This window comes from Magnolia sinica, chromosome 3 (genome assembly GCF_029962835.1).
Source record: "Magnolia sinica isolate HGM2019 chromosome 3, MsV1, whole genome shotgun sequence".
Classification (NCBI taxonomy): domain Eukaryota; kingdom Viridiplantae; phylum Streptophyta; class Magnoliopsida; order Magnoliales; family Magnoliaceae; genus Magnolia; species Magnolia sinica.
Window position 1 is genome coordinate 85,329,213 of NC_080575.1, and position 72,089 is coordinate 85,401,301.

Here is a 72,089-nt window from a genome sequence, read left to right on the forward strand (position 1 = left end):
TTGCTCTAGCATGATCTTCTAATGTGTGAATAACACTCTCTCCAATAATAGACATAGTGATACACTCTATGTTTAGTTAGAAATTAATACGCAATAAGTGTACACCCTCTTATCCCGAATCTCTTGAATAACCATGGATATATACTGAAAAGGGCAATACCAATGAGAGCCCTATCCTTGATAACTCACCATGTGAGGAGGCCATAGAGCCTAGGCTATCAAACAACAACCATAAGTGCATGCATTCATGCATCTCTTGCATCTTATTAAATATAACTATTTTATCAGTATATAATTACTTATCACTAGTTTGTCACCATATTATATTTTACCTTAGAATCAAAGATATTCTAAAGAGATGTAATTAAAAGTTTATAGTAAATCAATAAGAAGCAAGATATATAATAAAAATAAAGGCTTTTTAACTACAAGTGCTCTTTTCTCTCTTGTTTGTAGCAATGTGATGAGAATGTTTATGAGTATCTTATGGATGAATGGTAATAAATGAGATACCTAGTGTAATATTTAGTCAATATTTTTCCAAAATCCCAATCAATAGTGTAAAATACATGTGGGTTCTTGGGTCCTTCCATAGAAGCACATTCTAGCGAACGTGATGGCCACCAAGCTGGTCCTAACCTGTATCATCATGTCAAGTTCATGAGATACTATTGCCTTATGATTATTGTTGACACCATGCACTTCGTAAAGCATTATAACCAATGTTAGGTTCATGGGACAGTATGCATGTCTCTAGAGGATCTACACAAGTTTGTTTCCTCCTAACCTTTGTTGCTTGGAGCCTTGACATCATCGGTCCCATCAACCCGGCATCATCACCCAATCATTAGTATATGTCAATTACTACGAACTACTTTTCCAGGTCATCCAAAATTGTGCCTCTAAAGTATGTCACATTTAAAGATATTGTCAATTTCATTCAACAGATCGTTTGTCATTATCGTATTACCTAGAGGACCATCACCAACAATAACAATGCCATTCAAGAATGTTGTCATGCTAAAGTTGTTCGAGAAGTTAAAAATCAAGCACCACTTCTCTACATCCTATCATCCAACTTCCAATGAACTAGTCTAAGCATTTAACAAAATGATTACCAAGCTATTAAAGAAGATGCTACATAATGGAGGATGAAAAAAAGCTATGGGTGGGGGAAATCCACCATGATGGAGGATGAAAAAAGCTTCCAAACACACTCTGGGTTTTCCTTTCTTTTCTTTTCTCATTTTCTCTCTTTTTCTTTTCTCTTTTATTTCTTATTTTCTCTCATGAAAATGCTACATATGCATGGAGCTTCTTTGCTAATGGAATGGAGTGAGAGATAGAGAGAGGGGTGTGTAGAGAAATAAGGGGTAGGGAGGGTCTCTCTATACTCTCCCAGTCCGAGATGTTCGGGTTGTCTATGATCCATTGAATATCAGTTTTCACGGTGTGAGCTAAAATGCACATAACTCAATCACGTCTTGGGGAATCTAACGATTGATGCCTAATTGGTGATCGACCAAGAAATTGATTATGGCATGACCTTTGACTGCTATTTAAGGAATATACTTGAAGTAAAATTCCAAAAGAGTTAAGGATCCATTTACCAACATGGCCCTTAAGAATTGGTCGTGTTAGCATTAGGGGTGTACACGAACCGAGCTAGCTCGGTTAGCTCGCTCGACTTGACTCGAAAACGCTTGATTCGACTAAGTTCAAAGCTACGTTCGAGCCAAGTCAAGCTGATTTTTTGAGCTCGAAAATGAGTTCGAGCCGAGTTCGAGCTGGCCCCAGCTCGACTTGACTCGGATTGAACCCAGCTCGAATCGAACTCAAATCGAACCAGTTCGGTGATTCGGTTACTTTGATATTGAAGTTGCTCACCAAGTGTTTGATGAAATGACTCAATGAAGTGTGGCTGGTGGCAAGGAAGGTATGTATATGAAACAAATACCCTTTTTTTTTGGATTTTTATGTTGTTTGGAAGGTATTTGATAAAATACCTAAACAACCATTGCTCCTATTTTACAAACAATGAGATTTTGAAGGTACAGTCCAGGTGTTTGTGGAAATGCCGCACAAAAAAACTTGGCTTAATCTTGGCTCGAGCTCAGCCCGAACTGGCCCAAGCTGCTGACCGAATCGAGCCGAGCTAGCCAGTCAGGCTCGAGGACCAAGCCAAGCCGAGTTCGAGCTAAGGTCAGCTAGTGGCCGAGTCGAGTCGAGCTGAGGCCAGCTCGACTCGATCACAAAAACCGTCATTTTCTACAATGCGGCTCGCAAGAGATTCAGTTGGGCTTCATTCTTTGGCTCAACGCCTAAAATGAGCTGGGAAAATGGATGGACGGTGTAGATATAACATACATCAAGGTAGGGTTCACGTAAGTGTGGCCACCATATTTGAATCAAACTGATATTTATGTTTTCCCTACAAGCAAGCCTGCATGACCGGTCGGTCATGCAGGCCCACACCAGGCAGCACGTGGGTCTTGCTGCTATACGCATGTATTAAAACATATACATCCAAGTGGGGTCCACACATGTGGCCCACTAAGCTTGGGATCAAGCTAATATTTGTGTTTCTCCCTTCATTTGGGCCTGCTGGATAGCAGGGGCATCCCCAATGGGTGGACAGCAAGGGTGTCCACCATATGGACAGTAGGGGCATCCACTGGCTTGGATAATGTAGATTAAATACTAGCATCAAAGAGGGCCATCAATAGGGGGAAGAAAGACAGAGAGAGAGAGAGAGAGAGAGAGAGAGAGAGAGAGAGATCAGAATAGCAGAGGGACCCAAGTGGCGAGGGAACCGGCCACTATGGGTCCCTCTTTGATACAAATCATACATCAAGATAGGTCCCACCACAAGTGGGTCATCAAATCATCAAATCAAACCAAAAATACCCATAAACAATGAAGATTCACCCACATGTGGCCTCCTTCTTTAACTCCTTGGACTCTTATGCTCCTTGTCTTTGATCTTGATGGAGGTGGATGAAGAATAGAGGGTTGGGATGGGAGATGAGAGGGTAGGAAAGTGGGCCACACTTGACTTTGGGAAAGCTTGGACGTTGGGTGCTTTCTCTTAGGAGTTTGGAGAATTGTTAGAGAATGAGAGAGAGAGAGAGAGAGAAGTGATGGATTGATAAAGGATGGGTGGAGTGGGTGTTGTAAGAAAGGGAATGGGAAGGCATGGGTTAGTTTAAATTTTGTATAAAAGAGGAATGAGTGGGGAGAGAGAGAGTTGACTTGGGGAAAAGAGGGAATGGGTACATGTACTTGTGATAGGGTGAGGTGGCATAGGGTATGGGTGGTGTACTTGATTGATTGACGTGACGGGTTGTAGAGATTCTCTTGAAATTTGCAACGCACGGCGTTTTTCTCGAAATGAACGCAGGCCCACATCTTCTGACCCAGGTATCGGATCGGTGCACGAGTCACGGTGTTCGAACCGTGGCAACGGCGTGGTCTCTAGGGTACAAGTTTTGAGTTGAGCTGATATAAATCTTCATGATATAACTTAAATTCACACGCAAATGCCGGTTACAAGTCGAGGGTTGCTGGAATTCGACCGGAAGGACCGCGGAAGCCTACGAAACGGTACGATCTAGGATACGGGCCTTACAAAAATGTTCCTAATTTTCGATATACTTTGATTCTATCGAGAAGTACTTACTCTCGATGTGATCGAAGGTGATTCGATTATATTGATGAACACTTCGAGAATATTTTCTGTGTAGAGGTAGTGCCCTAAGTCGATACCATCAAAGATGGTTCGATTCTATCGAAATTTGAATTTCGATATCATCGAACACTATTCGATATAATCGATATTTCTCAGCAGATGGTCATTTTGTTGTTGGATAGAATAGGCCTATTTCTCGATGCAATCGAACCATGTTCAATATAATAAAAAATGTCTTCGATTGCAAATCGATGCAATCGATTTTTTCTTATATAGTTCATGTTTTACTCCTCTAACATTCTAAGTGTTCAACACTTAAGCTTACCAAAGATGATTTACAATGAATTGGCAGTAAGACTAAGTTAGATGGGGTCATATACCTGAAGAGTTTGGTTAGGGAAGTGAGGATTCATTTACCTGTTTGGAGCACTTGAGCTTCTTCCGAATTGAGGTCTTTATCTTGTAATCTTCATTTTGGGGCTCACTTAAAGACTGACTCGACACTCATGTAATTTGACAAACCAGAGCACTTTCACTCACTACAAGAAAGTTTGTCGACATCAGACATTCTCTGATGGCCCACACATTTTCATCATCCACACGGATTCCTATGGACGTCACAACAAATCCTAAGAACAACAAGTCGTCCATTACAAAACGCACTTGTTCAAGTTGAGGTACAACTTGTTAACTGCTAGAACCTTTAGCATGTGCCTAAGATATTTCGTGTGCTCCGTTTCAACCTTACTATATATAAGGATGTCATCAAAATACACTACCACAAATCGGCCAATGAATGACTTCAGTACTTGATTCATTAGAAGCATGAAAGTGTTCGGCGCATTCGATAGATTAAAGGGCATGGCTAACAACTCATACAACCCTTCTGTGGTCTTGAATGTTAATTTTTACTCGTCATCAGGCTGGATATGAATCTGATGGTACCCGCTCCTCAAATTTAGTTTAAAAAACACCTTGGCACTTTCTAGCATATTAAGCATGTCGTTCAACCGTAGTATTGAGATCAAGTAATTAATGAAAATCTTGTTAATTGCCCGACTGTCTATACACATGATCCAGCTCCCATCTTTCTTTGGCATTAATAAAGTTGGCACGATGCATGGGCTCATGATCTCTATCAGAAGACCCTTACCAATCAATTCCTCTACTTTTCCCTAAAGTATCTTACACTCTTTCAGACTCATCCGATAGTGAGGTAGTTGGGCAAGCCAGCCCCAGGGACGAGGTTTATATGATGTTGGATGTCTTGCATTGGGGGCAATCCATCAGATAAATCTTTGTGCCAGATTTCTTTTATTTCGTTCAACAATGACCTTAAAATAGGAGGAATGTTTAAGGGTTCCAATTCCTCACCCTTTACCACCATGGCATATTCCTCATCGATTTTCTTAGATTCTTCCATGAAATCCCGAATGGTAAGGAGGGAGCTCCCCTCCATTTTAGAAGCTTCAGGGTAATTCTCTGGTGTTATAGTGGCAAGGATTGTCTTATGACCATCCTTGACGAATACGTACATATTGTCTCATCCTCAGTAGGTCATATCGTGGTCCGATTGCTATGGTTAACTGATTAACATATGACATTCTTCCATGCCAACTACATCATAAAGTACTTGATCCTTATAATTTTTATCAATTGAAAATAAGTCAATGCATTGTTCAGTTACCATGGTCTCGTTCACATTTTTTATCCAACCAATCAAGTAAGGGGAAGTGTGCTTTGTCGTAGGTAGTAACTTGCTCACTATCACCTTCGAGATGATGTTCTCACTATTGTCATTGTTTATGATTATATCACAGAACTTGTCGTTGACGATACATCGCATGTAGAATATATTATCCCCCTGTGGCTGCATCTCCTTCCTTGGAGTGTACAATAACTATCTCACAACCTAGGATTCGCCATGATCCTCGGCCAACCATTCTTCATCGCCAACTCCTTTTTTCGATAGCTTGTCCATTCTCATTAAATCTAGGGCCTTCTTCTTCCGCTGCCTCACCTTAAACACCCCCTTCGTTGAGGGAGGGTGTTTGAATATTGGCTTGGTTGGTCACAATGGAAATATTGGTCTGGCATTGGCCAAACATAAGGATTTGGAATCCTACTCCAACCCATTACTGTGAACATTGCACGTTGAGGCCTAGATAGACCACTCCCCATGTCACAGTTTGCGGTTGTAGGAGGTTGAGGATGTCCTCCTACTAGTTCCTTTCCTTTGTCCACTACTGAATCCTTCATAGGACCCATCATAGGGGCCCGAGTCGAAGGATAAGGCCAAGTTGAGAATCTTACAAGCGGTGTTTCCTCCCTACCCACCAACTGAAACGCTTATCCATGGTCTTTACCGGGTGCATCTGAACTCGGTCCTAAATTGTTGGTCGTAATCCACCTATAAACCACGTTACCTTCTGCGATTTAGTCTTTGACAAATCATTCCTCATTACCAACCGCTGAAATTCTTCAGTGCAATATGTGACGGTCCGATTACCCTATCGACAATTTTGGTATTGTTGAACAAAACTTGCTCGTAATCACTGGGAATGAATCGTGATCGAAGAAAACATTTCATCTGCGGTCATGTTCAGATGGTCACCTTATTCTGTTGGGCACGTGAGAGCTGTAATTGATCCCACCATGTAGAAGCACCAGATTTTAATTTAAACTCAACTAACTTCACTTTTTTTCCTTCCGACACATTCATGTAATCAAAATACCGCTCTACTTCGGCTAACCAATTGAAGAAGTCTTATATACGCAATAAGTCATTAAAACTAGAAAGTTTGGCCTTATCTTGATAGTCTTTTTCAGCACGATCTAGTTGATCGTCTCCATAGACCGGCCGTCGGGAAATGACGCCATTGACGTCCTCATTGTTGGAGCTCGACTCATTTGGGATAGCCCTGCGATTTGCCTTTGGAAGTGCTTTGCGGAAAACGGAGTTCTACTATATAATGATCACAGGTGGCTGAGTGTCACCTTGGGCTTGGGGCAGAATTAGCGCACTTGCAATACGGTCGAGAGTTGCCTGCAACCCATGCATGATCCAATAACTCTTTAGATAGTTTCATTCTTTTCGATAGATAACGAATCCCTAAATCATCGTTCAGGGAATTTTAATCATTTCTTTTGTTAGTTGCCATCAGCCTGAGGAGAGTCCTCGCTATGATATCACTTGGCGTAGGGAGGGACATCATGAGGTCGATTATCGTCTTCCTCACGGGATAATTACTCCGAATCCACAGAGCTTTCTGGACTCCTCACTGAGCTTCCTCGAATTTAGGAGGGATAAAAGTTAGAATAATTCTTAATAAATTTGAAAAAAAAATTAAAATTTCATTGATGATCAGAAAAAGAAATTACAACTCTTTAAATAATGAACCCAAACCTAAGACAAAGTTTTAGAGTTAGACTCCAATTCAAACACCCTAAAAACATGACTATACTATTTATATATGACCTTTATTCCTAATAGACTTTGCGACTTTCCGCCAAAAAAAAAAAAAAAAAGGGTAAGTATCCAATTTAGCCCAACCATGTTATTCTCCTAACTTTTCTAAGCCCTTTTCATCTTGGGCATGACTTCTACAACTCAAATGATCAGAGTTGTACTTGAACTAAAACTTAGTATTTATAGTAAAAGCAAAAATTTAAATGGGACTTTTGACGGTCAATCTGATGGAATCTCACAAATCCGGCGTGCACAATCCTGCGAAGCAGCTTGTTTGGCTTAAGTAGTTTTCCTACCCAAAATTATATATAATATGTTGAAAATTGAAGTAATTCCAGTTTGCGAGACACAACTGATTTAAGGTTATAATGGTCTGGATCATTTCCGCTTAGACCTTCTTTGATCATCTTTGTCATGAAAGTGTCTGCGACCTACCCTATGTCTCAGAGTTTGATATCATGTCAGAAAATCTCAAGAGTTTGATATCATGTAAGACTTGTAAACAGTATAAAATGATATCCTTATGTTTCATTCCCATAAATAGACTGCATGGAGAGATGAAAATGAAACAGTTATAATAATAGTTTAAAATTTAAATAATTCTAAGTTTGAAATGGATTTTATTCAGCTGGAGGATGAGGCGTTGACACGTTAATACAACCTCCTTCCCAACCGTCAAAATAATCAAGGAAACAACACCAAATTCACTATCATATAAACACACACGGAGTTGTAGGATATAAACCAATGCCAATCAAATGGAAACGCTGTTTGGAATCCCCTTCCCTGTGATTCCCTTTGTGGGGCCCACCTTCGAGGTGTCCGGGAACAAGAGCGTGTAGGGAATCCTGGCTGGGCCCAACCTGTTCTTAAGCTTAGGATTCCCGTTCCTCTCCATGATCACCTTCTCCACCTCCTTGAGGTTGTTCCTGAACTTCTCGAAGATCTTGCGGACATCATCGTTGTCGGTCCACTCCGGCGACGATCTCTGGCCCAGGTACACCTCATCTGACATGTGTGTCGATAGGACCTCGATCAATGCCACACCAAGTGTCGTTGCAAATCGGTCCGGTAACATTTTTAGGTAGTACTTGTCTGGGTCCTCGAGGAACTCAGCAAACTCCAGCGTCCCCTCCTCCGGTATGAATTTGCGGCATGTCGTCGGCCGGTTCAGAGGGTAACCCGCATACCCATATTGCCCAAAGTTGACTGATGCATGGAGGGCCGATGCGATCCACATAAGTGTCGTTAGGGTCTGTGTCAAGTTGGATAATGTGTTCATTTGGTACCACCACCCCTCATTGCGCTTGTCGCCATGGCCCACCTGCCGAATTTCATTCCACCATGCTTGAATTTCGATATCGGAGCTGACGGTTGCATCATCTGTGTAGTAGATGGAGCAGTAGTCTGAGACCCATGTCTTGATCGTGGTCCAGATGTCCAGGCCATCGGCCCCATATGGGTAATCCTCGAAGAGCAGCCGGACGCCAGAGGGATGATCTGAGTCCACCACTGCTAGTCGCCTAAGAAATTTCCCAGCACGTCATTTTCGGGGTTTGAAGGATGTATTCATGATATGGAAATGTAAGAGTGTGTTCACTATCGTATGTGTAAAGTAAGTGCAGTGTGCACCTGGGAGTTTCAAACCATAGCTCTGGACCGCCCATGTGGTTAGGCCCTCTCTTCATGCGAAAGGACATTCATTTCACGATCCTAGCCATTAGGCCCACTTGATTTTTCCAAAATTGAGTTTGACTCAATCAAGCTCAGTAGACCATATTCACTTTCTAATGATGTATTGATGTCATGGGATTAATGAATCGCCAACTGATTAATAACGTGTTATTTACGCAGATGCTAATGCATGAATTCATGCTGACGACAAAAATCATTTTATAGACGGTTTATAACCATATTTAAACCAAAGGATTTTATAGGCGGTTTACAACCGTCTTAGAATCCGTCCCTTATTTATTTATTTTATTTTATTCCATTTTCAGAGCGATATACATTATTAAAGAGAACAAAATCAAAGGAGGATATCAAATACCGCTTTACAAGATCTGCAGGAAGGCCTTGTTCATCGAATCTCCAATATTTGTAGAGCACACACGACAGTGCCATGGAGTACTTGCCAGGATACATTGTCCTCTCTATAATCCCGTCGGCACCCAAGAGAATGCTTCGGGCAAGGGCATTTATGTGCATGGTGTCCTTGAAGTGGGGATCTAGTAGCCTGTGTATCGGATGCATCGAGCTCAACTGCCTTCTTGTGGCAATGATGAAGGGTTCCACGACAGCATGAGTGTGTAACCTGGAAAGGTGGTACACCAAAACTTAAGGATATGGTTAAAAATTGTATGGATATATAGATCCCATTAGGTACGAAAAGACCTGTTGGTAAAAATAGGTTCTTGTTGAATTCCAAATGCACACTAAAGTCTCTTATTACATCTTTTACTCAAGACCGTTTGAATACTAACTAATTGGACCACATGTTTAGGTTCATCACATGCAACATACTGTTAAGGTTCCTCAATATACATTCATGCATCATCATTTAACGGCTTGAGCTTTTAGGGACAATTGTTATTTAACATGGTATCAGAGCAAAAATTCAAGTGTATGAATTCCTAGAGTAGCACAACATGTTCTCGCCGCACATGTTGAAGAGTGTTAAAGTCCCTCAATATATGTTGATACATCCTCTAACAACTCAAGCTTTTAAGGAAAGTGGTCGCATGACAAGAATTACTGGGTGCCAAAAATCAACACCATCTACTTAGCCATCAGTAAATAGCACATACAAGTTTGGTCCACTCAATAAGAGGATGTGTTTGAATTTTGCATAAGAAACCATAACTTGTGCTTGAGACCTTCTCATCTGTATGGAAATTATAATACAGGTCCTAAGTCTCATAGATTTGTTGTGGCCTATAGCTCAAATACATGCTTAAATGATCACAAGTAGCAGGGCAATGTACCAAGTGGGCCCCACTTTGGATTACCCATGAAGCAAATCATATGGGTCGAGCCATGGGCAACCTAAATTGGGGCCCACAAATAGAATGATCAATCCACTAGCACACATCTTACTCACCAGTGGCTTATAAGCTGATGGTAACAAGAGTCGTTAACGACGACATGGGCCTTAGCAAGCTGCCACAGTGCACCCTCCGTGCCCTGATTCCCCGGGACAAAAACTCTACTAATCTCACCCTCTTCATTGTCTTCGGATGATGGCAAGCTCAGTTCGATGGCCACCGGCTTCAACGTACCGTCGTCCCTCAGAAACAAAAGCGTCCGTGATGCATAGATGCACACACCCTCAGCGTTGATCGTTCTCAAGGATGGCATGAGATAGTCATGGTGATTGAGAATGAATATCCTCCATTCATCCATTGCCTGCTTCAATATGAAATTTCAGAGCTCTTTATTAACATGCAGGACGGCCAATCGTTGATCCTCACCGTCCATTCATTCTTACCACTAACTACTATGAGCATGCAATGTTGCAAAATTAGGTCTACTGGACCTAAGTTGTTGGTCGTACATAATTGCCTATGTGTCATGTGTGTCGAACATCCCACCTGTCCAACACGTCTCCCTGATATGAAGATCACCTATTCGATAGGATCAATGGATGTATATTGTTTTCTTTAGTTTTGTGTGGTCCACACAATGAATAGGTCTGAATGATTTTGGCATCATATGTTCTTTATGGTGTGTAGGACGTTTTAGATGGATTTGATGTTGTCACACTTGACACGATAGGCACTAGTTGGAGGATAAAATGTCATCCTCCAACTAGTTATAAAATCAAGTCAACAGGCAGGCCCATTTAAGATTTGGGTCTTAAATTTCGGCCAATCCCTGCACGCAGGGCTGACATTAAGCTCAGGACTAGCCATGTATGGACGTTGGTCCACCAATTTCAATAAATAAAAAAATTTGAGCTGTTTATTTTTGCGACCCAAATCATAGCCTGATTCTGTCCCACTGCCCTAAAAAATTTAAACCCAAGACGGCCAGATTGTGCCGGACATGGGCATAGAGCCCAACGGGCCAGGCCGGTCGATTGGTAACCCTAATATTATTCTACTCGGGTATCTACCAGAGTACATACACTATTGGAAAGTACGTTTCCTTACACTTTGGAGAGTTGATCCGTCTAGATTTTTCTCTATGTGAGCAGCTGTGATGGAACTCTTCCCAGATATGCTTTCCGGTGGAAACGTCTGCATTATTTCATAAGGAGATATATATATTAATATAGTGAAGTCGGAGTGTGGGGCCACCGTGATGTAAGGCCCACATGGAATCCGCCCAAAAGGTGCATCTCTTCAACTTCCCCCCATATCCCAAAGATCAGCATGATCCAAAACACAGCTAGGTCCCACCACAGGGAACAATTGGGATGGGGATCTTGACCATTAAATGCTTCTAGATTATGTGTGGGGCCTACCGTGTATTGTATATGCCTTCTTATTCATTCATAAGATGCACCCTGCTATGATCGATAGGTAACCCAAAATATAGGTCCATTCAAAAACTCAGGTGGGCCACACCAAATGATTTTTTAGGTTTTAGGAATGATTTTACATAGTATGCCCCCCCTGAGTTTTGGATCAGCCTCGCTTTTGGCCTCAAATTAGAAAATGAGGGTACAAAGTCGATAGACGGATTGGATGTCATGCATACAACACTTTTGGCCCCACAACCGGCGTTGTAGAATAAGCTTATTTTACAAACGAATGTAGAGGATCCGGCCATGTGCAAAATGGAGCAGCTCATCAGCCAATCCCCACTCCATGGTCACAAATGTACATCTAATTTGGACTGTACACCATCTATCATGTACTCATCCAACGATCACAGCAGTCCAAGTTTTAATACATGGTATCTAATTAGTGGAGATCACATGATGGGTGGCTGCAGTTGTGCACGTGTTGCCACTTTCCACATGTGAGTATAGTGGGAGTGTGGGACTCGCATCCCAGTGGACACTTCGTTGATGTGGCAATGAAATTGACCATGCATGCACTGAGCCGTTTAAATGAAAATAGCCCTTTTAACAATCCTATGTGTCATACTGCATATCAATCCAGACCATGCATATTGTGGGACCCACTACGGAAAACTGAATGGCTGGACTAAACCGTAGAGTTGGTGGCCAAGGCAAATACAAAGAAATTTTCAGCGTTCAATGTGGGTCGTGATTTGATGGTCAGATTAATCGTACGGTCGAGATGTTACCTCCAAGCGGCAGATCACTGCTGGATTAGTGCCTGCAATCATTTCTCGTGCAAATTCTTCATCATCTTTCCACGCTGATTGATTGACTGCAATTCAACTGATTATCTTTAACACTTTTATATAAAATTTCAGTGCACGAGCCCATTAATACTAACCATGAATTGATGGCCGTTTATATGGACTATCCAATCAATGGCCATCTCCTGTATTGCCATAGCAAAAGCGACAATAGAGGGAAACGACTCAGATGTTGCTTGGGGCCCACCGTGTTTGTATATGCCACCCAATCTGTTCATAAGATGAGTCCCATCCCAAAATTTAGGTGGGCTACACCACTTGATTTTAGTGGTCTTAGGCATGATTTTGCATGGTGTGACCCACCTGAGCTTTGGAGCAGCATAATTCAGAATCCAATCAGAACATGAGGAGGCTAAAATGGACGGACGGATTGGATGTCATGCAAATATCTGTGTCCCACACATCCCTTTGTAGGTTGAGCATAACCCACAAAGCTTTTGTAGTAGTGGATCCTGCCTCTTCTACTACCATCCAATAGTAAAGCTATTTCTTCTCATGTTAGAATATTTAGTTGGAGTGAATTTCTTACGATGGCCCACCTAGGACATGGTCCATGAATTATATGATTAAGATCAATATGATTTAGGGTTGAAGTCATTCACTATAATGTGCATCCTCGGCGCAAATTAGGGTTTAAGAAAAAAAAAAACCAGTGCCAAAAGACTCACCTGCCATAATCTGTGGTAATGGGAATTTCATGCAGGATTCTCTTAATTTACTGGCTCTAACTATTTCTCTATAAACCTTGTCTGAGACCAAATTCTTCAGCTTCACTTCCATCCAGTTGTCTAAGGCTGCGCTGCCAGAGAACATATCGTGCAATTGATCGAACGACTCAAAGCCGGAGTCCTGTTGGGACAAGGCTTTGGTCTCCGGGATCAAGAAATGCTCGATTGCTTGGATGGAATTTGAAAGGAATTCTGACATTTTGCTCGGGCTAAATCGCTCATCCGGAGGGATGTAGATATCCAGGTTGATAATGGTGGGCCGTCCTTCCATGAGCACGTCTGATCAAAATAAGACAATAAGGCGACACATATCATTAAGATAGAAAATGCTAATTCAATTTAATAGTTCATAACAACCAGTGTTTGCTACTTACATTTTCTCTAGCCACCAGCATACTCTATTTTGGAAAACATGGCACACTTTGGCTTTAGACATAGAACACTAACATGATAATTTTTACATATTAGGTAGAGTGCATAATTTTGAAGGGCCGGTTTGTATTCAGTGAAAGCATAGGAAAGAAAATTGTATTTCATTATTTTCAAGAAACTATGTGAAAGGAAACATTGTTTCAGTTGTTTAGCTTTCAATAATATTTCCAAGTAATTTAGGATCTATGGTAAAAAGAAATAAAAATTCAAGAAAATTTATATATATATATATATATATATATATATATATATATAATCACTATTATATATTTATATATATATATATATATATATATATATATATATAATCACTATTATGTGCAAAATTAGTACATGTGGTACATGTTGGATGCTTGAAGATGGATAGTGGTACATATGACATACGTAGCATAATTGGGCATTTGAAGTTGAATCTTGGCATATACAATAGATGTGAGGTGTATGAAGTTATACACTGGCACATGTGAATTTGCGTGAATTGTCTACCACAACACACGGAAGCTTGGAGGAGCCTAGAATTACTGCTAAGTCGTACAAGGGGATGGATATGACCACTTAAAATTTTGGGCTAATTAAAACGATTTATCAATTTAAACTGAAAAGGCAGTTAACACTTACATTTCCAAGATAAGGTGGATCCAATTACATAAACTATAATAGATACAACAATCCAAGTAACTAGTCTATTTTAGAGATAGTGATCCTGTATGTGCTTACAGATTAAGTGCCTAACAAACAATTCAATTCAAACATTCATATAATTAATCAAACATACAAGCTTAAATAGAATTGTGCTTAAATGATAATCACAAACACAACATATATACTGGTTTGGCTACTCACATATTCTACTCTTAGCAGACGCACTCTCCTCGAGGGTATTGTGATTTCACTATCGAATATTTTAAATCAAGTTCATCGCTAACTTTGACAATAGTTTCTCCTAGGCTAACCACTAAAGTATACGTATACTCCCATGTGGGAGGAACACATTTCCACCTATGTCGTTTTCTCCCACGGAGACTTAGTTTGGTTTTCTATCGGCTAACCAACAACCACTAACGGTAATAATACAAGGCCTTACGTACACTCCTGATAGAGCTCTCTATGGAGACTAATACATACACACCTGTGTCTAGTGAATTCAGTCATAATTCATGGCCTTATATACACTCCCTCCAAAGGCTCCCTATGGAGACTAACATGTATGCACCTGTATCTGGTGAATTCAATCCTACACAAGAACATATTCGAATTTGAGTTACAAATTCTACACTCAATCCTATACAAAGAAAGATTACGTAGACTCTACAATTCACAACTTGTTGGATTGAGCCCATTTATAATGTCTTCTTAAGATGTTTCTTCAATGCTCTCACATACTTGAATGAGCTTCTCAATTGCTCTCACGTTTGTCAATGCCAATAGTTTAGCTCCACGATCAAACACCTTCCATACAGTGCTCCAATGAGGTGGCCAATGTGATAGGAGTTAGGATGAATCTCTTAAACTAAATATTATAATCGGTTCATAGAAGGGATTCATCTAGATGAGTGTTGTAGATGATTTAGACAAGAATATGCTTATAAGTTTGTGTATAATCTTTAGAACAATGTAGAAATCAAATTCATCTTCCTAATGGAGGTTGGAATCCTAATTAGAGTGGTAAAGCTCAAGAAGATGATTTGAACCACATAAGTTTAAAGGCTTAAGATGATGGTTATGAGTGGAGAATTACCTAAGCTCTAATTGAATAAAGAAACCATCATTATGCCCAATGTTTGATGCCCTTTATATATATTTCAATTTGCAATAGCTATAAAACGGGCAGAATAACGACATCACCGATCGATAGATCGAGGGCCATTTATCGATCGAACTTTGTTGGAATACGCTCGTGAACTCGCTAGACAAATTTGGCCATGCTCGATCGATTAAGGACAAGCTTCGATCGATTGACCCGATTGAGCTTCGCTCGAACTCACCTAAGAGTTTACTGGTTTGGACAGTTTGTGAAATTGCGGTTTTATGCCTTAATGATTTAAGTGTAGAAGCTTGGCGGAGCTAAGGAATGAAGGCTATGTCCTAGAGGGGGGTGATTACGACCTATTAAAAAAGTATTCCAATTAAAAATAACAGTTGCTTAGTTTAAACTAATTATCAATTAAACTAAATTAAGCAATGTAACTTTAAGGTTTCCAAGCCAATAGAGGGTCTAATCACATAAACTATGAAAGATATGCTAACAAGCAACTAGCCTATATGATAGTGTACATGTGTGTGTGGGATGTGCTAACTATCAATCTTAGCATCCATCTAATCATACAAGCATATAATTAAGCATTCAAAATATAAGCATAATTAAATAGATGTGCAAATGACAATCTCATACACAAGCATGTATAGTGGTTCGGGTACTTGCCTACTCCATTCCTAACAGATGTACTCTCTCCTAGAGTGTACCGGATTTCACTATCAGAGGTTTTAAATCAGGGTCACCTTAAACCTTTACAGTCCCCCACAAGGACTCTAAACTTTATGCCATACGCAAGAGCAAGGGTCCGAATCCCAAACCTGGCAATTTAGGCTTCAATCCCGAGCCAAGGTCCTACATAAGAACCCGGTATTTTAGGCCTTACACAAGAGCCAAGGTCCTACTCCCGAACTTGGAATTTAGACTCTACTCTCGAGTTAAGGTCCTACATAAGAACCCATAATTTATGCCCTACAAGAGTAAATGTTCTACTCTTGAACCTAGAATACGCCCTACGCAAGAGCAAGGGTCCTAATCCCGAACCCATCAATTTAGGCTACACAAGCCAAGGTTCTAATCTCAAACCTAAAATTTATGCCCTACACAAGATCAAAGGTCCTACACAAGAACTGAGCACGTTTACTCCCGTCGGAGGCCTATGAAAGGACTTAGGTTGGTTTTTTCTTCGGCTAACCAACAACCTTGATCCTATACAAGAACCATGGATTTAAGCCACATAGGACAAGGTCCTATACAAGAACCTAGTTCGAGTTTGGTTAAGCAAACTCTTGCACTCTAACCTACACAAGGAAGGAGAGCAACCTTTGGACTCCTACAATGACCATTACTTGTCGGATTGAGTCCCTTTGTTACTCCATCTTAGGTCGTTTAATCTCCGCTCTCTCGTGCTTTAATCATCTCCCTAATTCTCTCTCAATCATGTTGCCACCACTTCACTAAGGCATCAACTCCACGATCAATCTCCTTGAATATGATTCTTCTTCAAGATGACTAAGACGATGGGAGTGGGTTGAATCTCCTGCAACTAGTGGAAAGTTGTTTATCCTAGTGGATTCAACAATATAGGTCGCCTAGAGGACTTGAACAATGGTTTACCAAGATGCTTAAGTCCAATCTCTATGAAATTGAGGAGTTCAAGAACATCTCCAATGGTGAAGTTGGAATCCTTATTAAAGTTGAAATCTCAAGGGAGATTGCTTGGAACTCAATGGTATAGAGGTACGGAGTGAATAATATGCATATGGGATCACCTTATCTCTGGTTGCTCCAAAAACTCATCATAAATCCCAAGAACCGAACGCCCTTTATAAATTGTTTAAGCTCCAACGGTAAAAAAAATAATAATAATAAATAAATAATGAAAGAAAACGGCTCATTTCATGTCATCAAAGAAAACCTTCAATGTCATTGAAGATCTCCTCGATGTCATCAAAAAATCTAGGCAATATGATGTTTTCTTGATGGACATATCTGGACCTTTTTTGATGTCATCGAATGTCTTTGATTTCATTGAACATTAAGCCTTCGATGTCATCGAAGGGGTTCGATGCCATAAAAAAAATTAAGGGAGAAATCCACCAACATTGCGGGACAATCTTTGGATCTCAATCGATGCCATCGAGGGGTCTTCGATGTCATCAAGAATTCCATGGAGAAATCCAATTTGATTGTTGGCTATTTTCTAACTCTCAATTAATGTCATTGAGGAGTCTTTGATATCATCAAAAACATAAGTTTCGATGTCATTGAAGGGACCTTGATGCCATCGAGAATAATCCACTTGGTTGCTGGACATCGCTGACTCTCAATCGATGTCATCGAGCAAGCCTTCGATGTCATTGAAGGTGCTTCGATGACAGCTTGATGCCATCGAAGTCTCATTGAAAATTGTTGTTTTAGGCTATCTTTGCACAATAGTTTCACACCTCTTCTAGCTTTGCTTATCATATTTTTCTTAGTCTCCTAAGGCTAAATGATTATCAATTAATTATTCTTATTAGGTCAAGACCATCTAGAGGTGTAGGGGTTATTTTGGGTCAGGGTTAGGGTCACCAAGGCCACCTGTTTACCTATTCTTACCGCCTTAATGCTTCTGTTCCACTGTATCTTCGATCTTCGCTTTCCAAAGGCTCAACCGACTTTACGACACAATGACTCATGTAATTGACAAACCAGGGTGTAAAAATGAGTGCACTAATAGTTTGGTTTCCAGAAGCTCATGACCTCTATAGCCTATCTAAGCATAATCCAATTGAGCTCCTAAGGCTAAAGGATGATCAATTGAAGGTTTACCTATTAAGGTTGGGTCATCTAGAGGTTAGCCTGTTTTGGGGCTAAGGTTACGGTCAGCAAAGCACCTCACAATATACCTATTCTTCACTCTTTGATGCTTCTTACCCTCTTGTGTCTTCGATCTTTAGCTTCTAATAGCTCAAATGACTCATTAACATAGGATTCATGTGATTGACAAAAATGTACACAAACCTAAACTAAACATTGTCATGGTCCATACTAATGATAAACCAAACCAACCAAAATTATTACATACCAAATTACAAATAATTTACAACTTGATACAAGATATATAATTGTTGCTTCAACATATACAGATGTATTTAAATTCATCGAGAAACACTGCATAGTAAATCATATTGAAAACTTTGGCATCATAGGTATACTGAGCTTTTTCATCAAGACTCTATTTGAATTTATCTTTGGGAGTGCTAATAGTTTTATCGTCAACCACAACTTATTCTATGGGCATTGTCCATCCATGTACAATAATATACCAAACCATATCATCGACGGATCTCAAGAATACCTCCATCCTAGCCTTCTAATAGGCGTAGTGAGCCCATTAAAATGAGGTGGTCGTGTGACAGCATTCCCCTCATTAGTAGACATAATTCTAAAGCTCATGCAGACCTTACTCTAGATAATTAAGTCTTCAAAGAGCAACTTGGCTCTAATGACAATTGAAATTATATAAATTGTCTACCATGTCACGTAGAAGCTCAGCGGAGCTTAAAATTACGACTAAATCTTAGAGGGAGAGGGAGTGATGAATATGACCACTTAAAATTCTTATCTAATTAAAATAATTTATCAATTTAAATTAAAAAGATAATTCACACTTAGGTTTCCAACCCATGGTGGGTCCAATCACATATACTACAATAGATAAATCTAAGCAACTAGTCTATTTTAAAGATAATGATTTTATATGTGCATATAGTTTAAGTGTCTAACAAACAATTTAATTCAAGCATTCGTATAATTCATCGAACATATTAGCATAAATAGAATTGTGATCAAATGACAATCACAAACACAAGCATATATAGTGGTTCAACTACTTGCCTATTCTACTCTCGGTGGATGCACTCTCCTCGAGTGTACCGAAATTTTATTATCGAAGATTTTAAATCTGGTTCACCTCTAACTTTTATAATGGTTTCTCCTAAGCTAACCACCAACCTACATATATACTCCTCTGTCAAACGAACTCATTTCCACTTGTATCGGTGGCTCCCTCGGAGACTTGGTTAGTTTTATATCAGCTAACCAACAACCACTAGCTATCCTCATTTAAGGCCCTATGTATACTCCCACCAAAGGCTCCCTATGGAGACTAACACGTGCGCACCCATGTTCGATGAATTCAGTCTTAATCCAAGGCCCTACGTACACTCCTGCATGAGGCTCCCTATGGAGACTAACATGTACAAACCCGTGTTTGTTGAATTCGGTCCTACACAAGAACCTATTCAAGTTTTAGTTGCAAACTCTACACTCAAATTCCTACACAAGGAAAGAATGTTTGGACTCTGTAATTGACAACTTGTCAAATTGAGCCCCTTTTTAGCTCATTGTTGAGATGTTTCTTCACTGATCTCCCATGCTTGAATAATCTTCTCAATTGGTCCTACGTTCATTAATGTTGATGGTTCAACTCCATGGTCAAACACCTTGCATACAATGCTCCAATGAGTTGACTAAGGTGATGGGAGTTGGGTTGAATCTCATACAAGTAAAGATTATGGTTGGTTCCTAGTAGGGATTCACCTAGATAAGTGTTCTAGAGGATTTAGATAAGGACATGCCTATAGGTTTATATCTAATCTCTTAAACAAGGTGGAGATAAAGTTCATCTTCCTAATGGAGTTTAGAATCCTTATTAGAGTGGTAAAACTCAAGAAGATTACTTAAATATCATAAGTTTAGAGGCTTAGGATGAGGAATATGAGTGGGGAATACCTAAGCTCTAATTACACAAAAAACACATTATTATGCCCAATGCCTGAATGCCGTTTATATATTTTTTTTATTTGCAACGCCTATAAAATGGGTTAAATAACGACATCCTTGATCAATCAACCAATGATTGTCAATCAATCAAACTTCGTTAGAATAGGTCAGTGAACTCGTTGGACAGTTTCGGCCATAATTGATCGATTGAGATAGAGCTTCACTCGAACTCACCTGAGAGTCTACTGGTTTAAGTAGTTTAGTTTCCAACAGCTTGGGACTTTTATTACTTATCCAAGGATGATCCAAATGAGCTCCTAAGGCTAAAAGATGATCGATTAAAGGTTTACCTATTAAGGTCAAGTCATATAAAAGTTAGGTTATTTTTGGTCTAAGGTTAAGGCCACCAAGGCACCTCATGATATACTCGGTCTTCACTCCTTGATGCTTTTTATCCTCTTGAGTCTTTGGTCTTCATCTTCCAAGGGTTCAACCGATTTACTGACACAAGACTCATGTGATTGACAAAAAGGTGTGCAAATAAGTGCACTAGAAAATTGTGGCACAAGTCACACATTAATGCATTAAACACGTGAGCACTTGAAGCTAGTTGGCAATACTTGTACACATTGGCACTATTGGCACATGTGACATATTTGGAATAATTAAAGATGGATGATAACATAGTAGCACATTTAACATATTTTTCTTTCATTGTAGGAAAATGCCTTTCTTAAGGGTGGAGGTGGTGTTGAGGGTCAAATATTGCATATTATCCCCCATTTATTTCTTGGTTTTACAAACATAATATGGTTTAATGGTATATTTTACATGTGTTTGTGTTGCAAGGTGAATTTAAGAGTTTGGATTGAAAAGAATGTTAAAAGCATGGATTTAGTGCTCAAAAGTCACTAAAGCAAAGAAGGGATCTTTGGAGACCAAGATTGAAGATTTTAAGACTCCAAGATCTAAGAAAACCTAGTGGAGAAGGAAGGAAGTCGAAAGGACAAGCACAAAAATCACAAAGATTGTGTCATCGAGAGACGTTTGATGACATCGAAGATCTGTTCGATGACATCGAACACTAGTCGATGACATCTAATTTATGAGGAAAAATTGAGTTGGTTATGGACATATTGGGTGCTTTTACCGATTAATCGAAAAAATGTTCGATGACTCGAAGAAAGGAGCTCGATGACATCGAATTTATTGAAAAATTTAAAGCAACTCACTGGACTGTTTTGGACACATTCTCGATGACTCAAAGACCTATTCGATGGATCAAAGATTCTCTCGATGACATCGAATGACGGTTTGATGACACAGAGACTTATGCAGTGCGAAAGAAGAAAATGCGCGACTTCCAGATTCAAACTCCTTCGATAACATTGAAGGGTGTTCGATGACATCAAAGGCATTACGCAGACTGCATAAATTTGATCCGGTTTTACGATTTTGTGAAACTTTGCTTATAAATATAGGTTTCCTATGGACTTTTAGGGATATCTAGGGTTTGGAGGAGCAGAGAAAAAGGGCGGAGCCCTTCCCAAGAGTTCTTCTTCTCTTCTTCTTAGTTTTTAATGCTTTCTTCTAGGGTTTTAGATCCAATCATGTCTATGGTTGGCTAAATCTCTTAGCTAGGGCTAAGAGGTGAAGCTTGTAACGTGATGGGATGTTTCTCTTGCTTTCAATCATATTTATGATGAACTTTCTTTGATTTTAATTTAATTTTAACGGAATACTTTTAGTTTTTAATGGTTTATTGTAACTTAAATAACAGTAGATCTGTAATAGCTTTGAGTATCTTCTTTTACTTATTTTGAGATTGTGGGATTGGTTAGTCCTATTGTTGGCCATCATCCCGTGGGTATGGTTTGGTGATGGAATCCCTTCCAGCCTTCATAATTCTCCATCCTTTGAGAATTAGGTCAATAAAAGATCAATTTGATCTTAATTGCTATATCTTCCAATTGGATGGGATAGGGCTTCAATTCCAATTGTGTGGCTTGAATCAAGTAAGAGGGCTCCCTGATCTCTATAAGTGGGTCCTTGGAAACCCTAGTTCCCACCTTTAAATTCACAAGTTTTAAATTCACAAGTTTCCATTACATTATTCACAATTTCTCTCTCAAATATTTCAGTTATAGATTTAGATCTTCTTCTACTTCTAGTTCTAGTTACTTTCAAAAATGTACAAGATTAGTCCCTTTGGATTCGACTTCGGTCTCATCGAGATTATTACTACATCACGACCTTACACTTAGGGTTGTGAACAAGTTTTTGGCATCATTGCCGAGGACTAACGGTTGCATTTTTTTGAGATAAACTAGTTTTAGAATTAGTTTAAAATTAGGGTTTTTCTATTTTCTATTTTTAGGATTAGGGTTTTTCTGAATTATTTTAGAAACTAACTTTACTCTCTAACTCTAGGTTCAGAAACTTTCCTTTTTCTATTTTTTAGAAACTAATTTCTAATTCTAGGATAAAAACTTTCTTACTTTGTTTATTTTTAGAAACTTTTTATTTTCTGTTTTTAGAAACTTTCCATATTTTTTTAGAAACTAACTTAACTTTCCTGTTTTGTAGGATCTTAATATAGAAACTTCTAATTTGGTAATCTCTTTCTAATTTTTCTTTCTTTCTAGATTAGGGTTTGTTTGCTGTATTTAGAAACTTTATAATTCTAGGATTTCTTTTTCTGTTTTTAGAAACTTTCTAATTTTAGAATTTCTGTTTTTAGAAATTAATTTCTTTTACTTTATTTTGTAGGATCATAAATTAGGAACTTCCAATTGGTAACTTCTTTCTAATTCTCTTCCTTTCTTTTTCTAGATTTCTTATCTCTTTAGGCTTCTTTCTTTTAGGTTTAGGTTAGAATCTAAAATTGAGGGCTGAGAGTGTTTCATACCCAAGTGGGTCCGTGACAACAGTGGATAAGGATTAGTTGAGGGGTTATTTATCTATCACAAGATTAGACACCACTCGAGATTTTCAGAGTTAATTGAGGTTATGGCTGCAAATCAACCTGTAAATCAACCAATGAATCAACCGCAACCTCGCGTTGCGGAAGTCCAGGATGAGAATGAGCTACACCATGCACCCCTGCCTCGTACTTTATGAGATTATTTACAACCAATGGGGATGAGCATACCTTCCTGTATGGTTTTTCTAGAGAATATAGGAAATATAGACATCAAACCTGGAGTGATCCAACTCCTTCCAAAGTTCCTTGGACTTGAATCTGAAAGTCCATACTTAAATTTGCAAGAATTTGATGAGGTGATAGCCACTTTATACTTTCCTAATGTGTTTGAGGACACGGTCAGGCTGAAACTCTTTCCTTTCTCCTTGAAAGAGAAAGTTAAGACGTGGTTACACTCACTATGTCCGCGATCTATTGGCACAGGGAATGACATGATGGAGTTCATAAAAAAATTCTTTCCATACCATAAGACGAACACCATCAGGAAGTCGATCATGAACTTCGCCCAAAAGGAAGATGAAACATTCTTCCAATGTTGGGAATGGTTCAAGGATCTCGTCAGTTCATGCCCACAACGTGATTTTGAAACGTGGCGCATAACAACTTTCTTTCATGATAGACTCACATCTTCCATGCACCAATTCGTCAAGACGATGTGAAATGGGGAGTTCATGAACAAAAATGTCGATGAGGTGTGGGATTACTTTAACAAACTCACTGAAATTGCACAATCATGGGACAGCCCCCCAAAATCAAGCACCACCTCTAGGCCCACTCAATCAAAGGAGAGGGGCGGAATATACCTTCTGAAAGAGGATGATGACATCAATGCTAAAGTGGCTAATCTCATAAGGAAATTCAAGGCCATGGAACTAAAGAAGAATAAGGCTAAGGAAACTATTTACGGTATTTGTGCTTGCAACGTTCACACAACTGAAAATTGTCCAATAATAACTACTTTTCAAGAGGCAATTAATGAGCAATCTAATGCCATAAATAGTTATCAAAGACCTTTCAATGGACCCACCTCGATTACATACAATCTTAGTTGAAGAAATCATCCAAACTTCAGTTGGAGGAATGGACAAACGGCTACTCCTTAAGGATTCCCTAATCAAATTCCAATTCAAGGGAAACCTCAAGAGGATCCGGTTCAAAAACATATTCGAGACCAAGAGCTACTCAACCAGGATATCAGATCAGCATTGGGAACGCTTGTGTCATCTATTCAAAGGATAGATTCACACTTAACAACTGGGGGAAAGGGGATGCTTCCTTCTCAATGTCTCCTCAATCCCAAACCACAATATGAGATAAGTGATCCAAGCTCTTCAAATTAGATGAAGCAAGCTAAATCTATCACCACTCTTAGGAGTGGGAAGACCATTGACAAAACTATTCTGGTTAGAGCTGAAAAGCCTAAGGACCCAGAAGAGGACAACAATGATAGATCTAGCACTGCTCCACAAGAATTAGAACCGGAACTTAAAGGCAAGCCGATTGCACCATTCCCCCAATGGATGATTACACCAAAACCTTTCTCTAACGCTTAGGATATTCTAGAGGTGATAAAACAAGTGAAGGAAAAGAACCTTTCTCTAACGCTTAGGATATTCCTCTACTTGATGCTGTAAAACAAATACCTTCTTATGCCAAATTTCTGAAAGATTTATATATGACCAAAAGACAACAAAATATTCAAAAGAAAATCTTCTTAACTGAAAAAGTGAGTGTCATCGTAAAGCAAAATGTGTCACAGAAATACAAAGATCCTGGTAGCCCAACCGTCACTTGTGTAATTGGGAACTACCGAATTGAGCATGCACTTCTTGACTTAGGAGCGAGTGTAAACCTGTTTCCTTACTCGATCTACGAACAGCTAGGTTTGGGTGAATTAAAACCCACCCGAACCACATTACAATTTGCTAATCACTCAGTTCATGTACCGAGAGAGATAATTGAGGATGTGTTGGTCCAGGTTGACAAATTCAACTACGCGGTAGATTTTATTGTCCTAGATACGCAACCCATCGTGGACATGAGCGCTCAAATTCCTGTCATTCTTGGTCGCTCATTCCTTGCCACATCAAATGCAATCATTAATAGTAGGAATGGAGTCATGAGTTTGTCTTTCGAAAATATGACATTGGAGTTAAATATCTTTTTCAATACATGCAAACAGGTAGAGGATGATGATGATGCCCATGATGTTAACTTGATTGATTCTGTCGTGGAAGATAGAACACTTTTGACCTTATCCTACGACCCTCTAGAGACATACCTGGTCCACTCTTATGATTTTGATGATGACATGATTAAGGAGATGGGGACCATGTTGGATACCATGCCAGTACTTGAAGTTAACTGGTGGAGCCTACAATTCGAAGAATTGCCCCAAACTAATGTAATGTCCGTCTAACCTCAAGACACCGAAGGTTGACCTAAAACCTTTGCCCTCTGATTTGAAATATGTCTATTTAGGTTAAGATGAGACATACCCGCAGGTGATTTCTTCCCACCTTGAGCAAGAACAGGAGAATATGTTCATCTCTACTCTAATTGAGCACAAAGGAGCCCTTGGATGATCGATTGCGGACTTCAAGGGAATTGACCCTTTGATTTGTATTTACCACATTCATCTTGAGGATAATGCGAAGACCTCATAATAACCACAACGTAGATTGAATCCAAAAATGAAGGAAGTGGTTAAGGTCGAAGTTCTTAAGTTATTAGATGTAGGTATCATATACCCAATATCTGATAGACAATGGGTGAGTCCAACTCAGGTGGTTCCCAAGAAGCCTGAAATCACCATCGTAGCCAATGCCAATAATGAACTTGTGCCAACTAGGATCACTAGTTAGAGAATGTGTATTGATTATAGGAAGTTGAATACCATCATGAGGAATGACCACTTTCCTTTGCTCTTTATCGATCAAATTTTGGAAAGGGTAGCCGATCACTCTTACTATTGCTTCCTCGATGGTTATATGGGCTACAATCAGATCAAGATAGCCCTTGAAGTTCAGGAAAAGACCACCTTTACATGTCCTTACGGCACATTTACTTACCAAAAGATATCATTCGGGTAATGTAATGCCCCTGCCACTTTTCAGAGATGCATGTTGAGTATTTTTTCTAACATAGTGGGGCAATATTTAGAGGTCTTCATGGATGACTTCTCAGTCTTTGGTCCATCCTTCAGCAAATGTTTTGAAATTTAAGAAAAATGTGTTGAAATAATGCGAGGAAAAGAACTTGGTATTGAATTGGGAAAAGTGTCACTTCATAGTTCGTAAGGGAATTGTCCTTGGACACATCATCTCGTCGAAGGGAATTGAGGTAAATGAGGCTATAATTGATCTTGTCTCTAACCTACCTCCACTTAAGAACATATGAGACGTGCGATCCTTCTTAGGACATGCCAGGTTTTACAGAAGATTCATACAGAACTTTAGTCACCTCTCTCGTCTTCTGTGTAATCTACTTTAAAAGGATGCACCATACAAGTAGACTGAGCAATCTGACTATGCTCTTGGGGAAATTTTAGGCCAAATAAAAGAAAAGAAGCCCTATGTTATTCATTATGCAAGTAGAGCTCTAAATCCTACCCAAGTGAATTACTCTACTATGGAAAAGGAACTCTTGGCCGTAGTATTCGCTTTGGAAAATTTTAGATCTTACTTGATCGAATCCAAGATCATTATTTACACTGATCATGTAACGCTCAAGTACCTTCTTTCTACGAATGATGCTAAGCCCCGCCTAATAAGATGGATCCTCCAACTCTAAGAATTTTATTTGGAAATAAAAGATAAAATTGGAGTAGAAAATGTAGTGGCTGACCACCTTTTGAGACTTGACCTACTTGATATCCTTGAGATGGCACCCATAAACAACATGTTCTCTAACGAGTAATTGTTTAAAGTCTCCTACTCGCCTTGGTTCGCTAACATTGCTAATTATCTTGCTACAAGTTTCACGCCGACAAATTAGACTACGCAAGATAAGAAGAAATTTTTTGTCGAGGTACACAAATTCTTCTGGGATGATCCTTATTTAAATATTACCCAGATCAGTTTTTAAGGAGATGTGTACCAAATAATGAACACTAGAGTGTCATCTCCTTCTGTCATTCTCAAGCCTATGGTGGTCACTTTTCTACTAAAAAGACCACGGCCAAAATTTTACAGTGTGGTTTTTATTGGCCCACTATATTCAAGATCACTCATGAGTTTTGCAAAGCTTGTGAGCATTGTCAGAAGTTGGGAGCATTATCTCATAGAAATATGATGTCTTTAAACCCCATTCTGATCATTGAAGCATTTGATTGTTGGGGCATCGATTTCATGGGACCATTCCCCCAATCTCATGGAAATTTATACATTCTATTAGCCGTAGACTATGTCACTAAATGGGTCGAAGCGATCTCATGCCGAAACAATGACCATCATATGGTCATTAAATTCTTAAAAGAAAACATTCTTTCCCGGTTCGGAACGCCTCAGGCCATCATTAGTGATGGAGGCTCACATTTTTGCAATAGGCCATTCACAAACTTAATGAAGAAATATAGCATCTCTCAGAAGGTGAGCACTCCATACCACCTACAGACAAATGCGTAAGCTGAGATTTCTAATAGGGAGATTAAACACATCTTGAAAAAGATGGCTAACCCTGGCCGTAAGGATTAATCAATCTGATTGACTAATGCTCTATGGGCTTATCGTACCGCATTTAAAACTCCTATTGGAATATCTCCCTTTAGACTTATCTATGGGAAAGTTTGTCACTTACCTATGGAGTTGGAACATAGCCTATTGGGCTATTAAGAATCTAAATTTCGATTTAGACAATACTGTCTCGCTGCGCAAGCTACAATTGAATAAACTAGAGGAGAGCTAGAATGACGCATACGAGAATTCGAGAATTTACAAGAACAGGATGAAGGTGTTCCATGATAAGAACATCATTCAGAAATCATTCTTGCCTGGCTAGAAAATCCTTTTGTATAATTCTCGGTTACATCTTTTTCCGGGAAAGCTCCGATCTCGTTGGACCGACCCTTTCACTATTACTAATGTATATCCTCATGGGGCTGTCGAGATAAAGAATCTAGACAATGGCAATGAATTCAAAGTAAATGGACATCGACTAAAGCCATTTGTTGAAAAATTCGATTCAGGGGACATGTCCATACCTCTAAGTGATCCTGTTTATCAGGATTGATCTCTTAGTCTGATGGAGGTATATATAGATAGATTTATCTCTTTCTTAAGACTAAGGTTGTTTGTTTTCGTTGTTTTAGGATAGTTTTCTTATACTCTATTGAGTTTTGTTGTGTGCTAACCCATTTTTATGCTGAGATCCGTGGAAAAGCTTCAAATTTCCTTCCTCCAAGTGTTATCTTTCCATCACCATTCCCTTTCTTTTCGTTGCCTCATTTACATTACATGTTTATCTCTTGTACATTGAGGACAATGTAGATTTTTGTGAGGGTGTGGGGATTAGGTAAACCTAATCAGTGTTTTTCTCAGTTTTGAGCAAAAATTTTAGAAATTTTTCAATATTTTGAGTTAAACTCTGTTTGGAAGGCAATAAATTGTGTAATTAAGAATGCTTTGAGTATGATGAGAAGTGTTTGTTGGATTTTATATTATTGGAGCTTGATCATCTAAGTAAAATAGCACTTGCAGTTCTTACATTCGAATTGATTAAGAAAAAGCTTGAATATCATGTTTTCTAAACCACAAGACACATTCAATTTGCTTTCTTAGAGTGTGCTTGAGTTTCTAATAGTTAGTGTGTGGATCATTGTTAGATATTGAGAATTTAGTCTGGAGAATTTTGTCCACCTTAAGAGATGAAAAACTAGTTAAAAAATAGGAGATCAACAAATAGGTCATAAAGAATGAAGAATGACAACATCTTTAAAGGGAATGAAAAATGTCTTTGAAAATGATGTAATGTCTAAAAAAGAGGAATAAATAATAGTGACCGTCGATATAAAATCAAAAACTAGAAAAAGAATGAAAAAAGGGATAGGTTTAGAATCAGTACTTGAGTTTTTAATTATTATTAATATGATGAACATGACTAACATTACGAAACAAAAGTAGTCTTTTGAGAAGTAAATTGATTTTCACTAAGCACATTGGAAAACTTGATATTTGAACTTCTATTCTGATTTAATTGATAAAGAACCTACTTGATTAATTACATAGTTGATTTAGCTCTTAGTTTTCAAGATTCCACTATCTCACTTAATCCTACTCATTCATGTTTGATTGCATAAAAGGTTATTTTCTAAAAAAGGATTTTTGCACTTGAGATTGAAGATTATTTATCGCATATTTTGCTCGGGACTAGCAAAATACTAGTTGGGAGTTGTGTTGAGGGTCAAATATTGCATATTATCCCCCATTTATTTCTTGGTTTTACAAACATAATATGGTTTAATGGTATATTTTACATGTGTTTGTGTTGCAAGGTGAATTTTAGAGCTTGAAGTGAAAAGAATGCTAAAAGCATGGATTTAGTGCTCAAAAGTCACCAAAGCAGAGAAAGGATCTTTAGAAACCAAGATTGAAGATTTCAAGACTCCAAGATCCAGGAAAACCAAGTGAAGAAGGAAGAAAGTCAAAAGGACAAGTGCAGAAATCACAAAGACTGTATCATCGAGAACCGTTCGATGACATCGAAGATCTGTTCGATGACATCGAACACTGGTCGATGACATTGAATTTATGAGGAAAAATTGAGTTGGTTGCGGACATATTGCGTGCTTTTATAGATTAATCGAAGACATGTTCGATGACTCGAAGGAAGGAGCTCGATGACATCGAAGACTGCTCGATGACATCGAATTTATTGAATTAAGTAAAGCAACTCGTTGGACTGTTTTAGACACATTCTCGATGACTGAAAGACCTATTCGATGGATCGAAGATTCTCTCGATGACATCGAATGACGGTTTGATGACACAAAGATTTACGCAGTGTGATAGAAGAAAAGGCATGACTTTCAAATTCAAACCCCTTCGATGACATCGAATGGTGTTCGATGACATCGAAGGCATTACGTGGATTGCGTAAATTTGATCCAATTTTGTGATTTTGCAGAACTTCGCTTATAATTATGGGTTTCCTATGGACTTTTAGGGATATCCATGGTTTGGAGGAGCAGAACAAAAGGGCGGAGCCTCTTCCCAAGAGTTCTTCTTCCCTTCTTCTTAGTTTTTAATGCTTTCTTCTAGGGTTTTAGATCCAATCATGTCTATGGTTGACTAAATTTCTTAGTTAGGGCTAAGAGGTGAAGCTTGTAGCATGATGGGATGTTTCTCTTGCTTTGATTCATGTTTATGATGGACCTTCTTTGATTCTAATTTACTTTTAAAAGAATACTTTTAGTTTTTAATAGTTTATTATGACTTAAATTATAGTAGATTTGCAATAGCTTTGAGTATCTTCTTTTACTTGTTTTGAAATTGTGGGATTGGTAAGTCCTATTGTTGGCCATCGACCCATGGGTATGGTTTGGTGATGGAATCCCTTCCAACCTTCACATTTCTCCATCCTTTGAGAATTAGGTCAATGAAAGTTCAATTTGATCTTAATTGCTATATCTTCCAATTGGATAGGATAGGACTCCAATTCCAATTGTGTGGCTTGAATCAAGTAAGAGGGCTCCCTGATCTCCATAAGTGGATCCTTGAAAACCCTAGTTCCCATCTTTAAATTCACAAGTTTCAATTATATTATTCACAATTTCTCTCTCAAATATTTCAGTTATAGATTTAGATCTTCTTCTAGTTCTAGTTCTAGTTCTAGTTCTAGTTACTTTAAGAAACGTACAAGATTAGTCCCTATGGATTCGACCTCGGTCTCATAGAGATTATTACTACATCGCGACCCTACACTTGAGGTTGTGAACAGGTGGAAAAATAAATTTGCTTATTTTCCAACAAAACTAGAAAGTTGGAAATGGTGTTTCCTACAAATTCCTTAAAAAAAAGGCTTAACAAATAAAGAAAGTGAATTCATGAAAACAAAACCACTTATATGCAAATGTAAGTGGTGCGCGTACTCCCAGTTTAGGAAATAAAAATACATGAGGAAGTTTAAACTGTATGAGAAAATATATTACAAAAATGTAGATTGGTGAAAAGAAAATAACTGAAAATTAATTACAAAAAATAAAAATGCGAAAAGGCATAGAATATGAAAAGTAAATTATAGAAAGCAAAGCAGGGAAATGTGCATAACTAGAAAAATAAATAGACTAGAACCCTAAAATTTTCTAAATCCAGTGTTTTAAGATGAGGTCTTGGCTAATGGCCACCATACATACCCAATGGAGTCGACAATCAGTGGACGTAGCCCCTGCGACGATGGTCACACACATCGCATTGTTGTGGCATTTGATGCCACTGTTTGTTATGACTTAAGCTTATTGGGGGTATAACGTGGACTCAATATTATGTGTTTATAAATGACTTGGAGTCACCACTAGCTGATGAAAGCCTAGAATTTACAATTAGCTAGACCCTTAGAATTTCCCTGAGTTGGAGAATAAAAAACTCTCAAACTTAAGATGACTCCTGGATAAGGTCTGTGAACAAGGTTCTAGATAAGGGCCTTTGCGACGGTGAGGAAACAAGTTAGGCACCCTCAACCACTTGTGATTGTGTACAACCTCTACTTTCAGGGATCTAAAAAAAAATGTGGGTTCCGGAAGCCTTGTATGAATAGACTAGCCAGTTACTTACGATGTTAGATACTAACTAGTAAGCCACTACTCTCCCAAATCACTATTAAGGATATCATAATGCCTCAACCTAAGGTAGATTTGGAGGAGATAATAGCTATCAATGAAAGGGAAGAAAAGAATGAAAAATGCAGTATGCGATAAATGCAACAATGTTAATAAAATATTAACAACCAAACAAGTTACCATTCGCTCTAGTCACTATTGAGGAGATTGCAATGTCTCAATCCATGGTGAGTTTAAGGAGATAGTAACTGGTAAAATAAAAAAGAAAGATAAAATACAATATGAGTATGTTTAAGAAAATAAGAAAGGGTTCAAGCAGAATTTCACTTCTGATACACTAAGATTCAAAATTTCAACAAGTTGTAGAGCTTACAATTAATAATTACTTGAATTTTAAGAAGGGGGTGTAAGGATATGAAAAATGTGAATAGAAAGAAATAAAATGGATTGTTGGATTGTCACTCATGCACAAGGAGATATCGGAGATGGAAAAGAGAGCTAGGATACTCCTAAGAAAAGACGATTGTAGATCTTGGATCCCAATCTTACTCCATCGATCTTAAAAGGGGAAGATGACTTGAATGCTAGTATGGCCTTGATTGATAGGATTGGATGGATGAGACACACCTCTTACTTCACTCTCACTCTCACACTCTTACTCTTACTCTTGCAAAGATCTCTCTCCTAGAGCAAAGGGTTGAGCCTTAATTCTCTTAAGATTTGAGTCTTAAGTATCTCAAGTGTTAAGTGTATGAAAATGAGAGGGTGGGCTTTTATATGTAGAGCTTGGCTTAGTAATTTGGTTATTCGTAGCAACTTGGAGGGTAAACATTATCAGGTGGCATGATCTAAGTTGTTAAAGGACATGTGGCATTATAGATTTACTTTGATAAGTAGTTAAACAGGTAATTCAACCTTTAAGGGAGCTGAAATGATTGTTCTACCCTTAGGCAACAATCTAGTCGTTGCTTGGTCGTTGGGTTTTCTTTACTGTTATTTGAAAAACAAAATTTTTATAAGAGATCCTAAGATCTCTCTAGATTTGTAAAGATTTGGGCGATAACAGGATTGCTACAGTTTCATAGTTTTTTTGTTTTTGTTACAATTATTTTGGGAGCCTCATTGACTACATGAGCCTATTGACATGGGCGTGAATGGTGGCCTTAGTCCCACTAATGCCTATTGCCATTCCATGACATGCTACCGTCTATTGTAAATGTTGCGGAGGATGACACAAGCCATCTGAGTGAGGGTTTGCACTCTAAATTTACATATGAATTTTACTGACCCAATGGAGCTCATGGGCCTTATTGTGGATTGGGTAATGGTTTGGTTGGGCTAGTTTCATAAGGAGTTCCAAGCTTGCAGGTCATATTTTCTAGTTCAAGATAGGTGCATGGTTCACTTGTGTGGGGTATCTACATGGTCAACGAGGCGTTCTGTTAAAGTTGAGCCACTATTGGCTTTAGCACATCCGACACACATGCGCATACATAACATGTGGGATCGAATTCGAAACTAACACCAACAGTCATGGGCAATCCTAATCCCTCTAATACCCTGGCAAAGTATAATTATTCATATTGGTGCATTAAGAAATTGCAAGTGTTTGGTGCATGTAACTCAAATTCAAATTAAACAACCATCGAAGTCATTTGATCCACTAATTAGATGGTTCATGACCCTAAATCGGATTACCTGAATGGTCCTAACCTCTGGATAATGGACATGTATTTGCTAATTTCGAGTGCTTAATGGTTGTTATTTTAAGTGTCCATTAGATGTCCACTAATTGGCTAGGTAAGGGATCATTTCAGGGTAATTGCTTGTTTATAACCGATCTAAAGTGGGATACACTATTTGAATGGCTTAGTTTACAATTTCCAAGTGTTGTGTATGAACAATCACACTCTATCAGAGTGCTAAAGTTTTTCTCCTACACTGCAGGAAAAAGATAAGGTCAATGCAATTTGGTTTTGACTCATTTACTTTACTCAAAAGTCCTCCAGTCAAACCAAATGGTTAGAATTGTATGATCAATGTGAGTCTTACACTATGACCCATCCATGATAGTGATTGGCGGATGAATGGTTCTGATCATGTATATGTGTACATGCACACTAGAAAAGGGTGGATGATGATGTAAGCAATTTTTTCTTTGAGAAGAGGAATGATAAAATACAACACAAAGTGTGCTGGGATTCGAATAATGGACATCTTGGATATGATAACCATGTTGGGATGAGAAAACTACCCAAAAGAATAACACAGTATGAGACCTTATTCAGTAGGAATCCCTCTCGAAGTGGAAATCTCAATGTAGGTCCAAGTGTGATTAACAATTAAAGCAAACCATTGGATAGGCGGGGTCCATTGAATATTGCACTTGAGAATAACCATGGTTGGATAATCACCACCATACAAGAATACTATACATATTTTTGTAGGCACTTATTAGAATGGTTGTGATGATCCTATCAGGGTAGTGTTAGGCCTGCATGCAATCCACGGTGGAAACATCCCATCCATTTGTCCATGTGATCAGATATAAGCTCATCTGGGCCTCACATGCAAATTCCCACCATAATAACTAGATCATGTCCCTTATAAATACATTACACTCACTTTTCTACCAATAAATCACTTGTGTAAAGGATCAAATCCATGCAAAAAGTGGGGCCCACACAAAGGCTACTTGGGGGAAAATGAGATAATCCACTCAGTAGGTGGGCCACACACATATATTGAGCCAAGCCATTGGTTGTCTGTTGATTTCGGCATTTATGCTGCCTGATAAATGGACCATTCATGTTTATGGCCCAAGTGGTCTTTGTGGTGCATCCCATCTTTGACATGGCTTGGGTTCCAACAAATGCGACACGTTGGAGGTGAAAGTAGGCAGGAAAGAAAGGGTTGTTGCGTGAAGTGTAACACCTGGTCCATTCGGTACTATTTTTCATGCTTATGATAGAGAGTGTTGCTTGGTAGTTTGATCATGGATCTTCATGCTCAGGTATTACTATGTATATAAATAAATAAATAAATTCAGTCAAAAATCTTCCTTGTGGTGCGCCGAACTCGGGACTTGGTGTATGGAAGTCGAGTGCCGAATTCGGGACATCACGGAAGCTGTCCGTCCCCGGGTTTGGGGCGTGACATGAAGTTAACATGCAATATTGTATCAAGGAGGAGAAGAAATTTCATACAATGTTCAAAATGAGAAGAAGAAAAAAAATGGTACCTTCGCTGGTTGGAGGTTGGCCCGTTCGGCCCCGCCAAGGGTATGGAGTTCTCATTGTTCCACCCAAGACAATCCTTGCTTTACCATGATTACCGAGATCATTGTAGTTATCATAGTCATAGATCCTCTCCCATTCCTTTCTTTCTCCTCTTCCATCTCCTCTCAAGTTGATAAGCTCCTCTTCTCTCAGTTCTCTTAGAGCTATCGGAGTCCGCTCGGGAAGATAACACTACATGCAGGAATGCATCATTAATCACATAATAATTCAACTTTTTAGAAGGTGATTGCACCAGATTCTTCACTGTAAGAAGCCATTTCTTGCCATCAGATCATGACCAGATGGTCGATACATACATACGATCTTCACCACTTAGTACCAATTAGCTAGGTATGTGGCTTGCTATGATCAATCCCTTGCGTAGCATGGTTCCATTTTTTGATGAGTTCTTTAAGTACTCAAAACATTTTATAATGGAAAAAATCGTCCACTCCACCAATTGCCCATTTATAGCCATCCAAAACTTAAGCGTGTGTTGGAGTTGGTTATAATGACCAAGTGTCCTTTATGGATAAAATGTTGTACCTTAATTGATATGTGGTGTTACTTTATACATATATGAATATCGGTTAAGTGTAGAGTGATTCCTCTAGTTGTCCCTGAGAACTTAAGATTTGACATTACCAGTTATTAACCAAAGAAGAGTTGTAGTCCATAGATCTCTTAACTATGTTGTATCATGAACATCACAGGTTTTAAGATGGATCTGTAGTTACCACATGATGAAAGGGATGGTCATCCTATGTGAGGGGGATTGTCTTAGGATGGACAATCTCCACAATCGGGGGCCGCCTTATCCCCACATTGGAGTGTAACTGTGTCATAGGTACAAGATCTTGTTGGACCTTTGGGCACTTACATTGGTGGATCAAGATCAAGTCTTATGGCCCATTAACCAGAACTTTTATTAGACTTAATGATGCATGAGAAGTTACTTAATCATTAGACCAGAGGATATGTTATGGGTCACAATCTTGATTGCAAGGCTTTGGCTCTCTTTATAAGGCTACCACGTGGTTAGTAAAAGGAGGGATGGTTGGGTATATCCATAAGAGTTCGTAGATTCTTGCATGGGCCAATAAGGGATCCATTGGTTTACCTAGGAGCATGTTTATGGAAAGATTTAATAGCTCAATGACTAATTAAGTGTTTCTTCTATTATGATTAGTACTTAAAAGGTTTTTATGTGCTTCACAAAATTTTCAACTATCAATGTTTTATTTTAACTGTTACAACTATTTTTATTGCACTTAATGGTAATTTGATGGCCCATATCTATTGGTCCACTATTTAATCAGCATAGGATATAGGTCTTTGGTGATGGTTATGATAGTGGAAGGATTAGATTAAAGAACATGCATAGATAAGATGATTATAAGTTCCATTCATGTGTAGGGCCTATGGGAATTTATAAGGTGGTGAGGTACCATAATTGGTGTTATTATGAAATTTACTTATTTCTTATATATTAGAACTTATCGTAAAGGGGAGAAATCATAAAGAGAGGCCAGATGCCCTCTCACCCCAGGTGTGAGCTAGAGAGTAAAGTGATTGCATGTGAGAGAGAGATTAGTCTCTTTCTTCTCTTCTTCCTTCCTCTCTCCATTCACATGCATGTGGGATCCACCTAAAGTCGACATGTGCACATCCCCTTGGCCTACCTACAATTAGACTTATGACTCTCACTCTCCTTACATTAGAAATAAATTAAGGGATCTGCATTGGAGGATTTACATTTACAATGTTTGAAAATTTCTACATTGCATTCACATTGCGTTAAGATATTATATGGACTGTTCATCATAAGTTTTGGTGTTTTAGAAATTTAAGATCATCAAAGATGAGAGACCTTAAGGTTAATCTAAAAGACGGATTTTGAAAAACATTTAAATTCTATTGTATTTCTATGAAAAAATCCAACAAGTGGTAACAAAAAGGTCTCGTCTTCCAATAATCACTCAGTTTCTTCTATTTTTTTTTCTACATCATTGATGGTGTCAATTTGGTGTTATTACTATATCGTAGTATTCTCGATGAGGAACGGACACCTAAAATTTGAGCGTAAGATTAATTAAACAAATGTGAGGGGTTAATTCACATAAAGTAATGTGACTTGTATTTTATGTGATGCTTCCTCGATTCATGGGTGTGTATGTGATGGATGGGGTGAATTTGAATAGTTTTGATAGAAAATTGCATGTTTTAAGGGTTATTATTCCATGGTCACAATTAGTCTATTTCTTCTTTGTAATTCCATTTAATTTTGTGTTTTATTATAGATTATCAAATGTATAACATCTTAGATGGAACATATTAGCGGTTGGGACTATTTTAGAGGGCATGACTTCATGGACTCTACATGTGTTTTATGATGATTAATGTAGCCAATGGACTAGAGATGATTGGGCTACTAAAGAGGAAGTTGTAATCGTAAACTCTATATTTATGTGACTCACTCATATGCACTATAGGTTCATTGACAACTACAATATGAATTAGGTCAAGTATATTCAAGAAAATATGTAGATGTAGTCGGTACTCTATGAGGCCAATAATATGAGATGTCAGGATGCATGTGCTACACACCCTGATTGAGGAATTCTTAAGTAGTAAGGCCAATCCCAAAGGGCGTAAGAGAGATGACGACCAACAGATTAAGCATAACCACCTTAAAGGAGCAGGTTGTTGGAACCGGTGCCTTGGAAAACCAATGCGCGCCTTGATCCACCATTTATGTGGATGTGATAGGGTCAATCTCAACCATTGATCTTGATGACCATTAGTCCTCCTTTGACATATGATGTGTCTTAGATAAATTTGGTGTTACATTAATATTATATTTTGTGGGCTATGTGAGGAGTACTAATATATCCTCTGGTTCTTAAAAACTTGTGATTAGATATAATAGTCACTGACTAGGGAGAGTTTTGTTCCATAGATCTTAGTACCGTGATGACCCATGACTGTCATAGATGCTGTAATGACCTGGGATTTTATATGCACACATACGTGTACACTTGCATTCATGCATTTGTACATGACTGACTAGAATTCATCAATTTATGCTAGGTGTACCGTATGATAACATGATCGTCAAAGGTTTTATAATAGATATGTGGTCACCACATGACAAAAGGAATGTTCATCTTGTGTGAGGGAATTGACTTGGTTCACGAATGATATTCTCCACCATTGAAGGCTAACTTGGTGTTGGTATGCGTTTGTGTAACACCCCGTACTTTTCAATACTTGGGTATTACCATGTAACCTAACTTAGTATAAATACAAACCTAGCTTATTTGAACATTCACATTCATTATAGTCTAAATCCCATCATTGGAAGTAATCTCCATCCTTAGATCAAGCCATCCATCCGTAAATTTTCAAGATGGACCATCACATTGTCAAAGAAATCTATTTTCACTATTCCAATCTCTCTGATAGATAAATCTATCTGTTCATATTAGATTTAGAAGCTCGAATCATGATATCCACCTTTCATTGGATCTACAACTTCCTGTGGGATGATTTAACACTTAATTATACAAAATAGCCACAAAATTGCAAAAACAACTATTAAATTCTATCCATTTTAACTCAGGGATGTTTAGAAATGTCAAAGAGCATATCAGGAAATGATCCGACCTTTAAATTGTCAGTAATCGTCAGTTAGACTCACAAAATCAAGTGGTATGGCCCACCTGAGCTTTGGATCTACCTAATCTCTTGTTAAATGACCTGGTGTGACCTGTAGAATCTAATGGTATGTCCTACCTGAGCTTTGGATCTGCCCAATCTCTTGTTAAATAACCTAGTGTGACCTGTAGAATCTAATGGTATGGCCCACTTGAGCTTTGGATTTGCCTAATCTCTTGTCAAATGACCTTGTGACCTATAGAATCTAATGGTATGGCCCACCTAAGCTTTGGATATGCCTAATCTCTTGTTGAATGACCTAGTGTGACTTATAGAATCTAATGGTAAGTGTGGATCTCACATAAGAAGTCTCGTGGGCCAATTAAATCATAATCTAAGTGCCCTCCCACCTGTATCTTTGAATTAAAATGAATGTAAACCACTTGATTTCGATTTTTTTGAGGACATATTGTAATAATCTAAATGTCCAAGTAGTGGGTCATTAGACCTTAGATCTTTGGTCACCCTTTAGTGAAACCCAAGCCCGATTGTCCACATGCGTATAATGGTCGTCATCCCTCCACACGAATACCATTTAAAATGAGTTCTCTCGGCCGACTTCCTTGTTGGGAATGGCTCACAATATGAGACCAAGTAGGGCCCATTTCCAACTAGTCCGATCCCCCTGGAAGATGATTTGAATCGTTCATCAGACTATACCCTAGTAAGGCTTTTAACTATAGATGAATCGTATATTGCGGCCCACAAGGTAATGGGATCAACTTCAATTTTGAGCTAATGACTACCATTGGTGAGCTGCATCAAATGAGTGGAGTGGATTTCTTACAAACATCACTGTGGACCCCACCTTAGTTATGTGTGTCCACAATTTGTGAGTGAACGTGACATGCACCATCTGTGGACCCCACCAGACCCGTTAATCAGCGTTTGAGCCGCTGACCTGACCAAATGATTAGAATCGTCCTCTTCCCCTACCACCTTGCGATTCGAATGATCGGCCGAAGCCGTGATTTGGTTGCACCACCTACAAATGATCGGAACTATCCAAATCATAGATCCCTTAGATCCGATCAAGGGTCCGAAATCTACACAGGTGCATGTACACGTGTATGCGTCGAAAGCAGGCACAAAAACTTTCCCCTGTGCACGTGAACGAGCTTAAAATGTAAAGATTCAATTCTCTATCTCACTACTGGATCAATCCGCATGGAGAGCTTTCGTTTCATCTTATCCATACAAACTGAGAGATCTCAGCCATTAGATCTAGTTCACATGAATCAGCTGTTCATGTATATAAACGGAAAGATTTTTCATTTCTTTCTCTTTTAATTGCTAAAAATAGAAAACCTAGCTTTCATTCAATCCTAGACATCCTTTCCTACTCATTTCTTTTGCAAAGAAACCATAGAAACCTGGATTGGAACATACCTTCTCGGTTTCCTGCAACAGCAAAAGAAAAGATCGAAACCCATCCAAGCTTGGGAAAACCTCCATGGAGCTTCCATTTCTTCTTTCTCCAAGCTCTCTAGCATCGATCAAAATCTCCTAAAAGCTTCAATTTGAAGAAATGTTCAAGCGTTTGGAATTTTCCATGAGAGATGGTCGTCTTCCTCGTCGAACTTGCACCACTGCTAGTGCTTGTGAAGTCGCGGATTTTAAATACAAAACCATCAATGTGTGGCCCATATGATCGTCATTCTAGCAGTGAAATCCAACTAAAGGTCAGATCCATAAGTGTAGAGGCAAACGATGTTCAAACAGCTCCTCATATAACTCATTTATACCAAGTCGACTCGACGATGGGTCGATCCTTGGAGACATTCATGTAATTGTGAAAGAACTTTAGAATTCTACATAATACTCTCCCACAAGTGAAGAATCGCCACAGCAAATCAGCAGAAAATAGAAAGTAAGAGATATATATATATATATATATATATATATATATATATATATATATATATAGTTTTCTGTTGTGTCTCACCAGCTTGACTCAACCTGACCGAGTCATGAATTGGGTCTAGTTTGTCGGGCCGAGTTGCTGAAAGAAAGGTGGGGAAAATGAAGGAGATGGAGAGAGAGGGTGGTTGTTGTTTGCTCGAGTTCAATGTTGAGTTGACTCGTCGAGTTCTTATAGAGCCAGGTTGAGTTAAAGTCATTGTTGGGTTTCGACTTGCTGAATCGAGTTGGGTCTTGTAGACACCCCACTCAGGCTAGCAACTTGACAAAGCATGGATGATCCTTAAGAACTGAACCTGAACCCCACACCCTACCCAAAACCACAGCCATTTCCCAAACCTAACCCTAACCCTAATCCGAACCCTAAACCTAAATCCAAACCCTAAGCCTAAGCCTGAACCCTAACCCTAACCCAAGCTTGTCCTTAGAAAGCATCCAACCATTTTGAGCCAAAACCCCGAAAATAGACTTGGGATCGAGCCAAAACACCGAATCAAGCCCACCGGACAAAAACTAGAGAAAACCTAGCCTGAGCGGTAGTCTGACTACCGCCCGCGGTAATCAGAATGTTGCTACAAATTCGACAGGTGTCTCCTCTAAGCACACAGCTGTCCCTCATCCCAAAGTCAACTTTCATATGAAATTACCCCTAGAGTTCACTCTATTTACCATCCTACCAAACTCAAAGTCAACTTTCATATGGAGTTACCCCTAAAGTTCACTCTATTTACCATCCTACCAAACCCAAAGTCAACTTTCATATGAAATTACTTCCAAAGTTCACCCTATTTACCATCCTACCAAAGCCCAAGAGCCTATAGAAGCATGACATGTGGCATTACCCTTCTCTCAACCAATCACAAGCTGTCACATTAGCATTTACCCTCCAAAAATCTTGAAATTACCAAAATATCATCCCAAAAGGCTATAAATAGCCTTCACCTCTCTTCATTTCACACAGCAACCATTACCAAGAGAGAGGGAGAGTGAGTGAGTGAGAGTGAGAGGGAGTGCTTGAGTTCTCAAGCTCCCATCTTTTAGCCCCCCTCTAGCCTCCTCCAACCATCTCTTAGCCTCCCAGTCCTATTTAAGCCAATCATTCCCAACCATGGTGTATTCAAACATCCAAGCCATTTCAAGTACAAGTCAAAGATCATGCTATCATCACTAGCATTCATATTTTATCACATCACATCATTACTTCCCTTCTCAACACCCTTGCTCCTCTGGATTACCATCGAATGTATACTCTGTGACTCGTCAGAACTTTGGATCTTATCACATCAGAAACTCATGGTAGTCCGGTCCTCTTACATGTCATTATAGCATCTTATATCTATTCTTAAATTTCATTTTAGACATTCTCTGGACGTATGCTCTATGGCTTACCAAAATTTTGAACCCTACCACATCAGAAATTCGAGTTTGCCTAGTCTCATTTTAATACCTTGCATCATATCATCTTATCCCCTAAGATCATCTTACCACATGAAGTAGAGACTACTCGTACGAGCAAAAAGGGTATCTAATACCTTCCCTCTTTGTAACTGAGGTCTCCTACTCAGAATCTCTAAAATCGCAAATCCGAAGTCAACTTAAAGTAAGAGAGTCTTTAGATTCTCTAGCTTTACATATTCTGCAGGTTCTAGCTGACTGCGGGATTTTGAGTTAAGTGGCTAGTGGCGACTCCAAGTCTACATTGCATCATTAATCCAAATCAGCCCAATCACCCCACTACAAACATAAATCAGCGTGGGCACTGATTTTCAGCATTCATAGGTCTATTTTTTATCTCTGGACAGAAGTTTAAGAAGGATGGGAAGAAAGAAGAATCGGAGGAGGAGCTCTCTTCTGCACATGAGGGTTATTGTCAGGTTGTACTAACTCGCTGAGTCAAGTAGCTCTAGGGGGTGTTGTCTACAGAGTTTCTGACTAACAGAACCTCTCCTTATTCTGATTTAGATCTGTTATATCCAAGTTTCCTGAGCAAGGAATCGATAAGAGGTAATGTTCCGATAGTGTTGAGTTTGTAATTGCAACTGACTTTGGTATCTAGGTATGGGCTAACACACTTCCAACTCATTGTAGGTATCTACTTAGTTAGAACATTGAGTCCATGCTGATTTAGAAACTGAACTCGGTCAGCTGATTAGCAACAACCATTGATTTTACCTAATTCGAGTCCAACATAGGTGTTTGAACTCCATTTTACTATGTGATAGCCTTGAAATTGACTTTAACCTATTTGAATCAACTCGACCCTATATTGACTCGGTAAATATTTGTTCTGGTTTGAATTTGACCATTTATCTCTATTTGGGTTAGTTTACCCATGCCATTTAGCAATTAGAGCAGGTGGGTTGTGTTTTCATTCGGATTGAATCTATTGGACCCAAGTTCGGGCTGAGTCGTTGAACCAAGTTAACTCATTAAAACTTTCGTTGAGTTATGTTGTTTAGGTAAATGATAATAGTTGTTTGGGTGTAGCTACTCAATGGATTGAATTCTGACCAGATTGAGCCAATCAAGTCTAGTTCAAAGGCAAGTTTTATCAAACCAACTCAATTATTGAGCTGATATCTCTAAGTACTTTCCCTTATGAAATAATGTGTATCTAAGTTTAGCAAAATTTCTAAATATCTTAATTAGAATATAGGACTCAAAACCCCAAGCTTCATCCTAACCGTATAAATATTATAACGTTGCGATTTAACTGGACAAATTGTGCTAATTTTGATCCTTAAGTGTATACAACTAACTCTAGCAATATTGGGAGTGATTTGACTATTGAAAGGTGAGGATCACCCTTCAAGCTTTCCAACATCATAATAGATAATTTAATTCATTTATTTTATTACTTTGTTCAATATAGTATTTAGTAGAATGAATGATAAATGCTAGCTTCTATTTGGATGATTTTTTATATATATGGTTGATATTTAGATTGGAATTCAAGTATCCTAATATGTTATGAATCTCAAAAATCTCTATTATGTTTCAAGAATGAGCACTTACACGTGTAATTGTTATCAATATTGTATGCAACTTGTTTTGCCACTTCGGATTACCGGATTGTCTTTTTGGAGGTCCTTGAACTAGTGGCCATTTTTGTAATGGATTAGATGAAATTTCAATGTAGACTTACTATCTCGTAAATCATTTGCACCTATGTGGCTTTTGGGTAACCCATCTATGTCGTGTCCATGAATGGACTTGTCATCCAATGTGGCTTTGATGGACTATCTTTGTATAAACTTGTAATGGTAAGTTCTACTTGTTATATCATGATAGGCTACTAGTTGTAAATGTTAACATCATACTTGTTAAAGTCTTGTGAGTCGAGTAGGGGGGTATGGATATTGTGCTCGAGCTGTCGGCATATGCTGGGTGACGAGCCCCCCATAGAGCTCTTGAGCTTCCTTAAAATAGTTGTTTGTAAATCGGACTAATAACAATTGGGCTAATTATACATTTCATGGCATACAAGCAATATTGGGTGGCTAATCTGGATGGTGTGCTAGCATATACCCTTTTATTCTGGTATTTTTACTGGCTCACAGACCATTGTTGATCAACCTAATTTTGTGTGAGCTTGTCACTTGAGCATGTACTGGTTGTACTTTCATTGATGACTAGCCACTTGAGATTGGTTGTGGGTTTTTGCCCTAGTTGCCAACTAGATAAGCATCCCTAGGCTAATGTGCATATGCATACATCCATGCATTTAAATAAGAACACCAATGTGTATTATTTAAAATGATATTTTCCTATCTTATGAATTTGCTTTATTGTGATAATGGTCATTATGAATTTGTCTTTTGAATTTGCCTTATTAATATATGATCATTATGAATTAGTTATTGTAGGCTTTTTCTAAAAATTATTCTTAACTGTTATGATGGTTTGGTAAATCTTGTGGGGTATACCACATTGGGATAAGCATTGACACTAACGAATCACATTCAGTTGGTGCAGGAAATAGAGTACATACATGCTTACGCTAATGTAGAGCTTAAGGAGCTGGATGATCTTATAGCTCTAGATTAATTGACATTTTAGATTTCTTTAGTTGTTAATTTAGCTTCTCTTTGCATTTGTGTAACTTAAGACATTGGTTTAGCAACTTATATAACTTGTATATCATGTATATATGAATTTTTCCTTTATTCTTGAATTGTCTTTATAATGTTGTGACGTTCACTTTTAAGAACAAAAAAAAAAAAAGCATATGGTGAAATGTGGGCTATCTTTAAAGCTTAACACTTGGGATTTTAGAAAACGAGTACTAAACTTGGGTAACGAAATCCAAGACATTACACTTTGTCGTACCCAACATGAGAATTTGAGTATTCCACATATACAAGATCTTGTTAGACCTTTTGGCACCTACATTGGTGGATCTAGATCAAGTCACAAGTTTAGGAGCTTATTAGCCTAGACTTTGATCAAACTTGATGATGTATGGTGAATTTGATTAATCCTTAGACCTAATGACATATAGGGGTTATGAACCCAATTATATAGCTTTAGCTATCTTTATAAGGCTACCATTGCCATTTAAAGTAGGTCTGGTTGGGTACATCAATCAAAGTCCAATGATTCTTGTATGGGCTAATAAGGGATCCATTAGTTTACGTGTTTATGGTGAGATTTTTAATAGACCAAGGACTCATCAAGTGGCTTTTTCACTGTGCTCGACACTTAAAAGGTTTTAAGATGATTTAAGAAGATTATTTCTAGTGTTAAAACCATTTTCATCTTACTAGATATGATGGTCGACTATTTGATAAGCATGGGATATAGGTCTTTAGTGATGGCCATGACAACAAAAGGATTGCATCATTAGCACACGCATGGATAAGGTGTTTATTAGTCCTATTTGTGTGTAGGGCTGTGGGAATTTGTAAGAAGTTGGTGCACTCCTAAAATTCTAAACCCCTCCTTATATATTAGGTCCTATTGCAGAGGGGAGAGAAACACAGAGAGTACAGGTGTACCCTTGGCATGATCAGGTAGAGAATAGAAAGAATGCATGTGAGAGAGAAACATAGATCCTTATCCCTCTTCTTCTTCTTCTTTTCTCTCTCCGTCCACGCATTTGTGTGGGGTCCACTTGGTTTAGAAGTGTGTATGCCCCTTTGTGCTACCAAGAGTTAGACTTGGGGCTCTCTCTCGCCTTTTATTCAGGATTGATCTGTAAGAACTCTATTTAGTGGGCCTCACTGATCAACGGTCTGGATTGTTATACAGTTGGACTAGATGATTGAGTAGACCAGTGGGCCCCACTTCAGGTGATGCGCTGCGCAGTCTATCTACGCAGCTCTGCGTACTAGGGCTGGAATGCTATAGCTGTCTTACGCAGACAGCAGTTTGAGTTGAACTAGGATGCTACAACGTGGAGCATGGGAGAGAGAGTTGTGATGGGTTTCAAACTCCCTCTCCACAGACTCTATAAAAGAGAGCTGGGTCCCCAATCCTACACTACAGCAAAAATTCGAGTCCCATCTACTGATTTGCAGAAAGGGTGTGAAGGAGAGGAAGATCTTAAGTTCTACAGATATTCTGGTATTCTTATCCGGCTTCCATGGCGGCATCTCAGCTAGGTAAGCTATCTGAACCCCTGATCGCCATGTCCCATGCACATGATCCGTGGGCCTATTCCGCATTTAGATTAAGTCCCACAGGGTCTTATCAGAGCCACTATGCAAAGGCATGGATGATCAGATTCATCCATTAAATATTTGAATTCATAATCAGGTTTTTTCGAATTCCCAAATTAGGCAAATTGGAATTTCGAATTTTGAATTTAATTAGGGATTTCAGATTTGAATCCCCAAATTAAGAAAATTGGGGTTTTCATATTCGAATACCCCAAAATCAAAAGTAGATTAGGGATTTCGATTTTCAATCCCCAAATCAGAAGATTAGGGATTTGGATTCGAAACCCTAAATACAGATGTTCAGATTAGGGATTTGGATTCGAAACCCTAAATTCAGAGTTTCAGATTAAGGAATTTCGATTTGAAACCCTAATTACAGAAACCCATATTAGGAATTTTGAAAATCCTAAATCCGGTTATTCAGATCGGGGATTTCTGATTCGAATCCTGTATCAGAAATTAGGGTTTTCCAATTCAGAACACCCAAATCTGGAAATTAGGGATTTGGAATCCCATATCAGATTGGGGATTCCGAAACCGGTTCTTCCTGCGGACCCCTACCTGCGATTTGTGGGAGCCGATTGCCATTGTCGATCTCCAGATTTACAGATGCAGGCTATGGCACGCCATCTTCCCTTCAAACCATGTTTCAGAGTCGTTGCCGGCGTTGCATGGTTGAATCTTCATCACTGGAGGCCATGTCCGCCGCTTCAAATGGCATTCTCGACACCATAGATCTATCACAACCCATCAGAACCTCCTGATAGCAAGCTACAGAGAGAGTAGCTTCTTCTCTTCTCATCAGGAAGGCAGAGATAGAGGAATCGCCTCTCTCCTCTGCTGCTTGCGGTGATAGAGGAATCGCCTCTCTCCTCTGCTGCTTGCGAAGATGGGAGAACCGATTTTGGTTAGGTCGTTTATGACCTTATAAGCGGTCGAGTCTGCAAACCCGCTTGCTTTCGCGTTTTCACCCGCGATTGGGATCCAATTACATATTTGGTTGGGCCCGAGGCTCGTGTTGGGCCCATTCCATGAATGGAGATCCACTTCGTTGCTAAGCATGACACCTGATATGGTCTCATCTTGGACCATTCAATATCAATTAAGGTCATATGTAGGCTCACTTCTGATCATTCAGCATGAGCACTATATTTGGATCTTTAGCTAAATTGATAATATATAGATCTATCCAATCACTTATGTTATTCCATTAAATCAATATATCATATAAGGGTTGAAAGCCAAAATTATAATGCTCATTGATAATGATCATAACATGCAGAGTCTTGATTCGGTATTATTATTGGCCCATCACCCATCTTTAAACGTTGATATGGACCGTTGGAATATAAGATGTGAAACATTTTTCACTTTTAAGGAATTCCAAAAGATCAGTATCAACTAACTTATGGACCGCATCGGACTAATTAAGAAATAATCCATAGAGAGGCAGGATTATAATAGCAATCTTAAAGTCTATATTTGTAGTTTTGGATTTGGTTGTGTTAGCCACCATAGTGACCTCAATCGATGAAAACTTTACAAGTACAGACTTGTAACATTGGGATCAGAAAGATTGCATACAATTACGTTCACGTTTTTCATGCGTACGGTAACGAAAACATAGACGATTACCGTTTTGGCAGTCAAGTGAACGGGTGAAGTAAATGGTGCTGGTAATGTAAAACTGAAAGACTCATCTCACCCATAGGTGTTGAGTGTCTCAAATTTACATGACTTACATCACTCAGCTTCATGTTCAGGAGGATCACTAACATGTTATTATTACCTCCCACAGGAAGAATGATGATGATGTAACAGATTCTCACCAGGATGTGATGGTTGGGCCCATTTTCATCCTGGAGGATTCAGTTGATGCCTCCCTTAGCAACTGAATTGATTAACTTTGCCAGATATTTGTTTACATTCACAACATTGCTTGTGTGAAACTATGAACTAATGTGAGTATATGTGTATCTCTTATATTTCAGTCTCAATTCCAACTAATACACATCAAGTCCCTGCCTTAAATGGATCTAATTATACTCAATGGAATAACGCCATTGAAGTTGTACTGGGTTGTCTTCAATTAGATCTTGCCCTGATAACACCAGAACCGCCAAAGCCATCTGATAATGCGACTGAAGCTGAATATAATCGATGGGTTGCATGGTTTAGATCAAATGATACATGCCTGAAAGTCATTAAATATTCAATTTCTGAATCGATGAAGGGTGCCATGCCTGAAACAGATAAGGCTAAAGTTTTCCTAACTGAAATGGGAAAACGATTCAAGAAATCTGATAAATCTGAAGTAGGCATTCTTTTGAATAAATTGACTCGCTCGTCCTACAATGGAAAAGGCAATATCCGTGAATACATTGTAGAGCAGATCGAAGTTGTTTCTAAGATCCGTGCTCTAGGGCTTGTACTCACTGATGATCAACTGGTTCATTTGATCATGAACAACCTACCTCCCCAATTCGGCACATTCCTGGTAAACTATAACACTCTGAAGGACATGTGGACATTGGATGAACTCATCACTCAGTGCGTCCAAGAAGAAGACAGGATCAGACAGATGATAAAAGTTCAAAATGTTAATATGGTGACTTCAGGACAAGGGCATGGGCAGGGGAATAAAGGTAAAAGGAAGAGGAAACAAGGTTCTAATAATGGATTCTCTGGTCCTCCATCTGGAAACCATGAGAATTAATCTGGAAATGGATCTAAACGCAAACGGGTTAAAGGCAAACCGTGCTTCTTTTGTAAAAAGACGGGTCATCTAAAGAAAGACTGTGAAGGTTTTAAGGATTGGCTCATAAAGAAAGGTAATCATTCTGTTCTTGTCTGTTTTGAATCTAATCTGACCGATGTGTCAGCGGATTCCTGGTGGATAGATTCAGGAACTACTATTCACATATGCACTTCTATGCAGGAATTACTACAGGCCAGGCCACCAACTGATGCGGAGCGCTCAGTATACGTAGGCAATGGTGTCAAAGTCGACGTGGAGGCAATAGGAGTCTATAGGCTTAAGTTGAAGTCTGGTCATTTTTTGAATTTAGTTAATACATTCTGTGTGCCGTCTATAAGGCGCAATTTAGTTTCAATTTCCTGTTTGGATAAGTTGGGATATTCGTTCCACTTTGGAAATAAAAGTTTTAGTATTTACTTTAATTCGATTAAAGTTGGAACCGGATCTTTAGTAAACAACTTATACCAGTTAGACTTGATTGCCTCTCACGTCTATAATATTAATACCTTGCATGGAAATGTAGTGGGATCCAAGCGAAGACTAGACTATGAGAATTCCTCCATGTTGTGGCACAGGCGGCTATGCCATATATCTCGTGAGAGATTAGACAGGCTTGTGCGAGAAGGAATTTTGCATTCTCTAGACTTCTCTGACTATAAAGTATGCATTGATTGCATAAAAGGGAAACAGACTAGAACGAGAAAGAAAGGTGCAACCAGGAGTGTAGATCTATTAGAGGTTATACATACAGATATCTGTGGACCATTCCCTACAGCCTCATGGAGTGGCCACAAATATTTCATTACCTTTATAGATGACTACTCTCGCTTTGGATACCTATACCTTATCAGTGAGAAATCAGATGCCCTGGATGCTTTTAAAATCTATAAAGCCGAGATTGAAAATCAACTCGATAAGAGAATTAAAGTTGTCAGATCTGACCGTGGTGGTGAATACTATGGCAGATATGACGAATCAGGACGCAATCCAGGGCCATTCGCTAAATACCTGCAGGATTGTGGCATTGTTGCTCAGTACACTATGCCTGGTACTCCAGAGCAGAATGGAGTTGCTGAGAGACGTAATCGCACCCTTATGGATATGGTGCGAAGTATGGTCAGTAATTCAACATTGCCAAAATCTCTGTGGGGTGATGCAATCAAAATCAGTTCATATACTAAACTGGGTTCCCAGCAAAGTAGTAAGCAAAACTCCTTTTGAGTTGTGGAATGGGAGAAAACCAAGTCTCCGATATCTACATGTTTGAGGTTGTTCTGCTGAGGCCAAAATTTATAACCCGCATGAAAAGAAGCTTGATCCTAGAACCATAAGTTGTTTCTTCATTGGATACCCAGAAAGATCAAAAGGCTATCGATTCTACTGTCCTTCCCACTCCATCAGGATTGTTGAGACTGGGAATGCCAGATTCATTGAGGACACCGAAAACAGTGGGAGCACGAACATAAGAAATTTTGTATTTGAGGAACAAAGGACTGTGACTCCTGTCATAGTCAATCCAGATCACGTGAACATTAATGATGCAGTCGATTCTACAGTCACTGCAGAGCACCACGTAGAACCTCATATACAAACCACTGATGAGGAAAATCAAGATCAGACCCAACAAGCTGAACCAATAAGAAGATCTGAAAGAGAGAGAAAGCCTGTAAATCGAGACAATTACATCGTATACTTACAGGAACACGACTTTGACATAGGGGTGGAAAAGGATCCTAAATCCTTTACATAAGTCAAACAAAGTGTTGATCCTTCTCGTTGGTTTAATGCCATGAAAGATGAGTTGAAATCCATGCAGGACAATAAAGTATGGGATCTTGTAGAGTTACCCACTGGAATAAGGCCGATTGGTTGTAAATGGATATTTAAAACCAAACGGGACTCCAAAGGTAATGTCGAACGATATAAAGCCAGACTTATTGCCAAGGGTTTTAACCAACGTGAGGGCATTAACTTTAAGGAGACTTTCTCACCAGTATCAAAGAAAGACTCATTCAGGATCATAATGGCTCTTGTAGCTCATATGGATTTAGAGTTACATCAGATAGATGTAAAGACTGCATTTCTCAATGGGGATCTAAATGAGAATGTGTACATGTTGCAGCCCGAAGGTTTTGTAGCTACTGGCGCAGAACATTTGGTTTGCAAACTTAAGAAGTCCATTTATGGGTTGAAACAGGCATCGCGGCAGTGGTACCTTAAGTTTCATGAAGTAATTTCTTCATATGGCTTTGTAGAAAACACTGCAGATGAATGCATCTACATTAAAACCAGTGGGAGTAAGTTCGTTATGATGATTTTGTATGTTGATGACATTCTGTTGGCTAGCAGTGATACTAGGATATTGAGTGACACCAAGAAATTTTATCTCAAAGGTTTGAAATGAAAGACCTTTGTGAAGCTTTTTACGTCATCGGCATTGAGATTCGCCGTGACAGAACACTTAGATTGCTCAGCCTGTCATAGAGGGCTTATATTACTAGGGTACTCGAAAGGTATGGCATGCAAAGTTGTGCTTCAGGAAAGTCGCCCATTGTGAAGGGCGACAAATTTGGTTTATTTCAGTGTCCAAAGAATGATTTAGAAAAGAATCGAATGAAAGAATTTCCGTACGCATCAGTAGTAGGGAGCATCATGTATGCTCAAGTCTCAGACGACGGACATTGCCTTTGTCACCGGAATGTTGGGAAGATATCTATCTAATCCAGAATGCAACATTGGATAGCCGCAAAGAAAGTATTACGGTATCTTGAGAACAAAAGACTTCGGACTCACATACAGAAGGTCTGATCAGTTGGAGTTGATCGGATATTCAGATGCAGACTTCGCAGGCTGCGTCGATACTAAGAAGTCTACTTCAGGATACATCTTCATGATGGTGGGAGGAGCTGTGTCGTGGAAAAGCGTGAAACAATCTACCACAGCCTCATCCACTATGGAAGCTGAATTTATTGCTTGCCATGAGGTATCTAATCAGGCACTATGGTTACAGAGTTTCTTCTCGGGTTTGCGGGTACTGGAGCATATCCCGAAACCGTTGAGAATATTTTGCGATAATTCGGCTGCTATTTCCTTCTCTAGTAACAACAAGCATTCGTCAAGGTCAAGGCATATCGACATCAAGTATCTTGTTGTAAAGGAAAGGGTTCAGAATCATCAAGTGTCCGTGGAATTCATCGGCACTAAGCAGATGATTGCAGATCCGCTCACTAAAGGGCTCCCTATCACGCCATTTCAGGAACATGTAACATCCATGGGAGTCATTGATCCCACAGATGTTTTCAGTTAGTGGGAGTTGAGCGTACTTTGATTTTCACAGACACTTAGAGATCTCGTTTTATACAGTTTGTTTGGATGATTTTGATATAAAGATTTATTTCTGCTTATTTATATATATGCGCAAATTTTGAATAAGTGGAACTACAGTTGTGTCTCGTTGGAGACATGAAAAAGCTTCAGGACCTCTTAAGGATAGGCACATATTATCACACTAAAGTGTGTAATCCTTATACCACATTTCCTAGTTCGTGATCTATGTCGTTAAGATTGAAAGTATTTGTGATCGCGCTTAGACTCACTTCGCATAAATTAAATATTGTGATGACTACCGCGTTTCGATACTGACTGTTTTGATGGACCAGATTGAATAGCATTACTCATATTGTCCAACTGTTTTCATTGGTTAACCATTTAGATACTTTCTTAAAATATCAAAACTTGTTTACAAAATTATTATATATATGGCTATCATTGACGTTGCTCAATGAGGCCCAAGTGGGAGAATGTAAGAACTCTATTTAGTGGGCCTCACTGATCAACGGTCTGGATTGTTATACAGTTGGACTAGATGATTGAGTAGACCAGTGGGCCCCACTTCAGGTGATGCGCTGCGCAGTCTATTTGCGCAGCTCTGCGTACTAGGGCTGGAATGCTATAGCTGTCTTACGCAGACAGCAGTTTGAGTTGAACTAGGATGCTACAACGTGGAGCATGGGAGAGAGAGTTGTGATGGGTTTCAAACTCTCTCTCCACAGACTCTATAAAAGAGAGCTGGGTCCCCAATCCTACACTACAGCAAAAATTCAAGTCCCATCTACTGATTTGCAGAAAGGGTGTGAAGGAGAGGAAGATCTTAAGTTCTACAGATATTCTGGTATTCTTATCCGGCTTCCATGGCGGCATCTCAGCTAGGTAAGCTATCTGAACCCCTGATCGCCATGTCCCATGCACAGACAGATCCGTGGGCCTATTCCGCATTTAGATTAAGTCCCACATGATCGGGAAGAAACCTTCTTCGTTGGATAATCTACATCAGTAACATTCAAAAAAATCAAAATTGCATTTGCAGTGCGCTTAAGTAGAATTTAGACCATACATTGTAGGCTTAGATGTTCTAGAATGTGAAATTATCAAAGATAGGAGATTCCAAGATTAATCTAAAAGATGAATTTTGAAAAACGTATAAATTCCGTTGCGTTTCTGTTAAAAGTCCAACAGGTTGGGCCCACTATCATGCAAAGGTGACAACGATCAGGTGATGCTAATCCCCATGTCTGTGGCTCACAAGTGGATTGTTAAAATGGAAAATAAGAGTAAAAAGGAAAAGAACTTCTAATCATCTGCTTTGCAAACCACAGATCAGACAGTTAGGACCACTCCAACTGCGCCATTGTGAATATAGCTTGCATCCAAAAATTGACAAGAACCTGTTTCGGTTATACTGAAATCAGATATCCATCCTTTTTGTTGCACCAAATTTCATGAAATATCATAAAATTTTGCAAAAAATAGACTGATTAATTAAGAAATACCATGAAATTTGGTGATATGTGGTGCAACCAAATGCACCCTAAAAGATTTTTTTTTTTTTAAGGAAAAAAATATATATACCGTATTTGAGAAGAATACGCGGTTCATTTTGGTTTTGTGGATAGGATACACCCAAGAGTTGCAATCGAAATGGATGTCCCGCTTGCCGGGAATTTTCAGCATCACAGAAACAAGGAAGAACTCATGCTTGTGCAGATTTGTCACAAGGAGAGCGCCCGGAATTCCGAAATCTCGATCCACTTGAAATGTGATTCCATACGTTATTGTGTTTGTATCGTTGAGTTCGTTGCTCTTGCCCTTTCTCAGGAGTGCTATCTCGCTCAGCTTCCCTGTATTGGTATCTAAAGAGGAAGAGGAGAGAGAGAGAGAGAGAGAGAGAGAGAGAGAGAGAGAGAGAGAGAGAGAGAGAGAGAGAGAGAGAGAGAATCCATTAGAAAGAGAGAGAGAATCCATTAGAAAAATCCATGGCTTTTATAACAGTCCTTGTAAAAACGTTTGGGGCGGTAACCCTACCAAAGAAGCGGGACATGTCACGTGCGTTCAAAAATAAAAAAATAAAAATGAAGCGTGGGCCCCACACATCTCGAACGTATGGTAGTAGCGGCCACTCTTGATGTTCATGTGGAATCCAAACCGTGCATCTGGTGATGACATAGCACGGGAAGCAATGTACAATGACACAAAACCTGTACATTCGCTTGTATTGTCCCTCCTAAATTTTTGAATGGCTTGGGTTTGATATGTACCTTCATCCGTGTGGGGCGAACCTGTTGACTGGACACTGCATTTCATCTGAAATTATGTAAGGTGGGCATCCCATACCAAATGTCCCTCGTTGTCTCCTTTGGTGTGGCTCACCTGAGCTATGGATATCTAGGCCTAACATTTGGGTGCTCCTTTAATGGATGAGTTAGATGTCACTCACAAATCATGTTTGGCCCCAAACAGCTCAAATCGTTATCATTCCCTACAATAGCCAAGCCATAATGACCTTTATAACGCACTGTTATGATAGGGGGTTGAATGAATTACACCGGAGTGTTAATTTTTTGGGGTTTTTTTTTCCTCATCTAACTGCCTACTTGTTGGGCTATCGACTAAAAAGTGCCGGCTTATAAAGTATTTAAGGTAACCCACTTAAGTTTTTTATTTTCTAAAAGGTTAAAATACCCTTCATTTAAAACGTAACTACTCTGTTGCTACTACCTAAGACTAAGACTGCAATGAATTGAATGAACTGATGATATTTGAATTTTCAATTAACCACATTCAACTGATTATGAGAAATCATATTCGACAAATATATTAACCATAATCGACAGATTATCAGATACCATATTCGGATTTTCGGCTAAACATGTTGTGATTGTATCTTATGTGGGAGACCACCAGAAGTGATGGATTTTGGCCAATACCCCTTGATCAGATTTCAAAGAATATGTTGCGGGCGGGCCTGAATCTCTATACACATGTAGGCCGTTATTGTTCGTTTAAGGCCCATTAACATCCTAGAAAGTACTTTTTATTTTCTTATTTGTCCAGAGACTCAATCTATTTGTAAAGCTGAAGTGAAAATCCCACGGATGATCTGATCCGTCAGATCATGATTTTGTGATTTTGGTGACGGAAGTATATATACCTTATGATTGATAAATGTGGATCTAAACCACTAAACCATGCGTGGCTTGAACGCGCGCCTGGGATCATCATGGACCCAAGCTCACTGGGTCCCATGTAGCATAATAATTAAGAATACAAGCACTAATGAGTTAAGAACTAGTTACCAAAATCAACTTGAGTACTGTAGATTTGAACTGAAACCCATTTTCCTGGGCCCAATCGGTCCGGACACTGACTGATGACAACTGTTCCCTGGATTTGTTGGTGGGGAAGGTTAGCACACGAACCTTGCTGCATGTTTAGGCTTCAAAATTCCGTTTCCAAGAATCTCAATTTCAAATCCTTGGATAAAATCTCTCTGCATATGGTTTTATGGAGCAGACGGGCATAAGGAATGCTTGCAAATGAAGTAAATAATAAGAACATTTTAGTATATGAAAACCAAAGGGTTGAAGAAAACAAATATGCTATCCTTTTGCTTCACTCGTGCATCTGATTCCATGTCTTCCTTGTTTGGTACACCACCACCAAACTCTCACACTTTAGGTTGAGTTGACTAGGTTGCATCCGTGACTCAGCGAGTCTTGATGCTCTTGGACCCACTCTGGCTGAAGGGCTAGACTCTTATGATAGTTTTATACCGTATGAAAGATACTACACCAAAATTTAAGATTTGGAACGGTCATATCTTTGGTTTAGGTATGGATTTTAGCCGTTTCAAATTTGGCACATGTTTCAACCGTTTCAAATACAAACACAATCCTACAAAGAGGGCCAAGATCTAACTGTCTATCTCTATCTCTCCCTAGGGCTGAAAGTTGGACAGCTTCAACCCGACCGACCTGTGACCAACCCAACATTGGGTTGGACTTGGGCAGGATGTATCAGGTTTGGTCTCAAGCTTGGGCCATACAAATGCCAACCCGATAAAACTTGGGTTGGGCTTGGGTTGAGATCTCGGGTTGCCCGATCCAACCCGAACCCGATTAATATATAAGTTCCTTATAAATTAATTATAATTGAGTACGGATCGTCTGTGTTGAATGCATAGGAAATTCCAATGCTGTCAGGTTTCATTGATCCACGTCATTTCCGATGACTCAAGCTAACAAGACACAGGAGTTTCAACACCGGGTCAAGGGTTCGAGTACCCATAGGTGGTGAAATTCCAAAAAAAAAAAAAAAAAAAGCTAACAAGACTCCAGATTTCTCTCCCAAATAGATTGCTTGATACACAATATGACTTTTAAAGGAGTAGTTATCATATATTTTAGCTTATTTGTTTAGAAAAAAATGTTCTTTACGATAAATAACTACATATATAATTAATAAAATTATAGGTACAAAAAAATAAAATTTATATTGAAAATATAATAGACTAATGTAATAATGAAAATATTAGCATATATCTACCCGACCAACCCGGCCAACCCGACGGAACCCGCTTGGGTTAGGCTTGGGTTGAGAATTCCTAACCCGAGGTTGGGTTGGGTTGGGTTGGGTTAGGATTGAGGTATAGGAACCTTGGGTTGGGCTAGGGTTGAGTACCAACCCGACCCAACCCACCCGACTTTCAGCCCCATGACTCTCACCCTCTCTCTCTCTCTCTCTCTCTCTCTCTCTCTCTCTCTCTCTCTCTCTCTCTCTCTCATGCACGCTCACACTCCCTCTCCCTCTCCCACTCACTCTCCCACTCTCGCAAATCCCAGCCCTCCTCTCAATCAAACTCTCCAGCGAAAATATGCCCCTGCTGCAACTCAGATCTGGTGCAACCAGCAATCTCCACAACTCATACAATGCTCTCCACCATCCGATCCTCCTCTCTCGCTTCTTCCTCGTTTTCCTCATCATTTCCGCCGCTCCTTCATCCACTTTCAAATATGATCACAAGGTACGTTCTCAAACACTACCAATCTCTCTATTTCAAGGGATTAGCTTCGATCTCTAACCTTAGTTGGCTCAGTCGCTATCAGATAGACATTAGATCTTCTGCTCGCAATTGATTTCAGCTTTGATCAGATCTAGAGAATCATCTGGTAGAGATTCTAGGGATTGCATAGCTTCTGTTCGTTCTTTGGCTTTAGAGAGAGGTCTTTTCCGGAGAGTACTGTCTAGGCTTAGGCCCCGTTTGTTAAATCTGAAGTCTAAAGCCTGAATCTGAAGTTATATCTGGTTTAGGGATTTTTGTAATTAAACATCGTTTTAGATCCTTTACTGTGAGAAGGAATTTGAGAAGAACCTCCAATTGGCACCGCAGCACATCGAGGCATCGAGGATGATGCTGCACCGGTTCAGGAACACATCATCATCATCTCTGTGGTATGAATTGAACTACATCGAATCGAAGGGCCGGATGAATAGGGCAGATCGCATTCGGCAGCAGGTTCAAGTGCAATAGTGCAGTATTGAAATGCAACCGTACAATCAGGACCCCAATAGATGGGCCATGGTCTGATTGCATCCACAGGTAGCCAGTAGAAATTCCTGATGTGGTCAAGCTCTAGCTCCATAAAGTTGATGATACCGAACAATGGAGGAGAGGCGATTACCATTTTCCTCACTGGAGATTGCATGTAATGCATATATTTGGTAAAGGTATATATGCCTGTGTTACAATTTCTCCACCTTCAAGCACCTGTTGAGGATCACTAACGACTGGTAATGCTGAGATCCTTGGCAGAGCCACTGATCTCCACAAAGGAGCAACGAACTGGACCTTTTCTGATAAGGACACTTCGTGGAAAAAAAATACCTGGCAGAAAAAAAAAAAAATCTTGGTGCGTCCCTATATGATTGTTGGAAGTGAATCTTTCACCATTGCTACCTTAAACTATGAAGTACATCCAATTTCAACTGCTTCTTTATGCTATCGAAAGGGCACAATATCCTTGAGTAGAGTGTGCTTATTCAAGATGCAAAACTGCTACTGATTTGAAAATGTCCTAAAAAAAGCATGATTATTCTCACTTCATTTTTTTTTTTCCTGATGGGTTTTACCAAATGACTAAATTTTCAGGAGTCAGATCCTTGATACTTTTTTCTAATTGTTTTATTTATTTATTTCTTTTATATATATATATATATATATATATATATATATATATATATATATATATTATTGGACATGAAATAGCAGCATTAGCAGCATTATGTGCATAACTAACAGATGAAACTAGAAATGTGCAGGTCATAAGGTAGCATTTCAAAGATCTGACATATGTTCGCGTGGAGGGTGAAAATTCTTCTGAGCAGAAGTTAGTAGTGTACACGGACACAGAGGACAATATGGCCCTGCTTATGGTAAGGAGAAATGCAGAAAGACATTATGAATGAGTCGCATCTATGCCTTAACAAAATGATCAGAATTTCTTAGAAGTTCTAATTAGTTATTAAAGACGATGAAAATTAGTTTGATGTGAGCAATCATGTCAAATTTCTTTTCACAGTTGTAAATAATGTAAATCACCAAAATAAAAAGAATTGAATGGTATATAACATTTCTTATTTGTAAAGTGTTTGGAACCAACAGTTGAAACACCACTACACCAAAATTGTTGATTAGGAACGGTAGATGCCTCATCCATATTCCCTTCTTTGCAGTGGCTGAGTATCAAGTTATTATACCAAACAATGCTTGGTGCCACTCCTTTCAGAACCATCTTATCCCATAAATTGCAAGCTTCCCTCATTCTACCCTCATAGCTTTTACCAGCCCTTCCTAACACCACACCAAAGAATAGATTTGTTTGTTTTTTTTTTTCCTTTCTTTCTTTCTTTTCTTTTCTTGAAAGGTGCTTCCAATATATTTGTTGTCATGAATATTTCTGAAGCTTAACCATCTTTTTTCCATGTAGGTGCTGACAATTAAACCACTTTTGCTAATACAGAATATCCTATGGGTATTGAAGTTAATCTGTCACTTGGAAGGGGTTTCCCTACTGTGGAGCGAACTCCTTGTTTGTTTCTCAATTGACAAGACATTATGTCAATCTCTTTGGTTTTGTTTGAAGATGTCATTAGTATTGCATACCTCTTGATTCAGTTGTAACCTTTAGTGGAAGTCTTAACATATCTTTGTTATTTCTTGGGCATTCTTAGTGGCCTAGGCTTTACAGATGTGTCTAGACTTTGTAGACATTGCTCGTGCTCTGATGTTGATGGATCAAAGACTGGATATAAACATGTGATTGATGGAACAGGCTCTTAATAGGGCAATGACTTTCAATTTTAGTGAAATTGAACTGTGAATTTCCATGTTTATCAACTGACATCCTGTGTTTGTGTTTGTTGTCAGTTTCTACGGAAAAAAAATTCTGGCTAATACAAGCTCTTGTTATTTTTCAGGCTGTCTTGATGCAGTCAACCTATCCCATACAAGCCACCACCTTCAGGTATATACCCTGCCTGCTCCTCAAACATGTCAAAGTGTAACCATTGAAGTTGCAATGCAATCGTGGCAATGATAGACCAAAGAGAAAATTTGTGGTGCATCCAGCCATGACTTATATATATTTCTGCTCATAGGCTCTTCTATGGTTCTGATTCTAGCACTTGCAAAATTGGTTTCTGTGATAGGAATGGGAAAACAGCCTGAATCTTGGTATGACCCTTCACCTGGACTGAATTAAGGGTCTAAATGTCCTTGGCATGACCCTTCACCCTTCACCATAATTTTTTTGCTGGACAGCTAGTTGATGAAGGTTAGATTTAATGATCAAGGCTGCACTTGGATGAATGTTGGTTTAGGAATTTAAAAAGAAAAAAGAGCATGGTTCTTTTGTGTGAAACATGGCTGATCAACTCCCATCTTAATTGCGAAAATTGTCTTCATTGATGATCAGTCTCAGTGAACAGCATGCTGGTTATTGTCATTTTGATTTTCTCACGTTAAAGCTCAGCGTTGTTGGTGGACGCCCATTTTCTTGTGGGGGAGATCAGTTATTTCAAAAAAAAAAATACTTCTTTCTGCAAGGTCAGTAGAAACAATAGATGATTGAGTCACATTTCAAAAATGTGGGTTTTAACAGATTATAGCCACAGGCAAGGGAAGATGCTTGGCATTCCAAGAAACTCATATTTGTCTTCCATTAAGGAATTTTATTACTTCTTGAAGCTTTCACGAGTCGACCATCTTCCTAGGTAATCTAAAATACCTCACTGTCATTGTAGTTTATGGATCTAGTTTAGAAGTGAACTATTTGAAGACCATGCTGAATACGTAGGCTAAGTTTTTGAATTTGAATTGAGGCATGAAGATCATATGTTGCAACTGCACATGATTTGGAGAACTTCTAAGTAATAAATGTCTCTCCACAACAACATGCCTGCAGTTTTTTTTTTTTTTTTTAAATATTTTTCACAAAAAATTCCAAATGCAGCCTAAAGCTTTTCATTTGAGGCATGAAGATCATATGTTGCAGCTGCCAAATCATTGTTAGAATTTTAAATGATAACCTTCTTCTGACAACTGCATGTCTGTTTTAATGCTTGATCCATTTTAATTGGTGAATTCTCAGTTGCCATAAGTGGCTGGAAGCTTGTCTGTGCAGATAGGCTATCTTCCCCTTCCTATAGTCAGGAAGATCTTGACAGGCTTGCAGTGGGGCTGTAGGTTTTGCTCCCCTCTTCTCTCTTTTTTCCAGAGCTCCTGAGGCAGCCTGTGTGGCTGCTCGGTGGCTTTTGCGGCTTCCTTTTGATGCTGGCTCAGTTAGGGCTCAAGCGTGGTGGCTGGGTTTGTGGCGGTAGCTTCAGGTTTGGATGGGTAGGCTGGGCTGCTCTGTTATGTTGCTAGAGTTCGTCTCAGTTTGGCCCTCTCTTATTTTCCTTTTTCTGGTTTGTGGTTTTGCTATATGATAGGAAAATTCCAATATGGGAAGGAGAATAAGTTGTATTTCTGTCCCAAGAAATTTGGAGAAATCACGGATGGAACGCATTGTGAAACAAGAATATGGTTTTTGGAGGTCAAAAAAAAAAAGTGGCTGGAAGCTTGTGTGTGATTGGGAACAAAAGGTAGAACATAAGCTTGCTTAAGATCTAAAGCACATGGGACTCAACCAATTCTGAACTGGGATTTGCATCCTAACTAGAGCATTCATGTGAATATGGATTCACCTGTCCATAGATTGTCTGATATAGGAGTTCTTACTGGCATTCTAACCTCCAGTTTATTTCTATATTTCTTTGGTTGATATTGCTTCACTAAAATATGCCACTCTCATCTTGGTTTTCATTTAAGTTGAGAACACTTGAGAAGCTGTGACCTGCTGTCACAATTTCATATAAGTGGCAATAAGCTTGTCAGGTGACTGTGGACTGAGGTGTTGGGTTCATTGAGCTCCAGAACGATACACACTTATATCTGCAATTAATCATGATGTATAAAACATGTCTGAACAAGAGCATTTTGTTACTATATTGAAAATTTGAACGTTGATATAATGCAGGTAAATATAAATTTCGAACGTCTTTGATTTGGGAGAAGATGCTCTTGATAAAGTGTTACACAATCTGTATGGAAATTTTGAGAAACTAAAGGCTTGTGGTGATGATTTAGCTTCTGAAATAATGAATAGATTAAGAATAATAGTGAATTGGACCTGCATTGCTACAATGGTGATACTGTATGTTATGGAATATTGCTTTTTGAATATTCTTCTTTTTGTAAATTTTGTAAGAATCATATATTTTACAGCTCAATTGAATGGAGCCTTGCTGCTACCTTGAGGTTGTGGGTTCAATTTGAGACTATTATCACACGTTTCATCTGTGATTTTAAAGATTGTGAGAGTATTTGAATTTCCTTAAAAATTCAGTTCTTTACTATCTGTTTAGCTGGGTTTAATAGTTCCATATTTGCATTTGGACAGGTATTCAATCTTCCCAATTTAAAATCTTCACTATACTTGTGCTAACCAAATAAGAAATTTCCATTTTGCACATTACAAGTGCAAACAGAATGTAATCAAATTCCGTTTTGCATTTGCAGGTTATCGCATTTTTGTACACTGCTATGCGAGGTATTGATTTAGGATTAAGAACTACACTTATAGTTATGGGATGTGATTGTAGGATGTGCATTTCATATTTATTTCATGTGCTTTGTTTCTCTGCATCATTATTCTCATAGGGTCTCACAACTTTCACCCTTCTCTTTTTCTGACTGTATGAAAATAGTGAGAGCTGATTTGGTTGGCTATCTTCCCTTGAAATGGACTTCTACAACTTTTCATCTTTGCATTTTGGACTTTTTATTTTATTTATTTATTATTATTATTTTTTTATGAGTGATTGCTATTGTTATAGCTTCATAAGTTGGTTTTTTTCGAAGATGCTATATCAACAGACAACAACTAATCTACTGCAGGTTCGAGAGTTGAATGGACAGCAAGTGGTTTTCATCTGAATAGTGTGTGGATGGATGGATGGCAATACAGATGAATGGCCATGAATGCAGATGAATGGCCAGCAGGGAATAGCAGATGAATAGCTAATAATTTAGACGGATGAATGATCAGAAAAGCGGCCTAAACAGCTATGATTTGGACTGAAGAATGGCCAGCAATCTCAACCGTAAATGGATAATAATCTGGGACGTAAAATGAGCAGCATGCTGGTGTTAAATAACCTACGATCTGGTAGTGGAAACAGGCAAGAATCTAGACGTGAGTTAAGGTCTAGATTTGGATGAAGACAGAGCTTAGATCTGGACATTAACTCAACTCAAATAAGAGCTCTTAACTGAGCTTAGATAAGGCCATTATCTGAGCTTAGATCAGATCTGCAAATGATGGGAAGCCTATGCAGTTTGTGTCAGCAATGTACTCTCTTCTTCTCTATGGGATTCACCTAATCATTTTCTTCAGTTTCTCTTTCATGCCACACATGCCATTTCAATTAGAGATAATGTGGTTTACTAAATCTGTTTCAGGCATATGAATCACTGAAGAATAAGTGGAGAATTGTGAAATCTGAACGTTTGAACTTTTTAACTGTCAAAATGCAAAAGGTCGTCCCTCCTGGAAGACTTTTCAATGATTTAGATTATAGTAAATGATTTCCTTAGTCAAGGAAGGTTTCTGGATTATCTTTTGTTTGTTCATGCCCTTTTATGTGGTAATTGCACGGTGTGAAAAAAAATGCTAGGGGCCTGTTGTGATGTTTTTGCAGATGTGTCTCCCACACCATCAGTTGATCAGCCTGATTGACAGTCCAGATCATCTACATTTGGCTGGACATGATGTATATCTTGGATGTTTTATTCTCAAGGCTGTCAATGGGCTAGGCTTAGGCCCGCCAGGCAAAATGGAAATTTTGAATAGGCCCAGGTTGACAGACCCAGCCCAAACAATTCAAATTTTGGGTCGAAGCCAATCCCTAGCCAGGCCTCTTAATGGCCCTGCTTATTCATGTGCCAAGTCTGCATGTGTTGTCACGTCTAGATGCACGTGGCCTTAGGAAAGCTCTATTTATTTAACCTTTACTGATTATCTTCTTTCCATATTGAGCAGTCTATTAAATGAAATTCATCAGCTGACATTGCATTTAATTTGTTGTTAGAATCATGCAAATTCCTTGTTCCTTTATTCATTTCAACATGTTTTCTCATGTGCAGGAACTGATGAGGATTGCATCTTTGCAACATCTGAAAGGATTGCTTGGGATAGTTCATTTCACTACTAAGATGGGATTCTTGCCTGTAATGCTTTCTGCTTTTAAGCACAAACCTGAGGTAGGAAACCATATCCTTTTTCCCCTTTTTATGTTACACAAATGAGAAATTATACAAATTCTAATAAGTTTGAACATGAATAGTGTCCCAATGAGTAATTGAATTCCTGAGTAGTACTCTTGATATGAATACTAAGATAATTGCAATTGGGTCATGCAAACTAATTGTTTCAGTTCAATGTAATAGGCATTGAATCACAGCCTTTGATGGGTTTCTAGAGCACACAACTAACCACAGTATTTTTCACAGGTGGAGAATAACGACACCATCGAATCACAAGATCAAGTTTTCATAAGAGACCTTATTACACTTCACGACAGGTACATGGGCTACATAAAAAACAATTTTATGAACCATGCTCTCTTCCACAAAGTCAATTTTTGGGCTTTCAGAGTTCTCTCTCTCTCTCTCTCTCTCTCTCTCTCTCTCTCTCTCTCTCTCTCTCTCTCTCTCTCTCTCTCTCTCTCTCTACTTTTTCTTTTTCTGTTTACTTACATATTATGGGTCATTTTGAAGGCACTCAAAGAATCTTTTGAAGTCTTCTGCAATAAAGGATGTTGCAGGCAACCCAGCTACAAAGGCAATTTGGGGGCTAATCCCTTGTTTTGAGTGGATTGGGGCTCACCGAAAATGATTTGAGATATTGCAATTCATTTTATTTAAGCAACCAAACAAACCATAACGATTGGATTGTAAGTTATCAAATTTACTTGTCTATAAATAATTCCTATCAAACTAGATAATCATGATGGTTTCATTGCAGGAAAAAGCTTGCTTGTAGGCTGTTGTTTGACAGGAGCACGAATGTTGACCATGAACGAAGCCTCTTAACTAAGCTGAAGCAACAATGGGGTGGCCAACTTACGTTGTAGATGGAAGGAATGGTCTGTCATATACTAACTACTTGCCCAAGCTAGTTGCATGCTTGCGTGTGTTTTCTTCTTCTTTCTCAAAGGGATTTCTTGGTGTTGTTCTTTCATGTTTTTCTGGCAATGCAGGTTACTGATTTTCCATTAGCAAGGGAGAATCAACAGAATGTTTTGAAGCGCCATGCCCATTTCCATCTTTATATTGCTAACAGAATTTGTCCTTTACCTTCACTATGGTTTTATTCAGGATGATGGTTTTCATATCTTTTCTTTTCTTTCTCAGACTATTCAACGTCTATGTTTATAGCTTGCTCAGCTCCAAGATACATACATGTTGCAAGGTACCCATATGGTAACCATTCCCTTTTGTTGCGTCGAAGAAGTGAAAAGTTAATCTTGGAATTGTTTCAAAATACTTGATCTTTTGATGTTATAGGTGATAATGGCTGTTCATTCCAGTTTCACATAATAAAATTCAGGTGGAATGATTCCACCTTTCCTCGAAAAAAAAAAAAAGACCATCAGCCATCTATTTATTTCAAAAAAAAAAAAAAAGGGGATTATGGTTTAAAGGTTGTGTCAGGAATATTATATTGGATTGATGCTAAGGGTCTTATAAGAATTTGTATGTTCTCAATATTGTTGTGCGGGATTTGGCAACTGTGGTCCCTGATCTTGATCCAGCATCCATATTATATATGGAAAACAATGAGAGAGGATATGATGTCTCTTGTGGCATAACTTCAAGGTTTGATCGGTTTGTTAGACCACTCTCTCTGAAATATTAACCCAATGCTCTCTTTCCATTGCAACTGACATGAACGAAGTCAAGTTAGAAGTTGTTTTATGTGGCAGCCAGGTTTTGATAGGATATGGTGCCACTGGCTATGATTCCTCGGATGCCACAATTCCTCGGAGTACATCCTTATTTTGATATAAGCTTTTCATGTTCTTTTTACAATCATATAGAAGCTATGGTCTTATAATCATGCTTGATTGATAATTCTGAAGTATGACTCAGTTTCACACGAGCTAGTACTGAGATTTCAAGTATGTTCGAAGCCAATGTTGACTATAATCTTCACTTGAATATTAACCCAATGTTCACTTTCCATTGCAATTGACATGTAACTAAGTCAGGTTAAAAGTTGTTTTAGGTGGTGGGACCAAGATCTTGAGCCTAGAGATGGTTACAATGCCTTTAAAACTGATGCCCGCCATCTGAACATGGTCTAATCCATGGGCTGAAATTGGGAATATTGTTGTCCCCTCCTGGGGTATATAGTCAAATTGACTTCAAATACATGCCTGTTTTGGAGAAGAGGTTATATCAACTTGGACGTTTTGTGTGTCAAGGTTTATTCACCGTGCATTTTGGTGAATCTTTACTATTGATGTAGGCTTTTCTCATGTGCTTAAAATTGTATAATGTGCTGCTACTATTTTATTGGCTTTTGCTCGTAGTTGCATGGTTTTTTGGTTTAAAATCGTTCCGAAATAAGAAAAAATACCATTCCCAAAAATTAAAAATGGGCTGGAAATTGAAAATTTGCGACGGTTTTTAACCGTCCTTAATTTTTTGCAATGCCCTAATAACCACGGTTGAAAACCGTTCCTAAAGAGGGATTTTGGTCTAGTGAGATAATGGAGACTGATCCTTCTTGTATGTGGCACGGTTGAATAGCTATCCATGTCATCTAAACTGTAGGTCTCATTGTGGATGGAGCGATCAAGCAATCCAACCGTATAATTAAAGATTATTAAATGGATGGTTATAAGCAAAATATGTTAAACTAGAAATTGCAGAGTTGCAAAGGACCGTGTTGTGCATCAAATATGGGGATCAAATAAATTGGATAAATGATGTACCTGGTAGAGACGACATCGTTATAGGCATGATGTTGCAGTCTTCCGCACCTTACACCCTTTAGAGAAGCACCAAGATGGGAATAGAAGCTTCAGTTGTATGTAGGTTTGAGGATCCAACCTTATTTATATAGTTTAGAGGGTTGAGGAGTTTGAAACCCATCAAAACTCTCTCTCTCTCTCTCTCTCTCTCTCTCTCTCTCTCTCTCTCTCTCTCTCTCTCACATGACTTTAGGATTCCTAGTTCAACCAGAACACTGCATAAGCAGCACTGTTTTAGTGCACTACCCCTATACGATTCCAAATCAATCACAACTCGAGTGGGGTCTACTGCTATGCCCGATCATGTTATCCAATCTTTAGGGTAATCCAAACCATTGATCAATAAGGCCCACCTTATAAAATTCTTGCATTCCCCACTTAGGCTGCATTGTTCAATGTCAAGTGTTAATATTTGGAAAACATTTTGAAAGCATGTATTAGTATTTAAATAATTATAAAAAAAAAAATTTTAAAAAACATCTGAATGGTCAACCAATGAAATTGTTATATAGTATGGGCAACACTTTTACAATTTGGTCCATCAAGACCACTAGTATCGAATCGCGGTAGCCATCACGACATTTAATTTAAGCAAAGTGAGACTAAGCACGGTCATAAATACTACTAGTCTTAACAACATAGATCAAGAACTATGAAGTGTGGTATAATGATTACACATGCAATGTGATGATGTATGTTTATCCTTAAGAGATTCAGGAGCTTTCACATGTTTACAATGACACAGGACTATAATTTCGCTTTCTGAAAATAAATTGTGCATGCATAAGAGAAGCGTAAATCAATTTTATCATAGAATCATCAAAACTTTATAAATGAGATTACTTCAATGTCTATGAAAATAAAACACGCTCAACGCCTGCTAATTGAATACATTTGTGGAGTTAATGACTCCCATGGATGTTACATGCTCCTGAAATGACGTAATAAGGAGCCCTTTAGTGAGCAGATCCTCAATCATATGCTTAATACCGACGAACTCCACATACACTAGACGATTCTGAACACTTTCCTTTACATCAAGATATTTAATGTCGATATGCTTCAACCTTGGAGAATGTTTGCTGTTACATGAGAAGGAAACCGCAATTCAGTTATCACAAAAGATTCTCAATGGTTTTGGAATATGATCCAATATTTACAAAATTGAGAAGAAACGCTGTAACCATAGTGCCTGATTTGATGCTTCATGCTAAGCAACGAACTTTGTTTCCATGGTGGATGAGGTTGTCGTTAATTTTTTCACATTTTTCTAACACACAACCCCATCAACCATTATGAAGATGTATCCTAAGGTAGACTTCTTTGTGGCAATGCAGCTAACATAATCTGCGTCCGAGTATCCAACCAACTCTAAATGATCGGACCTTCTATATGTGAGCCCGAAATCCTTTGTATTTTATGGGTAGTACAATACCTTCTTTACAGCTATCCAATGTTGGATTTCTATATTAGAGAGATACCTGCCCAACATTCCAACTGCAAAGGCAATATCCAGTTGTATGCAGACTTGAGTATACATGATGTACCCTATTACTGACACGTATGAAAAATCCTTCATTTGATTCTTTTCCAAATCATTCTTAAGACACTGGAACTGGCTGAATTTATCACCCTTTATAATGGGCGATTATATAGGAGAACAATTTTGCATGCCATACCTTTCGAGTACCCTATCAATATAGACCCTCTGAACAGGCTAAGTACTCCGCGTGATCTATCACAATGTATCTCAATACCGATGACATAAGAGGCGTCAACAAGATCTCTTATCTCAAACCTTTGAGATAAGAATTTCTTCATATCGCTCAACATCCTAATATCATTGCTAGCCAACAAAATGTCATCAACATACAAAACCAATATGACGAACTTATTCCCACCGATTTTAGTGTAGATACACTCATTTATAGTGTTTTCTACAAAACCATATGAGAAAATCAATTCATGCAACTTCAGGTACTACTGTCGTGATGCCTATTTCATCCCATAGATGGATTTCTTAAGCTTACAAACCATATGTTTTGAGCCATCGGTTATAAAACCTTCAGGTTGCAACATATATACATTCTCGTTTAGATCTCCATTGAGAAACGTAGTCTTTACATCTATATGAGGCAGCTCGTAATTTATACGAGCTATAACAGCCATTATGATCCTGAATGAGTCTTTCTTAGATACCAGTGAGAAAGTTTCCTTAAAATCAATTCATTCACATTGGTTAAAACCATTGGCAACCATTGGCAACAAATCTGGCCTTATATCTTTCGATATTAATCTTAGAGTCCTATTTGATTTTGAATAACCATTTACAACCAATTGGTTTTATCCTTTGGGATAACTCAATAAGACCACATAAAATAATACACATACCAAAATTAACGTCTTAATTAACAATCCAACATTCATGAACATGTAAGACACAATTTGATCTAATAACTCTTTCTGGAATGAAAAAATAAAAAAAAACTGGGTGAAATACTCGTGTGTGTTGATCCTTTTAGGGGATAAACCTTGATAGAGCACTGGTGTAAAACTTTTTAAGGACGAGAGCTCATGGCAGAGCACCCATGTGTGCATATCTTTTAAGGACTCACCCTAAGCAGAGCATCCATATCGTGTCGATCCTTTCTTGAATGACCCTGGGCAGAGCACCCATAACAATATAATGAACCATTTGTCCATTTTCTCAATATTCGTAACAATATACTAATATGCAATGAAAGATATATGCATGAATGGTACAATCTTTAACTTAGCAATTTAACCAAACAAATTTACACTTTTACACTTGGAATATTAACAAAAAATTTTATAATTACAGCTAGCATATAATAATGAGATTAACACAAATTTCAAAAAGCATACAATTCGAGTATTAGCGTTCACAGGGTTGAATCTATAGATTCAATGTATAAAAATAAACATTCATAACATAAAAATCTCAACCACATCACTAGTTATTCTAGAATTCCATATCCATGATTCTCTAAACACACATAGCAATGATTTGAATTGGGGATTGGCAATGTAAGTAAAATTTAGAGTTGACATTTACACATATATAGTAGCCAATGGAATAATAAATCCATCATCCACACTTACAGTACTATCATCTAAATTCAAGACTACAAAGTTCATAACATACAATGAAAGCCTTGTGCGAATTACCATTTTGAATTTAGTTAAGAATAATCCAACATCTAGATTTAAATATGATAGAATTTGTAAAATTCCCAAACAGGAATGCATGATCACCTACTTGATTTAGTGTGTCAGATCCCATGTATGGGTGGATTAGATGATAATATCTAAGATCGATACGAATGCGATCTGTTTGGCCCAGTTAGATCAAGTTCAAATCAATTCAACACAACGCCACTTGGTGAGTGTTTCTACATAAAATGTTAGAGATCTCTACAGGAAAACACATATACTAATTATACTTCTATTATCCTAAAATTTATATCTTCTAAACTTGAATCCAACTATATCAACACATCGACTCGCTGAGTCAACTCGGTGAATCGACTCAATGAGTAAAGTCTTCTACACTACAACAATGAATTGATTCCTAAATAAGGAACTTGGGAGGGAAGCTTACTTTATAGATGGCGTATATGGGGCTAGATTTTAACCTCGAAATCGGTTTGGAATTACAAGAGAACTTACTATGCAACTTTGTTCGACGGGAGGACAGTGTGCTTTAATGGCAATTTTCCGTTCTCGACATATTTTGATGTAGCAATCTTTCTGAACGGCATGGATTCATCCTAAAAAGCTTGTAAATGGTTGAAATCTAAGCTCTACACCCATTTTGTCGGTGATTACATGGTTGAAGAGTTCTCAATTTGCATAAGCTAAAGATATGGAGACAACGTGAGAAGTGGTGTTTTTTTTATTGTCTAGAAATGTGAAAAATCAATTAAACTTAAGGCCCGTTTGGCCGGCTGGATTAGATGGGCTTAGGTGGGATGGAATTGCATCTGGTCCTGTGCCAATTCCACTCCATGTCTGGGAAGAGTGGAAAAGCTTGGAAGTGGGCTAGATGGAATCGTATCGGGTCCCGTGCTAATATCACTCAATGTTAGCAAGTTGTGTAGGTCCCACTATGATGTGTGGGCTATATCCACACCATCCACCCATTTTTGAGATCATTTTAGAGCATGGGCTAAAAAATCAGGTAGATCTAAAGCTCAAGTGGACCCCACCATAGAAAGCAATGGGGATTGAATACTTGCCGTTGAAAACTTCTTTGGGGCCACATAAGTTTTAGATCTGCCTCATTTTTAGGCTCATGCCATAAAATGAGGTTACAAAACAAAGGAACGGTTTAGATATAACACATGTGTGTTATTGTCAATAGTTTCAAATGATGGTAGGTATATCCTTTCAATGTACCACCGTATTACAAACGAAAAAGGTAAGAGAAATTAAAGACTGTGGACCCCACCTTTTATCCAGCGGTTTTTCTGAAGCAATACAAACTTAGAATACGCAGTTGGACCTCCTCGTACGGAGTCAAAATATCGGGACGAAAATACCCCTCCTCCTGACGGAAACGGCTCTTCCTCTCCATTTCCTCTCTTTGCTTTTCCTGCCATTGCTTTCACCCCCCATTTCCCCACTTTCCCTGCCATTGCTTTCACCCCCCATTTCCCCACTGCATTTCCCGTAGAAAGACCCAAAAAAAAATACCTTTTTTGTCGGCCCCTTATCAGCATTTCATCTTTTCTTCTCGAAATGGTGGGTCCAGCGAAGAAAGCACACAAGACAGGTATATATATATTATTTAATTATTATTACACACGGACAGACACACACCGCACACACTC

The 72,089-nt window shown here is 38.7% G+C and overlaps 1 protein-coding gene and 1 non-coding gene across 2 annotated transcripts; both read right to left on the minus strand.

Annotated features, from left to right (window-relative positions):
* Positions 1–7,776: 7,776 nt before the first annotated feature.
* On the minus strand, positions 7,777–56,065 carry LOC131240112 (linoleate 9S-lipoxygenase A-like). Its single transcript, XM_058238165.1, has 9 exons — positions 55,896–56,065; positions 54,172–54,452; positions 35,172–35,400; positions 13,160–13,498; positions 12,414–12,499; positions 11,309–11,395; positions 10,258–10,562; positions 9,208–9,471; positions 7,777–8,680 (listed from the first exon to the last, which is right to left on the minus strand). The coding sequence occupies exons 1-9, from the start codon at positions 56,026–56,028 to the stop codon at positions 7,912–7,914; spliced, it is 2,493 nt and encodes an 830-aa protein (XP_058094148.1). The 5' UTR covers positions 56,029–56,065; the 3' UTR covers positions 7,777–7,911.
* LOC131241866 (small nucleolar RNA R71) lies at positions 23,634–23,740 on the minus strand. Its single transcript, XR_009169432.1, has one exon. It is a non-coding gene; the product is annotated as a small nucleolar RNA R71 (small nucleolar RNA).
* Positions 56,066–72,089: the final 16,024 nt, after the last annotated feature.

Excerpts from the sequence above, each read along its gene's own strand:
- LOC131240112 (XM_058238165.1), bottom strand. The coding sequence starts at position 56,028 with ATGCAGCAAGGTTCGTGTGCTAACCTTCCCCACCAACAAATCCAGGGA. Across the intron at positions 13,499-35,171 it reads CCAACCTCCAACCAGCGAAG|ACGTGCTCATGGAAGGACGG; the intron begins GTACCATTTTTT and ends TATTTTGATCAG. Across the intron at positions 9,472-10,257 it reads CATCAGCTTATAAGCCACTG|GTTACACACTCATGCTGTCG; the intron begins GTGAGTAAGATG and ends CCACCTTTCCAG.